This window comes from Mus musculus, chromosome 12 (genome assembly GCF_000001635.26).
Source record: "Mus musculus strain C57BL/6J chromosome 12, GRCm38.p6 C57BL/6J".
NCBI classification, from domain to species: Eukaryota; Metazoa; Chordata; class Mammalia; order Rodentia; family Muridae; genus Mus; species Mus musculus.
This window is the reverse complement of record NC_000078.6, coordinates 92,557,568-92,629,656: the sequence shown is the minus strand read 5'-3', so window position 1 is coordinate 92,629,656 and position 72,089 is coordinate 92,557,568.

Here is a 72,089-nt window from a genome sequence, read left to right as displayed (position 1 = left end):
ATGACTCTAATTCTAGCACAGAGGAGGCATATGCAGGAGGAACCCTGGAGCTGACTGATCAACTAGTAATGCTGAAATGCCAAGATATAGACTTACTGAGAGAAATATCTTATAAAATGAGCTAAAGCCAATGGGAAAAATCAGTTATTCTGAAAGCCAAATGATGAGAGAGAGAGAGAGAGAGAGAGAGAGAGAGAGAGAGAGACAGAGAGAGACAGAGAGAGACAGAGAGAGACAGAGAGAGACAGAGAGAGATTTTATTCCTCCTCACCTAAGATTGATGGAATGTACATCCACACATGTACACAGACTCATTCACATTAAATAAATAAAAAATAGTAACTAAAATATAAAGTAAATAGAAATCACGTAATAATACCCAAGATTAATATTGACCTCTGGTTTGTATATGTACTTCCATGGACACAAATACATACAAATCAATAAAGAATAAGTCGTTCAGTGTCAGGGGACGTGACCCAGTTGGTAGAGAACCTGCCTAGCATTGAAGTTGTTCAATACATTTGTTGGCATATAATGAATAGAATTATAATAGTGTGTCTCAGACTTACATATTCTATGAGTAAAAGTGGCATGTTACTATGAAGGTTCACACATTTCCCCAAATCAAAGCTCTTGTATGGGTGACTCAGAAAGAACTAATCCTACTTAAAAGCTTAAGTGCCTCAATGTCCTCCTGACGAGAACACCAAAATGTGTTAGAATTGGGGGAAACGTCTCTTAGGACCTCAGAATCCAACCTGACATTCTTCTTTCAATCCAATGCCATCTCTTGAAATTGCAAGCTATTGTGTTCACTTCTTGAGCTGTTACTTAGAATGTGGTCCTATAAGGACAGCTATCTTCCAACTTTATGACCCCTCAATAGGCTGACTTCTATCTCATGATATCCCAGAAACAGTTCTTGCTTTGTTGTTTTTGGATAAGTTAGGTTGACTTTAACATCAAAAACAAACAAACAATCAATCAACTGTAATCAAACAAACAAACAAACAAAAAAACCAACTGTATCAGAAGTGTTAGACAGCAAGGAAGACTTTATTTGACCATATCCAGGGAGTATACAGAGAGAAATCAATTTTTTCTGAAAAACAAATTGAGGCACATATTTCAGTGTTGAGGTAAGCTAGTGTAAATTTCCTAAATTTTAGACATCAGAATCTCATCGATGTGATAAGCTAATCTGTGTTATCTGATTAGAATTTATGAATGTTACACTTATATTTTCTGCGAACTTAAGGATAATATCTGGTTTTTGGTGATTATATTTTTAAAATATGCTTCCCATTTTCTTGAGAGGCATATTATAAATCTATAGTGTGCAAGAGTCCAGTGATGATGTAAATATGAAAGGAGTGGAGACGTTTTATGACTACAAGTTCTCCAAGGTTAGTGCTCGAAATACAGGTAGGTCAGGGGCCAAGACTCAGAAAGAAATATGTCCAAAGTTCAGTGGGATAGAAGGAAATTAAAACTATGTTGGTTGCAGTTTAGATTAGAAGAGTCCATACATCTATTACCACTGATAGGTCATGTCCTTAATCAAGGAAAGCTATAAGTGAAAATGATGTAATCATAACACGTAAAAGTTATGGCTCCTATCTTCCCTGCCAGGAGTAAGGGCGGGGGGGGGGGGGGTATAGTTGCTGGTGACCCTGTTCCTATAAGTTAAGATCTTTTCTAATTCAAGATTTTTTTGCACTATGTTTCTGTCCTTTTCAAAGGGAACATTTACACTAATATAATGAAAATTCAACAACTATAACTTTTGTGTTAGTAAGAAACATATGCAAATATGTACACCCAATAAGCCATAAACAATTATCTTCAGAGTTTCATGTTCTACCCAAAAAGGAATGATGAAAGTCCAGACCCAGTCATCTACATATTATATCTCCTGCTAAGTATCAATCCTATTAATATTTTCTACTCAAACATGCTTTCACATCGCATTTTCTATATTCTTTGCGCATACAGAAAAATAACAAGAATTATTTTAAAAGTCCATTAGAAGACACAAAGAAAAGATTCTACACAATATTTGGTACCTAAACAAATATTTGGAGACAGTAGGGGAAATCAGGATCCGTACTCTCTATTCTGTTTGCAGCTCTTGAATACAATACACCTAAAAAGATCAGTTAAGATATGGGAAAGTACAATAGAGCTCTGTGCCTTACTCATAAGTATTTGACTGTTGCTCTTTGAAAATTAAATATAGTTTTGAGAGTGGTGTTTATGCTTGATTCCATAGTATAGATTTTATCTTGTATATGTTTCTCATATTCTTGGTATAAAACTCCAACAATGGAATATAAGTTCCCAAAGAAAGGAGGGAGCACACGAAGGCCAACAAATCATTCAGGTATATTTCTGGCCTCAGATTTGCTCCAATTTGCCAATGACAATGCCAATAAAGCCCTGACTAGAAAAACAAGCCCCATATAGCTTTTAGAAGTTCTTCCAGAGGCATGAATTTAGGGGAAGCCATGGTTCTTGAGTTCACTATAGGAAAAACTTTCAGGATTAGTAAGTATGATATAGGGTTAGAGTTTCATCCTTAACTTAAGCACAGGTATTCATAGAAAAAAGAAACAACCAGTGAAAAGAACAGATACCAGCAAGAATATTTGGTCTTCTTAAGAGAAATCCAAGCTTCAGTATTAAGAATAGCTAGGATATATTATGTATTATGCCATCAAAATTATATATAAAAGTTTTTATATATGTGTGTATGTTATAAATATTATATAATATATAAGTTGTAGGCCTGAGCATATATTATATAATATATAAGTTATAGGCCTGAGCATGTATATATATATATATATATATATATATATATATATATATATTATGTATTTACTATATATACAATGTATATATAGTAAATACATAATATATATATTTAACAAAATCAGATAAAGGGTTGAAGGGGTGAATAGTTTCTATAGTTTCTTAACAATTCTTTAAAATTTAACATATATATTTAAATATATATGTTAAGATTTAACGTGTGTGTGTGTGTGTGTGTGTGTGTGTGTGTGTGTGTGTGTGTGTGTGTGGTGTATTAAAAGGTTTGAGAGGAGAGCAATAAGGTAAAACCATTGCTCATCATGGTTTTGCAATGGAGTTAAAACACACCTTTTACTGTTAATAGGCATTTTGTGATGTTATTTAAAAACTATAAGGTTTATATCTAAGAAAGGATGCAGGCTATATTCAAAGGCCATTGATGCTCAGGCTTTAAATATGTTCATTTTTTAAAAAATCTTACTTGAAACAGTGCTGTAGGAAAAGAATATTGTCTCTATGTAAGTTGTAAAATGTTAAAGTAAATGTTTCAAAGTAAATGTTAGTTGTGCTGGAATATTGACCTTCTGTAGGTATAACCCCAGGGTCCTTTCTACTCCCATGTATTCTTAATTTTTTATGTCTTTCTCTCTTGCTTCATTCACATTCCACTAAAAATCATATGACCCAAGATAACGCAAAATGTACTTTTCTCACAAAGGTCAGTGAAATAGACTGAGTATCTCTGAACAAGGTTTCTATTCTCTAATTATAATTCAATACTTTCTCCACGAAGACAAAGTTCTTTAAATGTTTGCTGAGACACTCACAGATTTTGATACAGAATTCCAAAAATTTGTTAATACATCTCCTATTCCAATAATCCTCCCCCAAACAGAGACTTGACTTTTTAAACCAAATTACATGGCTTTATGAGTAGAGTATGAAATCTCACACCACTAAGCACAGGACATGAGTCATCCTTCTTTCTTAGATATGTACTCTGAATATAGTACCCACCCGTTTATCACTTTATTGCTCTCTTGACTATAATATCAGCTTTCCAGATGTCTATCTCAGAAAGTATCGTCACATTAGGTGTTCAATATGTGCTTGCATTTGGCGCTTACAAAGTGTATATCTCCTACTTCATTTTACCTTAGATATAGGCATTGAATTATTTCATATCATTACAAGAATGTTTACAAGCAGATACTGAGATACCCCTCTCACGTAATTATGCTGTTGTATACTAAACTCATTACTCTTCATCTCTTAATTTACATAATATACACATTATTTTATCATAGGTATATGCCACATTTATCTTGACTATCTTTGACACTGACTTTGACACCTGAAGAAGGGAGCATCAGTTGCAATTGCCCAGATAAGATTGGCCTATGGGCAAGCCTATGGAGGCTGTCACAGGGGCCTAGACCACTACAGGCAGTAAGATTTCCTAGAAAGGCATCACTGGGATGTCTACAACAGCTAGCTAGGCACGAGCCTGTGATGAAGCTAGCAAGTATTTCTATGGTTTCTGCATTCAAAGACCCTGCTTGAGTTTTCTGTACAGCTTCCTTCAGTGGTGAACCATAACCTGGACCCTGACGTCAACCCCTTCCTCTCCCAAGGTGCTTTTGATCATGATATTTAACACAGCAGCAGAAAGAAAAATGGTGTAGTATAAAAGTATATAAAATACATAGTGCATATAAGATTTAATACTATATGTGGCATCAACCATCCTTGCAGGCCAATCAAGCCTGCAATCGAAGGGTCATGTACAGCTGAGAGTAGTTCTATGAGTGTGGCACAACAAAAATTATAGTTACTTAAAGTATTTTGAGATTTTTTTCTATCATGTTTTTAAATTAATGATGCCATTCTCAGAGGTGATCATTATAGAAGACAGCATGGTCCTACAGTGTCAAATGTGGACACACCAGTGAAAGTGTTAGGTCATACCCTGCAGAAACAAGGCAGCACTACAGTGGGTGGAAACACTTTCATGTCATTGAAGTAAATCAGACTCTTGAAGATTTAGAAGTTAATTGATTATGAAAGAAAAAGTTAATCAATTCTTCCTTCTGTCTCATAACCAAAGCAGATAACCAAGGGGCTCAATTCTAGTTGATGTAGGGATGTAAATCTGATGGCAACACTGGAAGAATTAACCACTCATCATCCCTGACCTACAGTGAGGGGGCAGCATCCTAAATTAGACTAACATTCTTTATTGCCAATTCTTCATAGACCTTTGTCACAAACAATAATGAGGAAACTTCAGACAGCAGGAAAACAATTGCTAGCTCAGTGAAGGTAAACTTCCTAGTTCTGATTCAGTAAATACAAACTAGATCTTCAGGTTTATACACTCAGCACTTGAACTGAATGTAAAGTACTCAGCTATTGAATGCCCTTCAACTGTTTTCAGCAAATCTTTCCAATTACTTCATTTCTTTGTGATGGAAATTCCGAAAAATGTCATCTCTCTTCTGCTTCTTTACATATATTCTTCAGGCTTATAGTCCAGCTGTGTTCCTGGGCCTGCTTGTTCCTTTAGCTCAAATCAAATGTTTTATTTGTCAAAAGACATTGGCTTCCATCAAAGGCTAAGCAACCATTTTTGAACAGCCACAGAATGCATGGTTTGTGCTAAAACATTTGTGAATGAGAAGAGGACTGTAACCACCACAGATGCTTTTAAGTTGAAAATGACATACAATAGCCATCCAAGTTAAAAGTAATACACCTCTAGATTTACATGACAATGGGTAGAAACAGCTTACTATTCATTCAAATAACTGCGACTTCATATTTATTTATCATACACATAAAAAGTAATCCTGACTTTACAATTCCATATACTCAAATTTCAGCAAGTGCTAATGGTTCTGACCAGGGTTCATGTTATGTGCCAAGGGATGTTTGAGTACTTGAACAATTTTTTTGGTTAGTTTTATCTGATTAGTAAGGAGTAGAGATAAGACTAGACAAAATAATTATAGGAGGTAGAGAGAGAGGAAGAGACCTGGGAAGGAGAGAGGAGGGGGAGGACAAAAAAGCAGGGTAGGATCAAGTATTGGAAGGAACAGGACCAAAGTATAGGGGGTCAGGAAATCAAATAGAAATACGTAGCAGTGGGGGATAAGGAACTGGGACTCGTTAAAGTCCCAAACTCCCACATGCCAGGAAAGCAAGACACTCCAAGGACCCAAAGGGGATGATTTTAGGCAAAATATGCACCAAAGGGGAGATAGAATCTGTAGAGCCCAATCCACTAGTTAAGCATGGGCCCCAGGTGAGGGATGGGGCCACCCACCCAACTCAAAATGTTATCCCAAAAATGTTCCTGTCCACAGGAAAGACAGGGATAAAAACTGGAGCAGAGACTGTAGGAAAGGCCATACAGAGACTGCCCCACCTAGGGATCCATTCCATCTGCAGTCACCAAAGCCCGACATTTTTGCTAATGCCAAGAAGTGCTTGCTTACAGGAGCCCAGTATGGTTCTGCCAGCACATGACAAATACAGATGAAGATACTCATTCCCAACCATCACACTGAGCCCAGGGCCCCCAGTGGAAGAGCTAGGGTAAGGAATGAAGGATCTGAAGAGGATTGCAACCTCATAGGAAGAACAATATCAACTAACTGAACCACCTGAGCTCCCAGAGACTAAACTACCAACCAAAGAGTATACATGGAGGAATCTATGGCTCCAGATACATATGCAGCAGAGGATGGCCTTATCTGACATCAATGGGAGGGGAAGCCCTGTGGAAGATTCATGCCACAGTGTAGGACACTGGAGTGGTGGGACAGTAATGGGTGAGTGGGTGGAGAAGCACCCAGAGGCAAAGGGAAGGAGGAAGAAAGGGGATGGGATGGGGGTGTGTGTGGAGGGGTAACTGGGAAGGGAAATATCATTTGAAATGTAAACAAATAAAATGATTAATAAAAAAAGAAAAAATAGATTAATGAAGATAAGGATTTCCAAAAAAGAGAAACATAAAACAAACAAATAAAAAAGACCAAACAATCTATACAGTAAAAAATAGACCTTAAGACAAAGATTTTATTTTGTCAAAAATGCCACTAGTGCTGAACTGGAAACCCTTACATTGTCTTTGAGTATTTATGGTTTCATACATATTGACCCATCTCAAGTGGTTCTTGGAATGAACCCCCTTTTTGTGTTCATTGCTTTCGTTTAGCTGTATCAGCTGAATCTCTCTCTTTTTTTCTTCTTTAGTTCAGTAGAGTTATAGGAGCAATATCTACAACATTCCCAGCACTGTCTGAGCATGGAAGGAAGTTACTGACAGAATGTAGGGTAAACAGAATGTAATTTTAAGGCAATGGAAGAAATACCAGCAATGATCCATCTGTATCTACTTAATTGTTTCTGTTTATAGCTAATGATATGTGCCACCTTAGGAGATGATGGAGCATGCATTCAGTTATTCTCTCTGCATTTTGTTAAGACTTCAAGATACACTCCATTCATTTTCTTACTAAAAAATAAAGGATGCTCATTATAAAGTGTTTAAAAATCATTATCATTGGGCAAACAGAAGGAAAATATAATCACCCATAATCCCAACAGACCAAAAAAACCTATTAATTCTGCAATCTATATGCATCCTGATACTTTTTTGTGCATACATATTAGATTAGCATATAATTGATACCATATTCTCCCATTTTATAATCAGAATATTTTTTCTTTATTTAGAGATATTAGACTTTTATATCAACAATTACCCATTTATCTCTCAAAAGCTTAGTCCTCTGCTTTAAAGGGGAAAAATATTTTGTTATATTTCTAAGTGCCAGAGTTATACACAAGTTCAAATGCTGCTTTCAGGGAGGTGAGATTCCATAAAAATGTGTAATTTTTCTTATTAATCACTGTTAGTGTGTTGCTTATAACATCATCTACAATCCTGAAAATTACACAGTCTCTCTCTTATTACTCTTAAACATGTAATGACAACCACAGTGATGCATATTTTGTTACATATTTCATCAATATTATAATTTTGTGAAGAAAGCACAGTAAGTAAGGAGAGTTCGATGTTTGTTGATACGTCCTGAAATTTCACTTGATCATGGCCATCTTCAGTCCCATTAATCCTGTAAGAGGGCAGAAATAGCATAGAAGAAGGCCTGAGAGAGGATATCTGCTCCCCTTGTGACAGCCAGGAAGCAAACGAAAGATAGAATCAGGTCAAAAACAAGGCAGACACTTCATATATAATAGCCCACTTCCTCTAATTGGACCCCAGGATCCTACCACCTCCCAAAGATCTTTTCTCAATATAAAGTCAATTGATATATTAAACTGTTGATTAGTCAGAGCCTTCAGGGCTTATTACCAGCATGCCCAGAGGTGTGCCTTAGTCATCTCCTAGGTATATCTCAGTCCAATTAAATTCACAATCAAGGTTAACCATACATTTAATTTTCAAAATAAATACAATCTGATTTCTATACATATTTGTTTTCCAATGCAGCTTGTAAGAAGACCTGCCTTAACATAATAAGGAAACCCTTTAATGTAGAAAGACTTTCCAGCTCATGACTATCTTGAAGAATAAATTGAAAGAAGTTTTAAAAAGACAACTTTTATTCACCAAATGTAATTGTCATCTTGGAAACTAAGTGCTGAATAAGCTCACACTTTCTAGCTCTTTCTGAATTCTGGCCAGGGGCTTCAACTCAACTATGGTGGTTAACTCTTCTGCAAGCTGACTGATTCAATCTGGCTTCTCTCTGCTTCTCATTGAATTGCTCTGCCTGACTTATATGGGCTTTGGTAATCTGTTCTAATCTTCTGGTTTCTCCTCATTCTCTGGCTCATTCTGTTTTCACCTGTACATAGCTTGTTCTCTCTGCCAGCTCTATTTGTAATTACTCTCCTTATAAAACTGCCACACAAATACACCACTCTTTCCTGCTCTTAAGCAGCTTCTCTTCCCTATGCTCTTCTTGCGTAAGTTGTGTCTACCCTATCTCTGAATCATTCTGTCAAATATTTCTCTAATTCATCGTTTGGTCTGCCTGTCTCTCAATTATGTCAACTGGTATGTCTTTCAAACATGGCTGCTCTCTTCTCCAGACTAAACTTGCTGTCATGTCATTGTTAGGGATTAAAGATGTGTAGTATGTGTGTGCAGTATTCCAGTCAGATCATTCTGTAATCCAGATCATGTCTTCATTCCAGCTAGATAACATAGACCTAGAGTGTCTTTGGATATGATTCCTTGCCTGAGCATCCACATTGGTGGATTGAAATTCTTCTATACCACAGAGTTTCCCAGTCAATGATATATGAATTTAGAGCTATAATTGATCAAAAAGTACTGAAATATGTAATTCTCTGAATTGTAATCAAACTTATACGTATGCATAAACTTACTAGGTAATCAATGTACCTAGGAAATCTTCAGCCGGCCAGCAAGCCCAACAAAGCAGTAGAGGATTTTCTTCTATGACTTGAGTTATAAGCCACGGCTATATATCTGTGTGTTCAGGCAGCAGTAAAACAGATGTCACAATGGTTTACACTTTGAATTTATTTCAATGCACTGCCTTAGTAAAGAAAATTGAGAATCAAGCCTATTGAAGCTTAAGTCTAGCCTACTACTACTCTTCAAGTTATTTTTGCTTTTAGAAAATTTCTATTTCCCAAACTCACTTTAACAAGTCTATATAGAAAAAGTTGGTGATGTTAGTCAATGATATTGAGTAGACAAGCATGACTAATACACCTAGATTGGTCCAAGTAACATTAAAAGGAAGTGTCTAAACAAAACAAGGATCCAGTCAATTTTAGGAAGAGATTTAATATCAATATACAATTATACAAAATCTATATTTCATCTTTTGATATTATCTGCTTCTATCAGGCTTGTGAATTATAGGTAAATGATATGAGAGCAAAATACTCATTAAAATAATTCATTCTGTTTGAAAGGACAGCTTCTCCTTCTTTGTTTTATAGTAAAAGAATTTTATTCTAAGTTAGGAAAAATGATATTTAAGCAGGTTCGAGTTGTTCAAACCCTGAACTCTGCATATTCTGAAGGCTCTATCTCTGGACTGACTCCTGGCCAAATTCAGAGTGAAAATCACTTAGGTCTCAGGATGTTCTATCCAATAAGAATGTTCTACGTGTTCTTTAATACAAAGTTCTCTCTAAACTAGTTTATCAGAAAACATTGACCTGACAATGTAATCCACAGTTAAAACCCTACTTGTATCCTGTATTGGGTTAAGTGACTGAGCTCAGTCATATAAGCATTACAGTTTATGCTAATAACCTCTATAATAATATCTATGGATACCCTCCAATAGATGAACTTCTTTTCAATGCCTGTCTTATATATTTTAATTATGTACACAGGATGGGTGCAGATAAGTACACATGGGTGTAAATGTTCTCAGAGGCTAGAAGAGGGTGTCAGATTTCAGGAAGTATAGTTACAGAAAGCTGTCAAGCCACTTGACTTGGGTTCTGGGAACCAAACTCAGGTTTTAACTGCTGAGTCATCTCTCCAACCCTGAGCTTTCCTTTATTTTTAGGTCACATACAATTGTTTGGAGACTTGCATGCTGTTCAAATCTATAGTGAGTGGATACTTGAGAGTACTCACAGGATTTTGTTTAAGATACTTTTCACTGTCATGAATTTTAATCTACATGATTATACCATAATAATCTATGTCCGGGAGAATACTAATTTTGAATTTAGTGGGTTGTAGAAAACCATTAAATCTAATAACAGCCTTATACATTCTTTCTAATATTTAATATTCACAAGTGTATCCATCATTTGGATGTGTTCTCTTAAAACATCACTTCCCTTATTAGTGACTTTGACAAAATGTTTAACATCTATTCTTTTTAAACTATTTAATCATTATTTTAATACTTAAACCTATCTTTCAACATAACATGGTTTCCTCAGATGGATATTGAGGACCTCTTACATAAATAAGAAGAAATTGCTATCCCTTTTCCTTGCAACTGTGCTACTCATTCATATGCTAAACCAAAATACCAGGAGTACTTATGTAACAAGGAGAGACAAAGGCAAATTGTTCCAAGTGTTCAGTCAGTAGCCAAGCTACAAGCAGACTGCTGAGAGGCTCTCAAGAGGAGAGAGTTCATGAGTGTCTAGTGGCCTACCACTCAGTTTGCAAGACAGCCAAGCTAGAGAACGACCCTCGGTGAAGCAGAAAGTTACAGGACCAAGAAACCTGCACTGATGTTTTTCCACTGTCAAGCTGGCTGAATTTTACAATTTGTTTAAACCCATAGGGGATAGCACACTTTCGAAGTGACGAGCCGTGATTAACACTTTTATTTCTTCAATGGAAAAAACTATTTCTAACACTTTTTCTGCTAATAATAAACAACTTCACTTGTGTAAAATTTCCATTTAAGAGTGCTAAATTACCACCTCTAAAGGTGTTGATTCCTGATGAAGGTGCTTCCTATGATATGCCCCTTGCCCACCCCTGAAGTGTTAGTTCCTGAAAGCAAGTACTGTATATGCAATTCACCCTAAAGTATAAATTAGTTAACTGGCTCAAACAAACATATATCACCCTGTTCACACCCACATAGTCTAAAATAAATTTCCTGCAAACAAAATAGCAATGTTATGGAAAATGCCATGGGACCTCTATACATCTTCATTTGGGAATTATTTGTATTTTTTTCATACGATGATCATTAATCAAAGGTTACAAAGCAGAGACTGAACAAATGGCTGACCAGTGACTGACCTTAATTTGGGATCATCCCATAGTGTGGGGTGGGGGGAGTGGAGAGTGGGAACCAAACTCTTACTGATGCTATATTGTGCTTGCAGACAGGAAGCTAGCATGGTTGTCCTCTTAAGAGACTCTATCAGCAACTGACTGAGACAGATGCAGATACTCACAGCCAGCCATTGGACTGAAGACTGGGACCCCTATGGAAGAATTAGGGAAAGGATTGAAGGAACTGAAGGGGATGGCAAACCAATAGGAAGACCAACAGTGTCAACTAACCTGGACAGCTGGGAGCTCCCAGAGACTGAGCACCAACCAAAGAGCATACAAATGCTGGTCTGGGGCTCGTAGCCACATATGTAGCAGAGAACTGCTTTGCCTGGCCTCAGTGAGAGAAGATGTGCCTAATCTTATAGAGAGTTCATGCCCCAGGGATAGCACCCTCTCAGAGGCAAAGGGAAGGTGGGGGGGGGGGCATGGTGGAGAAAGAACTCTGTAAGGGGGGACCAGAAAGTGGGACAGCATTTGGGATGTAAATAAATAAAATAATCAACTAATAATAAAAAATAAAACTAGGTAAAGATATTTTGAAGAGCATTATTGGGTAGCTGAGTGATCTAAAGATAAATAACGACTGATTGCCCTTTTCAAGACAAGGACTGAAAGAAAAGAAGCCCCTATTGTTGACCTAACAAGTTATAATAACATACTAAACATGATATTTAGCTGGTATAATAATTTTGAAAGATTGGGATTATAATCATTATTTCAAAGAAAAATTTAACAGAAGTTCTCAAAGGTAATACAATTGACCACATAGCACAGCACAATCTAGATTTCAGCCAGAGTAGATGCTTTCACCAACCAGTCTATTGACCCTAAATTATAGTAAATTGTCACTTCTACGTCCAAAATGAAGTTGAATTAATGCAAAACAAAATGGTTAGTAACTAAAGTTTTCTTTCATAGAGTAAGACCTAATAGAACCGGCCTGAACAGGAATTGTCATAAATGTCAAAATACAGCCAACTTTACAGAAAGAGGTCTTACAGAAACTCAAGCACGAGTATAAAAATCAACAGACTTAATTTTCCAGCAGAAAGGGAATGAGTTAGTCTTTATTTTGTTACTAGGAAAACTGAGGTTTCCTTTGGGGGGTTCTTAAGTCTCATTAATAAAAGAGTTGCGGAATGGACTCAGCAGTAAGCTAAAGGACAATGTTATTAAAGTTTAAAAGAAAAACATAGTGTCTGCTAGGTGAAAATCCCTGCAGCTGCCAGGAAGAAATATGGAAGCAACACGGTGGCTTTTAAGGTAAGCATCAAACAGAAACAGAAAGAGCTCATTAAGTTAGGAAAAGCTCTCTTGGTAATGTAAGTGGGCTAGTCAGCTGAGGAAAGAGCTCCCTGTGTTTTTTATAACTTCTTCTCTTACTTGGGTTTCATAGTCTTTTTTTCTTTTTCTTTTTGCAAGCATGTTCTGTTTGTTAGATGACACTAAAGTAAGGACAGGCTTCAAGTTCTCCTCCAAACCAGCTTATTTCATGTTAAACTTCATGTTGTTTTCTCCAGTACCTACTTTTCAGTCATAGTATACCTAATTCTTTATATAGAACAGTTAAATATAGGAAATGGATTGCATATACATATTGGTATTGTAAACATGATATTAATTATGAAAAATTCAAAAAGTTAACTTGATTTCTATAAATGTGTAAATGTATACATGTATATTAAATAAAAACATGTATATTTTTGTTATTCTGTATGTTGATCTTTTAAGCCATAAATAACAACAAAACTACAAGTGAAAAGTGAAAACTTGAGTATATGAATGAATTGAAATTTAGATTTAAAAATTCCAAAGTGATTGCTAAAGTACTTTTCTTAGATTTCTGTAAGCTAACTAATCAGAAATGCAGAGGCAATGGTTAATAGCCATTGCCAATTTAGATTTAGAATGGGTTTAGAATCACCATTGAAACACACCTCTGCGGATATCTATAAAGTATTTCTAAAAGCTGTACAAGAAGCAACAAGGCCATGTTGCGTATGGGCAGCACCATCCCCCAGGCTTGGATCCGGGACTAGATAAGAGGGTGACAGTGAATAGAGAAGCAGCATGCACCCCTGCTTCCCAATGGTGCCCAACTACCTCATCCTTCTGCCCCAGGGACTGTGACCCCTCAAACTGTTAGCTATAACTTAGCCTTCCATCTAAAACTTTCTTGTCAGCTCTTTTGTCAGAGCAATAAAGACACTAACTACCTAATTTCCCAATGTATGTTCTCTTAAAATTCTTTAAGTTTGAACAAAGTGGGGCTGGCACTTGGTTTCACTCACTTCAAGAAGTCCTGTCACTAAGCCCATCACTATTGCTGCATATGACAAAAGAGCAGAAATTCATGGGATGTACTGGATCTGCAACATTTGCATCCTTTAACATTAAATGCAACCATAAAGTAAGGCAACCGGACCACAGTTTTCCTTCCTTATAGACCTGATACCTCAGAAGCAGCAATTTTATTCTTTTATCCCCTTGAAGTCTTTTTCAAAGTGACTCCTCGTGTCAATTGTTTCCATCTTAGAAATTAGTCTTTCCTGACTGCATGAATGATAACCATTTTTTCCCAATTGTTCTCTCTCCGTCCAACTTCTGTTCCATACTGAGAAGACCAGGCAATCTTCTAAAGTGGTCACACTATGCCACTTGTTCCCAGGTCTCCAACAGGTATGCTTTTCTCTTAGAATGAAAGTAAACTGCCTTGAAAATGGGTAACCACAAGAAGTCTCCGAATACACGTGCTGCTGGTCTGCTTCCCCTACATGAGAAACATCCATAGAACCCTTTCAAACCATTCTTACTTTAAAAAAAGCCTTCATCCCTCCCTCTTGTTAACTACTTATTGTAATTTATCCTTTGCTGGCATATCTGTCCTTCAAGGTACAGATGAATAAGGACTCCTTGTTCCTTACTATAGCCTAATGAACATAAAGGGAACTTTATAAAAACTGGTTGAACAAGAACCAATAGAGTGAATGAATAAATAAATACTTGAATTGAGATCACTTAGGGTTATTAAACAGTAAGTCTCTGAATATAGGAAATGAAATCTGATGGTTTATTTGCAAAGGTGCCTAAAGCCAGTTTCAGTCCAGCTAAAAAGAAACAGAAAATGCTGGACCCCTACAAATGCCTGCCAGTCTAGCCAGTTTCCCCACCCATGTCTTGCTTCCCTGACTCAAACTAGAAGTTTATGGAAGAAAATAACTAAGAATGAAGCTTGTTTGAAACTACATGTGACTGATAAGCTTTCAAATAACCAGATTGTAAAAGGTAGATATGTCATCACTCACAGTTTTTTTTTTATTTTTTTCTTCTGTTTTGCTTTTTTAATTAAAAATAAGCAACAAAGGGGAAAATGTGAGCTAGACACATACTATCCTAATTACACAGCGAAAGGAGAAATGGAAGAAAGGATTTGCTTTTATTGGGATTTAAAAAACATTCCCTGCACTAAGTCAACACATCCAAAAATGTAAAAGAAATTGCCTTGGTTTCTTGAGTCTACACTGTGTTTATTATGAAGAGAAGATCTTCATTTTGCACATAAAGAAAGAAAAAGAAAAGCAGGAACTAGAACTGCAGAGTGCCATTTCCCTCTCAGGGAAAGGTGCGACAAACACGTGGTCACTGAACAAAATCAGCAACAAATATTTGGAAGCCAAAACTGAAAGGGAATGGGGGATGGATGCAGCTTAGCGTCTTCAAAAAGTTGTGAAATATATGAGAAACCATATGTACAGTACCTCAAATATCAAAATAAGAACTGTATGTTTATTCAATTGTCAAAAGCTATTATGGAAGGTATTTTCAAAATTCAAATAATCATGCCTCACACAATTTAGTCCTTGTGAGAGATAGATTGGATGGCAAAGCTATTAGAACTAGTTTAAGTACTGACAAACAACCTAGAATCATTCAGTAGCTCTGACTTATCAATAACATTAATACTTCCACCAAGACTCAGCAATGTCCAGTACATACAATGAAACAGAATTATCTCTGCCTGCCATTCAATATTTCCTCAGGAGCTTTGAAACAACCCCAAGCCTGAACAATACCCCAGTTGAATAAGAGATGATAGTTTTAGACATTCACTCATTTATTCTCATGTGAAGATAAAGTTGAGAGCTATGGAATGGAATTGGATTGGTAATTTTTAATGTACTGAGTGAGTACCTTGGGCCTGAATGGAGTATCTGTCACGATTTCAAAACAATTTCTAATTGTTTGAACTGAATGCCACTCAGACATAGTGAAGAAGAAAGTAAGTTCCATATGCCTGTTTCTTAACCATTCTTCCTAATGATTCTGAAGTACTGAAGGTTGGGGTCTGGACTAGCATGGCTGGATTGAGCAAACAAAACTATAATGAGTCAAATGAGGTGCTCTTAATATTAATTATAACTTTCTACCCAACTGAAATTTACTTACTGCTGGGCATCTTGTGTTTGTCAAGTCTGTAGTAAGCAAAATGGACATTTTGTTTAAATACTTAAAATATTGGGGGGAAGGACATCATTAATTAATACAAGGAAGAATGTTTACTGGAAAAAGAATATTTATGGAAGTTTGTGAGTGTTATTGAACAACACTAGTGATTAAGTAGACATGGGAAATCCAGATAAAGATATCATATAGACTACTGAAAAAAGGGAAATATAAATATTTGTGTACATTCAATAGTTAAGAAAGCATGTGTTAAAGGAAAAGTTTCTTAAAGCCTAAATTTTGGGGACATATATATTTTTGTGAGAAGAGACAGACAATCAAGGTAATGCATAAGGAAGGTGTTCTTCTTAGTTAAACATCAGGGTTTTTAAAAAATATCTATATGTGAGGATTGTATTAAAAAATACTAATTGCTATTTGTATGTGTGTTTATACACAACACTGGTAAGCCTTGTAAAAGCAGGGACTGTAGATAGGAGCTCTGTAAAAATGTAATAACCATAATCCTAGCATACTAATATAGACACAGGGGCCACCCAATTAATTTTCAATTAACCCTCCTAAAGAGAATGGCTCACTGCATGCATGGTTTGAAATGAGATGAGGAAGAAAGCTGCCTATACTATAAATATATAGTTTGGAATGAAAATGAACCTAACCCAACAACATAAGTTCGTGTGGCAGAGCTCAAGATACAAACATTGCAGCAAGTTTTATCTGATTAATTAAATATTTTCTACCTAGTATTGCATGAAATATACTCAAATAATTTAACAATCACTGAGTCAGGATATTAGAATAGGCATTAAGCCTTAAAAAAACATGGGAAAATTATAATATAATGTGCTGGGAAAAAATCTGCCACATTAAGTGTATGTAGTATTTTATTCCCTGAGTACCCTCTTGTTTCAACAGGCAATGAAGATGTATCTTCCACCAGCGATCAGTGTTTTTGGTGGGATGCTTTTACACTTGAAAATGCAGATATTGTTCTTCTAGAAACTCATCCTCCATCAGCCTTGTGATTGCTTGTAGTACCATTACAAAAAGAATTGGTTGTAAAAATAAGTCTTCATCTCAATGGAAGGATGTATTGCTCAAATAAAAGGAAGGTCTCCCAAGGTTCACTAATTCCCTTCTGCTGAACACAGGGAAAGGAATGTCTAGGGATGTTCAGTATTATATGACTAGGTCACTTTCACAAAAGCACATAGGGGTGGGGAATAGCTGAGGATATTATAATAAGTTCAGCCTAAGGGGAAACATAGGGGACAGACATTTAGGTTGTTGAAATAAAAATGAACCTCATTTGACAAGGTACAAGTAAGAAGCAATTTCAGCCTACTTCACTCTGTAGAATGTAAGCTGGACACTTCTACTGAACCAGTAAATCACTTATTGAATCTGTCTCTTTGGACAATGTATTAGTTTCCTATTGCTGCTGAGACAAATCACCAAGCATTTTGCCCCTTAAAGAAACATAAGTTTTCTTTAAGATTAGAACAGTGATTGTTAGAATAAATACGGGTTTTTCTGATCTCAAAACAAGGTATCCTCTCTGCTTTCCTTCTGGGAGTTTTATTCAGGACTCCATACCTATGCTTTCTAAAGTGACAGATGAGGTTCTGCTTTATCAATGCTTTGTCATATGATCTCTTGCGTCTCCTCCTCCTCATCCCTCTGAAGACCCGTGACTACACTCGGATAAGCTAAGCAGTGCACATACTCTGCACATCTCAAGATCATGAATTTAGCCACATCTACAAAGCTTTCTTGGCCATGCAAGAGAATGTTTACAGCCTAGTGGATTACGACATGGACATCACCAAAATCATTATCCTGCCCATCACTAATGAGGGACGTGTTCTTTAAATCCTAATTTGAATGTATTTGCTTCACGTAAGCAAGCAGCGTATAAAGAGATAGGCGTTGTAATATCTTGAAGGTATGATGATCATTTTAAAGTGTCCCTGTGCTCTTTCTGGTTTGTGTTGCATCAGCAATAATAAAGGTGACTATCTCCATTTCCAGAGTGATATTTTTACATACTCAAAGGGCAAGAAAGAAGTCATTTCAGTTCTTTTATAGATACCATGTCTAATAAAATGTCGGCAAGATTAAGACCATATCATTTCCATGAATATATTTCATCATAAAGATGTACAAGAAGGTATGTCATACAAAGAGTAACATTTTACCTGCTCTGTAGTTTTTTTTCTTTCTGTCATTTCTCCTTATATAACAAAAAGGGCAAAGCTCATGGACCCAGAAACCCAAGGAAAAGAGAGACAAGGATTTGCATTCCAGAAAGGAAATAGAAATTTGTGAGTTCAACTGACACAACGTCCACATGGAGAGAACATCACAACATAGTAATCAGACTTGGCAGAAGGTATAATAATTCACAGTACACAGAGTGCGTATACTACCAACAGGAAGAAGATGGGTGCATTTGAAATATGAGAAGGGAGTTTATGAGCATACCACTTATAATAGAACCCAAAGTACAGACCCAGACCCCATACCCTTCAGCACTTGCTAAACTGATAGGTGTCATAGGCAAAGGTGACAAGCCTTTGGTCAGTGGAAATATCCAGGCATTCGACTTGCATAGTGTATCTAGCAGACCAGTGCGAAAGCTGAGGTGCTGAGATGTGTTAATAAAAGAAGGATGCATAATGTAAGGAAATTGAGTAGAAGGGGAACAAAAAAAGAAAGCCAGAATAAAAGGCAGCATCCATTTTGCTCATCTGGGACCTCTGAGAACAGAAATATCACAAAAGAGACACAATTACAACATGAAAAGGGTACAGTGGCTGATTATATTCTAAAAGGGATTCAAAGCTGGAAGTTCACTGCTTCAAGTGATCCCCTGATACCAATGGGCACAGATCTAGCATGGGGAGGGGAGGCACTCCGATTTTGAAGCATGCTCAGTTCAAACACTCCTTGTAGATTATTCTGCAGATTTAGCCAGGGTTGGAAAAGGGAGACCAAAGGCAGAATAAAATGTGAGATGATGCAAACCAACAACAACACCAAAATTGGTTTAATTTAAAGGCCCCCCAGAGCAACAGGGAAACGTGAAATAAAAACATAAAGATATGGCTCTGTACTTTACAACCCGGAAAGGCTTTCTACATTGTTTTGTCTGAAAGTACTTGTTAGCATAGTAATAGTGGACTCTCATCTCAACCCCTAAAAGTTTGGTCCAAAGATAGTGCATTTGTTCCTCACTAGAGTCCTTAACTGTGGGACACTGAGAAAGTACTAGAGAATGAAACCAGAGATTTGGGTTGCAAACTTCACTGTGCCCAGCAATCCCCGTGTTTAGAATGTAGTAAACACAGATTCATTGTCCAATTTTCCATTCCTTCACTTCCTTTTTTGCTTTCTTGAATTGCTTAATTTTAAATCACAGAAAATATTTTAATGTATGCTTATTAAAACAAAATAACTGTCATATATATATATGTATATATATGTATGTATTAGTTTAGAACACTTTAAAATAAGCTGTCCATTATGTATATGAATATTGTGTTTGTGTCCATAAAAAAGATCTTCATGGACTTGTGAATGCATATTTTTCTGTTACATAATTTTTAAACTGTGTTAAATGTTGTTCTGCCCTTATCAAATTTTGCCTATTTGTTCCAAATTCTTATGTTAATTTATCAAATCTATACAAACTATTTTTATGCTTAGCAAGCCTAATTCTTAAGCCAATACTATGCATTATTATATTTTATTAAATAATTACTCAGTATCTGCCTAGTTAATCAGATGAGAGTTTATCTTGATTATTACTATTAAATTAACATTATTATTAAGATACAAATCCATTCCATTTGTTGTTAAATATTCTGGGTAGAAATCAGAGTTAACCATTTTTTTCTGAAATCTTTGACAGGCTGAAGACATGGGAAATATTTGGCTAAGTAGCGTCTTTTTTTCTTGTAACAACAACCGGTGTCACTTTTTGAATATCAACTGAAGGTTGTGGGCTCAAATATTCTTCAGAAATTTGGGTTGCATGTTTGCTCTCAGGAGCATCGAAATTTCCATTGAATTGTGATTTGGTCCCAGGCTTTGTCTCTGCATTATAACAGTCTCAAGGTTCTTGTTATTCCTTAATTGATAATTGGCTCCAAGTAGATCAAATATCCAAAGAATCTGCTTGGCGTTTTATGACTTAATTCTGCAGGCAAAACATTGTCCCATTCTTATACTCTACTGATCACAGCAGCCAAAGCCTCTTCTATCTTTATGTGCTTTGATGCACGGAGGAAAACTTAAAGCTCAGATTATGGGTAGAAAAAAAATGCTCAAAAGTACACATAATTAAAAATATACCATAATAATACATTGTAATTTTACTTAGCTATTAGATTCATATTCCTTGTATTTGTACAATTTTCATACAGTTTATATTTTTCCCCTAAGAAAATCTCAGCTTGAAAACTGTTTAGAAGGCTTTAGAGGAAGGCCTTAAGAATCAAGTAACTCCTCAAGATAATGGAAATTCATAAATCCAGCCCTATTTGCTAGTTACCTCATTCCCTAAAAATATCAGTTGTTTCTGTTTTTCTATAAATAAGGACTGTGTGTGAACAAGGCCTTCATTTCTTCATCTTGGGAAGGCACTGCAGCCCCATAACCAGGTCTATTCTCGCTAGGCTCACAAACACACTGAGAACCACAGAAGCTGTTTAGAAAGGGCACCTGGAGCCCTCCAGGGGGGTGTGGAACTAATGAAAATAGAACAACATTTATACTGCCCTTCTTTCCCATGAGGGACTATGGTTGGACACATTAGTATGGGGACCATTCATATCCCCCAAAACAACAATATTGTAATATGCTGCCTTCTGTTTGTTTGTCTGTCTGTCTGTCTGGTTGGTAAGTTGGCTGGTTGGCTGGCTAGTTGGTTGGTTGATTTTGCATGACAAAACTTTTTCTGGGAGACAGTAGTCACATGTCTATTGCTTCAGATAGGGAACCCACAACATACAAATGTACAATTAACACCAAAGTCCAACTTAGTGAACCAGTGAGTTGTAATATGGAACTTACAGATATATGGGTGAAGGATTATTTACAGAAAAAGAAATGACTCCAAGAAAGCTACACCACGGAGTCTGCCCCAGCACACATGACTACACACAAAAGCTAGAATAGACATACCAGTTGGCCAGCAGCTCAACAGGTGGGAGGGTGTCCTTTCCATGTGATGCAATTGCTCTAAACCTCTTCTAGGAAGCTAGTCCAGGCTTACAGTATTCTTTTGGGGTTGGCTTGTCTGAGAGTTTTCTTTGCAACCTGGCTCTTTGAAGAATAACTTTCAGCAGACTTTATTACTTTACTTTGGGAGGGAGCATCCTAAGAGACTCTGCTCAGTTTCAGCAAATTCCTGAAGCTATTTCAAGTTAGGGTGTCTCTCTAGTACATGGAATGTTTCAATCTCAGAGGAAACTGTTAAACAACAGTTAGATTTGTCTTGCTTTTTAAATGAATAGCAAAATTAAGTAACAAACCACTTAAAAATTTCTCTCTTGCCTTTCCACTTGTTGTTATGTTATCTTAACCTTTAATCCCTTGTATATACTTCTATAAGGATATATGTTTCTGGAAAACTTTAGAATGACTATGATGACTTTGTAAGAACTGAAGCTGATGGTGGTTTACTCAAAGGACCCCAGGTCAACAGATCCCAGGAATACTGGCACAGCAACACTTTTACACAATTCACAAGAGTCAAAGTAGAGAGTCAAAGTAGGTATTCAACAACAGGGGGATGAACAGAGAAAATGTAATGATCACCCTGGAATTTTTACAAATATAAAGAACAAAGTCATGGCATTTTATGGAAAAATAAAAGAAGAATCTGACTGAAGATAAACATATTATGTGAATTAATCTAGTCACAGAAAAGCAATTATTTCATGAAACACACACACACTGTATAATTATCTATATTTATATATGTTGAAACTTTAATGAAAATTGCAATGATAATGACTGATATAACTTCAAAACAACTTCACCAAACTGGTGAAAACAAAGAGAAAATGGAAAGCAAAAGAAACCAAAATGTAACATTGTGTACAAGAAATACTGGTAAATTACTGCAGAGTTCCATCAGAAGCAAGAGGATAGACAATGGAGCAGAATGTTGAAATGTTAAAAAAAATCAGTCAAATGTGAGCAATCAAATATAATAACTACAAAACCCCATCAGTACAAAGTGCAGTCAGAAAAAATAACCTTCAAATACAAAGGTCAAATAAGTGATGTAAAAAGCAGAAGGAATTTGTCAGCAGTAGATATGCAGTACCCAAAAGGCTAAAGATGTTTCTCTATTTACAAATATAAAATTCCCATTGGAAACCCAGATGTCTACAAGAAAGGAAAATGAGTTTTAGAAGTTGTAAACAAACAAAAAAGAACATAAGTTTTGTGAAAGTCACAATAATGCCAACTAACTAAAAGATAATAGGGAATTTAACTTAACTGAAAACCAAACTATAATAGCCACAAATATGATAGAATCTAGCGAATTAAATTCCATGTTTTTAATGTTACTTCACTTCCTTTCCATTGGTTATTTCTGCAATTACTATTTAAGAACATTTATTCCTTTCTTTTCCTGCCTCCCAACCATTCTATTTACTATTTACTCCTCTCTGATCTCCTTCAAATTTCATGGCCTCATTTTTTGTTAGTTGTGATGATATAGACATAGATCTTGTGTGTGTGTGTGTGTGTGTGTGTATAGAATATATATATTCTAGTATTACCAGGAGATTATATATATATATATATATATATATATATATACATACATATATATGTATATATATATATTCTAGTATTACCAGGAGATTTTATATATATATATATATATATATATATATATATAATCTCATATATATATGAGAGACAGACAGACAGACATGTCAGTGCATATAATGTTACCTGTATATATGTTTTCAGGGATAACCATTTGGCATGGAACAAGCAATTGGTGTGGTCTTCTTTTGGGAAGACCGGCTCTCTTGTTCCCAGCTTTCCTCTGCTGCTTATAGTTTTCTGTATAGGGGTGATGCCATCCAGTTTGACATGTTCATTAGTACCATTCTCGCTCAGCTCACATTTGAGCAGTTATGTTTATATAGATTCTACTATTACTAGGAGACATAGACTTGAAGCAAGCTCCCTGTTCCTCTGGCTTTTACAATTGTTCCATTATTGCCACTATCTCTTCCCAGTTTTATTTGACCTTTAGAAACAGCAATGTTTTGTAGATGTGTTTATTTGGACTGGCATCAGTTATTCTGTGTTTTATGTGTTCTGTAATTATTGAATTATTGAATCCTGACCAGAATTTCTGCAACTTTGAACACTTAGTTCTCAGATAAAAGGCACACACATCCTTTATATTTAAAATAAGTTTTAAACCACACAATACCTGGGCAAATGCTTAACCTCTATACTATTAGAATCTACTTTCCTGTTTTTAACTCTGAGTTATTATGTACTGTTTCATGTGGGCTGCTCTTAACCCCAATTGGCCAGCCCTCAGGGCCACATTTTTATGACTCACCTAACCCATGGCAGCTTCTCTTTCCTCCCCCACCTTCATCTCTCCCCTACTCCCCATGGTTCTTCTACAACCTCCAAACCCAAGAATCCTAAACCCCAGCTATGTCTCTTCTGCCCAACTATTGGCTGTTGGCATTTTTATTTATAAAACAGAAATAACGTGGGGACAAGTTCACATTGTGTCACTTGGTTCTATGTGAAGATTCTCTCATCTCTGGGACAACCAGGACTTGGGGCCCAATATTAGCATTAGACAATAAGCAGCATCAGCCCAACCCACTACAGTTATTGTTAGGTGTTCTTTGTTTCTTAGTGTGAACACCATAAGCCTAAATGAGAAATTTTTATTAAAAAATATTATATATAATATACAATATTATATATAATATACATATATATTATACAATATACAATATACATATATACTTGTATTTGGAATGAGAGGTGTTATAGGTTTTTGCAGGTAAGTAGTTAATTCAAGGATAATCATAACCTATTTAGACTTCCTTATTTTTATTTTATGTACCTCCTTTCCCTTCCATTAAAGTGTCACCCCTTACTTCTTTTCATTCCCTCTATCATATCATTTATATCCTGTTATGTTACTTTCCTTTCAAAATTAGAAATACTAAGTGGAAACTTACATTAAAACAGCTATGATGCTGAATCTAAGTAGATGTTTATGGCTTTATCATGCACTGTTGGCACAACTTTCATTTTGAGCAAGTATATTATGTGTTGCAAGAAGGAGCTCTCCAATTCATTGTAAGATTCTTAGCATCTTTCTAGTACTCTACACAACTGATATCAGCAACTGCCTCCCTCTGTCTATTTGAAATTTTCAAAATATTTCCTCCCACACATAGCTAATTATCATTGGGAAAAGAGAAGGCAAAGTCAATTGTGATAGAGGAGAATTGATACACTTTTTGATACTCATTGTTAATAAGGCCCTGATTAATAATCATTGATAAAATTAGAAGTGTAGTTAAAAATTTCGTAGGCAAATCTCACATGGACTCTTAAAAACATTCATCAAATATACAGGCAAAAAAAAAAAAAGAAAAAGAAGAAAAAGAAAGAGAAGGGAATTTAAACATAGAAAGATGGTAGATTTACATGAGAATATATTTTGTTACGTTAAATCTACGTGATGTGATGCTCTAAATGAAAGTCATAAAGGGTCATAATTGTACTGAGAAAACCCAACTACATGTCTCCCACATGAGCCATATATTTAATCAATAAATACTCAAAATAATATAAACAAAAATGATAGGAATGGCATTTCATGCAAACCAGAAAGAGAGAAGTGAAAATAATATAACTATGCACAATTGTTATTTTTCTAATAAAATAGAAGAGTTAAATGAAATTCAAAGTAGATGTCAAGATAGATTGATAAAATAAAAAGTAATTAGTAATGAGTAAAAGGAATCCAAATTATAATAACTTTTTTTTTTTTTTGAGACAGGGTTTCTCTGTATAGCTCTGGCTATCCTGGAACTCACTTTGTAGACCAGGCTGGCCTCGAACTCAGAAATCCACCTGCCTCTGCCTCCCGAGTGCTGGGATTAAAGACGTGCACCACCATGCCCGACCTATAATAACTGTTTATATGCATCAAGTAACATAATTTTCATCAACGTCAGTCAAGCGCTTTGACATTTGTCTTAATTAGGATTACTATTGCTGCAATGAAACACCATAAGCAAAAGAAAAATAAGAAGGCTCATGCTTCCACATCACTGTTCATTATTAAAGGAAGGCAGGGTGGGAGTTCAAACAGGGCAGGGAGCCTATGCAGAGGCTATAAAGGAGTGTTGCATATTGCATTCTTTCCCATGGCTTACTCAGCCTGCTTCCTTGTAGAACCCTGTCTGGGGTGGCACTACCCACAGTCAAACCATAAATAAGGAAATGACCTAGAGGCTTGCCTAAAGCTCCACCCATCTTGTGAAGACATTCTCTTGATTGACTTCAGTTAGTGTCAAGTTGACACAACACTCTAACACAATAGCCATTTCTACTCTTATCAAACCTGAAATTCCAAGTAAATAGAATGAATATCCATATTATGTGCACTCATTAGTTTATATTTTTAAACTTATTTTACACACTGATAATACAATGGGTTTTTATTATTCAATTCACACATACTTAATGTTATGATTTATTTCCCTTCAGTAATTTTATTTGTTCATCTTTACTTTGCTATTTATATTTTTAGCCTAAAGCAATGGGCTAGATCATATAACCTAGGTGTTCAATAGACTAAGCAACAAAGATTTATACAAGGATAGCCCTTGATGTTCACACAATGATGAAATTGTCTGATAATGCATTTGTCAGAACATATAATAATTGATTCATGACCCTATAGAGTGTATTATTGTTCACAAATGTACAACATACATGCATGAATGAAGAATAAATTTAATATGTTTAATTCAATGTGCTGAAGTAAAATTTATTCAACTCGAAGTAGTCAAATAATTATGGGCTGATTTTTATCTCTCAAATAACCAAAACAAACAAACAAGCAAACTACTCCTCTCAAAAATTACAGAAAAACACAAAGGGAACATCTTAGAAAGTAAAGTCTTAAATATACAACAATTTAGAAAATTCAGCACACTAAATCAACTAAGCAGGGCACACATTGGCTCATGGAGACTAAAGTGGCAATCATGGGGCCTGTATAGGTCTGCACCAGGTCCTCTTACTATAAATTATATCTGTTAGCTTGGTGTTTTTGTGGGACTCCTGAGAGTATGAGTATGTCTGTCTTTGACTTTTTTGCCTGGTCCTGAGACTCTTTTCCTCATATTGGGCAGCCTTGATCAGCCTCGATAAAAGATCTTGTACCTTGTCTACTTGTTCTCGTTTTGTTTTGTCTTGCTTGGCTGTTGTCTCCTTGAGGCATGTTCTTTGTTGAAGAGGAAACAGAGGGGTAGTTCATTTGGAGTATAAGAGAGGTAGAGGAGGACTGGGAGAATTGGAAGAAGGGGAAAATGTGGTTGGATATACTGTATGAGAGAAGAATATATTTTCAATAAAAGTAAAACAACAAAATAAAGAAAATTAGGTTAACTGTAGAGTAATTTTAGTAAGAAAAGCTTAAAGACCCAAGAATTCCTAGCCATGTGCTCCTGAATAGCAACATGATTTTTCTACTATTTATCACCAGAAGGATATGATGAGCAGAAGAGAGGTCCAGGTTATTTCTCTAATGTCATTGCTCTAATTTACTTTCTCTTATGGTGATGAACACTGTCCAACAGTAACACGAGGAAGAAAGACTTTACTTGGTTTTCACATCTCAAGCATGTTCCATCTTTGATGGTTGTCATGGCAGACATTGAAGTAAGAGCAGTAGACCCATAGAGGAAGCTCGTTATTGGCTTTCTTTCCATGAGATTCTCAGCTTTGCTTTCCTATACAACCCAGGAAGACAACACCAGAGTCCATTCTTTTCACACTGGACTGGGTCCTCCCAGATTCATCATTAATTCATAAAAGGCCCCAGAGACAATTTTTCAGCTGAGGATCCCTCCTGCTAGGTAAAATTATTTCAGTTCAAGTTGACAAAAACTATCACAGTTGATCCTTTCTCAACTTGATACACAAACACCACCAAATCATAACCTTTCTTTTCTTGTTTGCCCTTAAGATTTCTTTTGATTATCACAATATAAAGCACAGAACTTGAAAAGTCTCTAAGTCTTTTCAAAATTCAAACACTAAAAATCCAAGCCTCTTTACAATATCCAATCTCATAATTGTGGATACCTGTAATATCTTTAACAAAGATACAAAGAAAATAACCATAGCATTAAAAATAACCACATTTGAGCAAAACTAATAGCTAGCAATGCAGAAACCAATTTTTAGCACAGTGTCTCACATCTGGTCTCATGATCCTCTGGCTTCCAAACAGGTTTTGTAACTCTGCTTTTCTGAACCTGCCAGTCTTAGCATACATAGCCTGTCTCAGGCTCAGCCCTGCTCTGTCCCTCACCTGTCACTGTGATTAGTGGTTGTCTCACAGTCCTGACATCGCCAACATGCTGTGGTCTTCACTGTAAATTAGACTACACCATCATCCATGGTATCCTGGCCTCTTTGCAGGGACACTACCTTTGCACATGGTGCTAAGCCTCAGGTTCTCTCCATGACCCTATCAGTCTTGGAGTTTCTACCAAAACTTTAAACAATCTTCTATACAGAAAAAAAAAATCATTTTACCTAATGCTAATAGCACAGTGAAAATGAGGAAAATTAGATGGTAATATATTAAGTATTGCACCAATTAGGATGATATTAACATAAATTAATGTCTCTGAATTTTGTATCACACAGACTGAGGGTAATAAAGCTTATGAGAATATTTGATATTGCTATTTATGTCACTTTAAAGAGGGTTCCCAAGCCTCAGCAGCCCTGCTGATGTTGTGAGAACCGTGTATTATGAGTTAAGGTGAGTATTTCATCCAACAAATGTAGTGAATAGCCAGATTTCTAAAAGCCAGCATGAAATTCCGAAGATTGATGACCTCCAAAACAGCTACAACTTCATTTTGGAAACGCTTCTTGCTCATAGTCTCAAAACAGGTGAACAATAACAATCCATCTTCAAATATGACAGGTTCAATAAAATCCTTTTTTTTTAAAGGAAGAATAAGTAACTCATTTTGCACAATATTCCAAGGCAACTTGTAAACAATAAAATCGCTTGTTAGATGCAAAAGTACGATACAAAGTGCAGAGCCAACAACTTGCATCAGACTGCTGCATTCAGTGGCCTTGACCTTGCTGCATCTTACAGTGGCCTGTGTAGAACGTTGCAATCCTCTCACCCCTTTTGAGTTCACTCCACTCTCTGGTGGGACAGATGCAAATGTGTAGTTCAGAACAGAGTGGCTGGCATGCCTCCATGAGACATTTATATGCTGAGGGACACTCTGAAGTGGAAGACTGTAGTGCAAAAACACAACCTGGAGGTGGAAGCAATTAAAAAATCATGCAGGGGTGCACTGAAAACCTCAGAGAGAAGCAGAACTCTCCAAGAACCTACACTTCTCAACTAAGGTGATGTTTTGCAAACTGGAGAAGCGTTAAAATATTTACATCTTTAAGTGCATGTGGAGGAATCTCCCCTTTGGCCACTGTCCCTGGAGAAGAAAATATGCTGTAAGAATGCTATTACAGCTAATTTGATTTCCAAAAGCTCCCTCTGAATTCACCTTTGGAGAAATAGCAAAGTGAATTGAGGCAGTCAAGACTCTTTGAAATACATTTTAAAACAGAACTTTCTGGGGCCTCGAAGACAGAATGATCCCTTCGTTGTTGATAATCCTGTCGGTGTCGTTACTGCTTGCTGGCTCACAAATCAAGTCCACTAGCTATGCTCCAATAATAAAAAGGGACTTGATTCAGCCAGGCTCGAAACACATAGCAACACACATAATGAAGATGATGATGGACTGCCAATCTATCCATGTACCTAATGTGTTTATTAGCAGCTGTGAGAGGTGGATTTGCTAAGAGACATTTTAGGACAATGAAGCATGTGTGTGAATTGAAATATTATCAACAGCAGGGAATCATTCTTTTTTGTACTTACTCTGCCTGTGTTGTACGCAATAGCAGGTTGGTATCTATAAATGTCACGTTTCCTAGTCATCCCCAAAGCCAGGCACACATTCTGCCTTACGAATTTCCCCCCAGAACCCTACTGTTCACTAGGTAGTCTCTGGTGACCTTTTACTTACCAGCTGGATAATCCTGTGTTTTGAATTCCTTTCTATTGCTATAACAAAACCCCCTGTGAAAAGCAATTGAAGGGAGAAAGGGTTTATTTTGCTTCCCAGTTCAAGATACAGACCACCCATCATAGCTGTGAAGTCAGCAGCATTCTCCTGTGAGAAGCAGAGAAAGATGTATAAAGTCTAGTGTCAGTTCACTCTTGTCCATTTTATATGGTCCAGAATACAGGGCCTAGGGATTAGTCCAGCACACAATTGAGACAGAATTCCCCACACAAACCAACACAATCATGCTCATCTCCCACAGGGATGCTCACAGTTGTGACTGTTCGTAACCTGTGGATCACAACCCATTTGGGGAGTCAAACAACCCTTTCTCAGTGGTCAACTAAGACCATTGGAAAGCACAGATATCCACATTTATGATTCATAACAGTATCAAAATTACAGTTAGGAAGTAGCAACGAAAATAATTTTTGGTAGGGGTCACCACAGCAAAAGGAAGTGTAATACAGGGTTACAGCTTTAGGACAACTGAGAGCCATTTGCTCATAAGATGTCTCTCAGGTGATTCTAGATTCTGTAAAGTTAGAAATCAACCAAAAAAAAAAAAAGTACACCAAGAAACATGAGTTGCACTTTGTAGTTACAGCCAAGTTCTTTTGATCTTGGCTGTTCAGGGAAAAAAGGTCCCTTACAAACATCTAAATATTAACATTTCCATCATTTCTTTAGATTTTATTTATGAATTTCCAAGTGTGCACATGAATGCATGTGTACTATATGTGTATTTGGATATGTGCAAATGATTAGGGTCTGATGCATCTGGAGGGCAGAGTAGGCTGCTAAGTCTTACTCTGAAACTTTCCACTGTACTCTCTTGAGATAGGATCAGTCAGCTCACTGAAACTAGAGCCAAGCCATATCCAGATTTCATTGTAGACATGGAAATAAATTTTATCTGCTAAAATCTCTACTTACTTCCCCTTACTCAGCACATTATGGAAAACACAGCTTTGTTCTGCCTATAAATTAATGTTAACTTTTCTTCACTTTATACAGCTGTGCATTTCTTTTATTTCTCAAACTAGTTGTATAGTCCTGGTTTCCTGTTTGACTAGTATCTTTTATATCTGTGCATTTCATAAATAGATGAGTTGAAGCCTTGGACCCTTATGCTATTTTTAACTACCCTGTGATACTAGGCATCATATACGTACAACTCTATAACTTAGAGCCACTCATTATGAAGCAAGAGGTACGCTTGCTGGAAAATGCACAAAATAAACTGGTTGTTAATTTTATTTTAAACATTATATGCAACAGACAAAATTCACAAAGTGAAAGATGTTGTAAACTAATGTGGAAAAGTTAGAAACATCAAGACAATAAATATGAACTATGTAATCCTGTCTCCATTTTTATTTCTTCTTTCCATAGTCCTCAACATGAAGGAATCAATAAAGAAGAAAAATAATCTCTGCTGCCTGTACCTAGGCACAACTCAGAGTTGGCAGGGATTTCATGGCATCGGGATGATCACAAACTCAGGAGAAATGGCAGGGATTTTACTCCATCATCAGTTTCGCAAAGAGTTCATTGTGTTTGGTTGTTAAGTCCTTTCAAGAACCTTGGAAAACAGTTTTGACCAAGGTACTGAGCATCATGGCATGTGGCAGAAAGGCCATTAATAAATGAAGGAGTTCAGCCTTATATAGTATGAGTTCATGTAAATCCAGGTCTTGTCTCTACAATTAACTAAGTGTGTGAGGCTTATCAAATTGTATATCTCCTTGAGTTTCAGAAATTTCATTGTAAATCTCTGAGAGAAATAATAATATTATATGGTATTTCTTTGAGGCCTTAATGGGAATATGCCAAGAACCCATGTCATGGAATAGATACCTGATAGTCAATATTACTACTTTTTCTTATTTAATGAACTGACATTGCTAGTTTCAATGCAGAACTGAAGCTAACATTGTCTTCAGTATTCAAGATTATTTAAATTTTATAAATTTTATTATAATAAAACCTTGTCAATAAATAAAAACATCATTCATCAAAAAGTAGCAGACATAAATTCTATACAACTAAATTAACTACTATAAAGTTATAGAAGGCAATTGGAATGTAAACTGTGAAACTTCATGTTAAATATTATGCTTTCAGTATGAAACAAATATGTATTTATATATCACCCAAATCAAAAAAGTGAAAATTCATGACAAAATTAGATTTAGAAACTAATTACATCCTATTGCATAACTTGTGGTCATTTCCTGCCATTAGAGTGCTCTTTCTTGTCCTCTCATTTTTACGTTTTCTTGTTCCTTTTCTTCCCTTGTTCCCAAAACATTAATTGGATGTACATTTCTTCATATACATGTATATTTACATACTTACATTACTGACTAAATTCCAAATATAAGAGAAAACATGCTTTCTTTTCATTCTTTCTGAGAATATATATATGTGTATATATATATGTATATATATATATATATATATATATATATATATATATACATATGTATACATATATATATATATCAATAGATGAGCGGATAATGAAGTGGATATGTATATATCAAAGCTTCATTATCCACTCATCTATTGATAGGCAACTAGGTTGACTACCATTTTTTTTTTTTTACAGCTCATACCTCTTTTTTTTTCCATTTTTTATTAGGTATTTAGCTCATTTACATTTCCAATGCTATACCAAAAGTCCCCCATATCCACCCACCCCCACTCCCCTGCCCACCCACTCCCCCTTTTTGGCCCTGGTGTTCCCCTGTACTGGGGCATATAAAGTTTGCAAGTCCAATGGGCCTCTCTTTCGAGTGATGGCCGACTAGGCCATCTTTTGATATATATGCAGCTAGAGTCAAGAGCTCCGGGGTACTGGTTAGTTCATAATGTTGTTCCACCTATAGGATTGCAGATCCCTTTAGCTCTTTGGCTACTTTCTCTAGCTCCTCCATTGGGAGCCCTATGATCCATCCATTAGCTGACTGTGAGCATCCACTTCTGTGTTTGCTAGGCCCCGGCATAGTCTCACAAGGGACAGCTACATCTGGGTCCTTTCAATAAAATCTTGCTAGTGTATGCAATGGTGTCAGCATTTGGAGGCTGATTATCGGGTGGATCCCTGGATATGGCAGTCTCTACATGGTCCATCCTTTCATCTCAGCTCCAAACTTTGTCTCTGTAACTCCTTCCATGGGTGTTTTGTCCCCAAATCTAAGGAGGGGCATAGTGTCCACACTTCAGTCTTCATTCTTCTTGAGTTTCATGTGTTTAGCAAATTATATCTTATATCTTGGGTATCCTAGGTTTGGGGCTAATATCCACTTATCAGTGAGTACATATTGTGTGAGTTTCTTTGTGTGAATGTGTTACCTCACTCAGGATGATGCCCTCCAGGTCCATCCATTTGGCTAGGAATTTCATAAATTCATTCTTTTTAATAGCTGAGTAGTACTCCATTGTGTAGATGTACCACATTTTCTGTATCCATTCCTCTGTTGAGGGGCATCTAGGTTCTTTCCAGCTTCTGGCTATTATAAATAAGGCTGCTATGAACATAGTGGAGCATGTGTCCTTCTTACCAGTTGGGGCATCTTCTGGATATATGCCCAGGAGAGGTATTGCTGAATCCTCCAGTAGTACTATGTCCAATTTTCTGAGGAACCGCCAGACTGATTTCCAGAGTGGTTGTACAAGCCTGCACTCCCACCAACAATGGAGGAGTGTTCCTCTTTCTCCACATCCACGCCAGCATCTGCTGTCACCTGAATTTTTGATCTTAGCCATTCTGACTGGTGTGAGGTGGAATCTCAGGGTTGTTTTGATTTGCATTTCCCTGATGATTAAGGATGTTGAACATTTTTTCAGGTGTTTCTCTGCCATTCGGTATTCCTCAGGTGAGAATTCTTTGTTCAGTTCTGAGCCCCATTTTTTAATGGGGTTATTTGATTTTCTGAAGTCCACCTTCTTGAGTTCTTTATATATGTTGGATATTAGTCCCCTATCTGATTTAGGATAGGTAAAGATCCTTTCCCAATTTGTTGGTGGTCTTTTTGTCTTATTGACGGTGTCTTTTGCCTTGCAAAAACTTTGGAGTTTCATTAGGTCCCATTTGTCAATTCTCGATCTTACAGCACAAGCCATTGCTGTTCTGTTCAGGAATTTTTCCCCTGTGCCCATATCTTCAAGGCTTTTCCCCACTTTCTCCTCTATAAGTTTCAGTGTCTCTGGTTTTATGTGAAGTTCCTTGATCCACTTAGATTTGACCTTAGTACAAGGAGATAAGTATGGATCGATTCGCATTCTTCTACACGGTAACAACCAGTTGTGCCAGCACCAATTGTTGAAAATGCTGTCTTTCTTCCACTGGATGGTTTTAGCTCCCTTGTCGAAGATCAAGTGACCATAGGTGTGTGGGTTCATTTCTGGGTCTTCAATTCTATTCCATTGGTCTACTTGTCTGTCTCTATACCAGTACCATGCAGTTTTTATCACAATTGCTCTGTAGTAAAGCTTTAGGTCTGGCATGGTGATTCTGCCAGAAGTTCTTTTATCGTTGAGAAGACTTTTTGCTATCCTAGGTTTTTTGTTATTCCAGACAAATTTCCAAATTGCTCCTTCCAATTCGTTGAAGAATTGAGTTGGAATTTTGATGGGGATTGCATTGAATCTGTAGATTGCTTTTGGCAAGATAGCCATTTTTACAATGTTGATCCTGCCAAACCACGAGCATGGGAGATCTTTCCATCTTCTGAGATATTCCTTAATTTCTTTCTTCAGAGATTTGAAGTTTTTATCATACAGATCTTTCACTTCCTTAGTTAGAGTCATGCCAAGATATTTTATATTATTTGTGACTATTGAGAAGGGTGTTGTTTCCCTAATTTCTTTCTCAGCCTGTTTATTCTTTGTATAGAGAAAGGCCATTGACTTGTTTGAGTTTATTTTATATCCAGCTACTTCACCGAAGCTGTTTATCAGGTTTAGGAGTTCTCTGGTAGAATTTTTGGGGTCACTTATATATACTATCATATCATCTGCAAAAAGTGATATTTTGACTTCCTCTTTTCCAATTTGTATCCCCTTGATCTCCTTTTGTTGTCGAATTGCTCTGGCTAATACTTCAAGTACTATGTTGAAAAGGAAGGGAGAAAGTGGACAGCCTTGTCTAGTCCCTGATTTTAGTGGGATTGCTTCCAGCTTCTCTCCATTTACTTTGATGTTGGCTACTGGTTTGCTGTAGATTGCTTTTATCATGTTTAGGTATGGGCCTTGAATTCCTGATCTTTCTAAAACTTTTATCATGAATGGGTGTTGGATCTTGTCAAATGCTTTTTCTGCATCTAACGAGATGATCATGTGGTTTTTTCTCTTTGAGTTTGTTTATATAATGGATTACATTGATGGATTTTCGTATATTAAACCATCCCTGCATCCCTGGAATAAAACCTACTTTGTCAGGATGGATGATTGCTTTAATGTGTTCTTGGATTCGGTTAGCGAGAATTTTATTGAGGATTTTTGCATTGATATTCATAAGAGAAATTGGTCTGAAGTTCTCTATCTTTGTTGGGTCTTTCTGTGGTTTAGGTATCAGAGTAATAGTGGCTTCATAAAATTAGTTGGGTAGAGTACCTTCTACTTCTATTTTGTGAAATAGTTTGTGCAGAACTGGAATTAGATCTTCTTTGAAGGTCTGATAGAACTTGGCACTAAACCCATCTGGTCCTGGGCTTTTTTTGTTGGGAGACTATTAATAACTGCTTCTATTTCTTTAGGTGATATGGGACTGTTTAGATGGTCAACTTGATCCTGATTCAACTTTGGTACCTGGTATCTGTCCAGAAATTTGTCCATTTCGTCCAGGTTTTCCAGTTTTGTTGAGTATAGCCTTTTGTAGAAGGATCTGATGGTGTTTTGGATTTCTTCAGGATCTGTTGTTATGTCTCCCTTTTCATTTCTGATTTTGTTAATTAGGATTTTGTCCCTGTGCCCTTTAGTGAGTCTAGCTAAGGTTTTATCTATCTTGTTGATTTTCTCAAAGAACCAACTCCTCGTTTGGTTAATTCTTTGAATAGTTCTTCTTGTTTCCACTTGGTTGATTTCACCCCTGAGTTTGATTATTTCCTGCCGTCTACTCCTCTTGGGTGAATTTGCTTCCTTTTTTTCTAGGGCTTTTAGATGTGTTGTCAAGCTGCTAGTATGTGCTGTCTCCCGTTTCTTCTTGGAGGCACTCAGAGCTATGAGTTTCCCTCTTAGAAATGCTTTCATTGTGTCCCATAGGTTTGGGTACGTTGTGGCTTCATTTTCATTAAACTCTAAAAAGTCTTTAATTTCTTTCTTTATTCCTTCCTTGACCAAGGTATCATTGAGAAGAGTGTTATTCAGTTTCCACGTGAATGTTGGCTTTCCATTATTTATGTTGTTATTGAAGATCAGTCTTAGGCCATGGTGGTCTGATAGGATACATGGGACAATTTCAATATTTTTGTATCTATTGAGGCCTGTTTTGTGACCAATTATATGGTCAATTTTGGAGAAGGTCCCGTGAGGTGATGAGAAGAAGGTATATCCTTTTGTTTTAGGATACAATGTTCTGTAGATATCTGTCAGGTCCATTTGTTTCATAACTTCTGTTAGTTTCACTGTGTCCCTGTTTAGTTTCTGTTTCCACGATCTGTCCTTTGAAGAAAGTGCTGTGTTGAAGTCTCCCACTATTATTGTGTGAGGTGCAATGTATGCTTTGAGCTTTACTAAAGTGTTTCTAATGAATGTGGCTGCCCTTGCATTTGGTGCATAGATATTCAGAATTGAGAGTTCCTCTTGGAGGATTTTACCTTTGATGAGTATGAAGTGTCCCTCCTTGTCTTTTTTGATAACTTTGGGTTGGAAGTCGATTTTATCCGATATTAAAATGGCTACTCCAGCTTGTTTCTTCAGTCCATTTGCTTGGAAAATTGTTTTCCAGCCTTTCACTCTGAGGTAGTGTCTGTCTTTTTCCCTGAGATGGGTTTCCTGTAAGCAGCAGAATGTTGGGTCCTGTTTGTGTAGCCAGTCTGTTAGTCTATGTCTTTTTATTGTGGAATTGAGTCCATTGATATTAAGAGATATTAAGGAAAAGTAATTGTTGCTTCCTTTTATTTTTGTTGTTAGAGTTGGCATTCTGTTCTTGTGGCTGTCTTCTTTTTGGTTTGTTGAATGATTACTTTCTTGGTTGTTCTAGGGCGTGATTTCCGTCCTTGTATTGCTTCTTTTCTGTTATTATCCTTTGAACGGCTGGATTCGTGGAAAGATATTGTGTGAATTTGTTTTTGTCGTGGAATACTTTGGTTTCTCCATCTATGGTAATTGAGAGTTTCGCCGGGTATAGTAGCCTGGGCTGGCATTTGTGTTCTCTTAGTGTCTGTATAACATCTGTCCAGGCTCTTCTGGCTTTCATAGTCTCTGGTGAAAAGTCTGGTGTAATTCTGATAGGCCTTCCTTTATATGTTACTTGACCTTTCTCCCTTACTGCTTTTAATATTCTATCTTTATTTAGTGCATTTGTTGTTCTGATTATTATGTGTCGGGAGGAATTTCTTTTCTGGTCCAGTCTATTTGGAGTTCTTTAGGCTTCTTGTATGATCATGGGCATCTCTTTTTTTATGTTTGGGAAGTTTTCTTCTATTATTTTGTTGAAGATATTAGCTGGCCCTTTAAGTTGAAAATCTTCATTCTCATCAATTCCTATTATCCGTAGGTTTGGTCTTCTCATTGTGTCCTGGATTACCTGGATGTTTTGAGTTAGGATCCTTTTGCATTTTGTATTTTCTTTGACTGTTGTGTCGATGTTCTCTATAGAATCTTCTGCACCTGAGATTCTCTCTTCCATTTCTTGTATTCTGTTGCTGATGCTCGCATCTATGGTTCCAGATCTCTTTCCTAGGGTTTCTATCTCCAGCGTTGCCTCGCTTTGGGTTTTCTTTATTGTGTCTACTTCCCCTTTTAGTTCTAGTATGGTTTTGTTCATTTCCATCACCTGTTTGGATGTGTTTTCCTGTTTTTCTTTAATGATTTCTACCTGTTTGGCTGTGTTTTCCTGCTTTTCTTTAAGGGCCTGTAACTCTTTAGCAGTGCTCTCCTGTAATTCTTTAAGTGACTTATGAAAGTCCTTATTGATGTCCTCTATCATCATCATGAGAAATGTTTTTAAATCTGGGTCTAGATTTTCGGTTGTGTTGGGGTGCCCAGGACTAGGTGGGGTGGGAGTGCTGCGTTCTGATGATGGTGAGTGGTCTTGATTTCTGTTAGTAGGATTCTTACGTTTGCCTTTCGCCATCTGGTAATCTCTGAAGCTAGCTGTTTTAGTTGTCACTGTTAAGAGCTTGTTCTTCAGGTGACTCTGTTAGCCTCTATAAGCAGACCTGGAGGGTAGCACTCTCCTTAGTTTCAGTGGGTAGAGTATTCTCTGCAGGCAAGCTCTCTTCTTGCAGGGCAGGTACCCAGATATCTGGTGTTCAAACCAGACTCCTGGCAGAAGTTGTGTTCCACTCACTAGAGGTCTTAGGATCTCGTGTGGAATCCTGTGTGGGCCCTTGCGGCAAGGTAGCCCGGGGCTCGAGTGGAGCGGAAGGGACTTGTGCCCCAGATCAGGCCCTGGTAGCCTGCTTCCCTATGTACCGCAGTCTCAGGTTCTGCGCGATTGGATTGGGGCAGGCGCTGTGTTCCACTCACCAGAGGTCTTAGGATCACGTGGGGAGTCCCTTGTGGGCCCTTGCGGGTGTTGGGCAAGACTCTGCTGGCAAGGTAGCCCGGGGCTCGAGTGGAGCGGAAGGGACTTGTGCCCCAGATCAGGCCCGGGACTCCCATTTTTGTATAGCTAATAAAGCACCAATAAATTGTAGAGCTCAATTATCCATATGGTATGGTATCGAGTTCTCTTGGTATAAGCTCAATATTAAAATAGATGGACCACATGATACTTCAATTTTTTAACTTCTGAAGAAATCTCCAAACTGATTTCTACCGTGGCTGTATTAATGTGCACCTCCACTATCACTAAACAAGACTTCCTTTCTGTCCATGTCCTTTCTAACATTTGATCTCAAATTTGTTAACTGACACTATTTTGACTGGGGTGAGGTAGTATCTTGGAGAAGTTTTAATTTATATTTCTTTGATGATGAGAGGGATTAAATGGCTTTTAAAATAATCATTGGCCATTTACATATCTTTTGGTAAACTCTCTATTTAGTTCAGTTTCCCATATGTTGATTGGTGCTTTTGTTTCCTTGGTAATTTATGTCTACAATTTTTGTAAACTCAGGATATGTGTGTGGTAACCATTTTCTCCCATTCTGTGGGCTGTCAGTTAACTCTGATGATTTTTTTCTCCTTTTCAGTACAGAAACCTTTTATTTTTATGTAGCCTCATCTAGCAATATTTGGGATTATTTCCTGACTCTTGGTCCTATGTTGAGAAAGTTGTTTCCCACCCCAATATCTTGAAAGCTATGCCCTGTGTCTTATTCTAAAAGATTTAACATAGTGAAGATTCTTTGATATGCACACAAGAGCAGAAGGAAGACTTATTTTGAAAATGTATAATTCAAGAAATGATAAATGTAAGGCAAACACATTCATATAGTTAAAATACTGTTTCACAAATGGAATGTATTATAACAATGCAATTGATCATTTTGATGAACTTCTATATTAACTATATTAACTATTACTATATTAAAGATGCCACCTGAACAATAACATTCCTTGAATTGATTTTGGAAACCAGTTTAAATGTAATTTTTCTTTTTAAAAACCTTAAGTTGGAATGGAATATCTGTGTGTGTGTGTGTGTGTGTGTGTGCATGTGTATATTTGTGTCCAGCATCATATATTTTCTATGATTACAGAAAAGTACAAATAATAAATAGGTTAGTGCCTAACCTGACTTATTTGGGTTCATGATGTTGGCACTTTACTTCAGTTTCCTATTGGTAATAAGAACTCTGGTTTCTTATTTATTTAACACAATCAGGTAATAAAGATAAAGGAGAAGAGGTATATAATTTCTGAAATCAGCTTGTAAGACAGCATTTTAATAGATCCAAGCTGGAGTCATTTAGAAGGACACAAGTTTAAGCACTTCATATACGGTAACTAGATTGTTGACACAAAGATGACTGTGCTTTCTCCCACCTGCTCTGGCTTCCTCTATATTTCCCAGGTGCTGCTGTATAATCTTTCTCAGAACCAGGCAATTACACCCTGTAAATTGCGTGGTTATTCAGCTAACCATCTGTTTTCCAGGAGCAATCATGTTGACAATTTTCTCAATTCAAACTATGAAGAGGATGCAGAAACCTCAGGTGCAATATTTGAGATAGTCTTTATTTTTAAAAAATGCACCATAAGGTTGAAGAAGATAGGACATGTGTTTCTAGACCTGTTTGTAATTCTTGAGGCTAAGGGAAGAAACATTTTCAAAGGAGAGAAAAATGGAGATAATGGTCATTTAACATGTAAACGTAAGTGAATGCATATGCTTCCTTCTCATTCTTTGCTGCGTGTGTTCCCTCCTACCCCGCTCACTATGAAAAGGCTATAAATAGATATCTCCAGACAACCAGACAAAAGCAGCAATCTTAATTAGTCAAATTAAAACAGTAAGACACATCCGATTATGCCTTTTTAGTCTAAACCGGCTCATAAAATGACAACTGATGTGAAAATAATTAAACTAAGACAGACTGGAAAAAGAGGAGAAATAATGTATTTAGAATTTGAAGAGAAGTAATTAGTTTTGGCAGGTTATTTATTTATGTAAATTGAAAAATTAGCTCAACGAGGCAGAGGCAATATATTCAACTGTCTATATTTCTGGCACAACACAGAAGAAGAAAAAAGTTATAATGAAAAGAAAGTAATGAGATGAGTTTCAGGCAAGGAAAGACTCCCTCAATAACTACTTTTTAAAAGGAAGACAAATTTGCAGAGAAGATAGGATTCATAAAATCCATCTCAATAGTTCAGGGCTGCTGTTGGTGAAAAACACAATCTTACTAATGTAGGTAGACTGCTATTCCTCAACACGGATCCTCTTGATTTAAACAGCTGCCTTGAATTTTCATCTGCTGTATAACATTCATAACTTATTCTTCCTTTAATTTGTCATTTTTGTGCAGTTCTATGACTTAATTTCCATGGCCTCATTTCTAGTATAGATGTAGACCAGGCATCCTAACTTTACCCTGAGTTGTAAATCATCTGTTCTATCAGTTGGCTAGTTTCATTCACACAATGACGTCATCTCAGTTTAGTGACTTTTAAACATCTGAATCTAGGAATCTCTACTTTACTGAACCAGGTACTCACCAACACTGCACTTGCAAGAATAGTTCTTCCTATTTCCTTCAAAGTATACACAAGTCCTGCAGAAAGAATTTGCTCTTTTAATGGCAAGATTAAGTATAGACACTTAAATAGTATTTATAACTTTATATATATATAATAGTTTACTTTTGTATAATAGTATACTTTGTTATCTATAACTTTGTATCTAAAGTAGTATCTATAATAGGGAAGCTTAAATAATAATTTGTAATTAAAACCAAGTTCATTTTTTTCTAACAAAGTCTTTAGTTAATAAGATAGTTTTCCATCATTTTATATATATACTCATGTGTGATATCAGTTAGAATCCTTGACATTGAAGTGTTATTCCCATTTAAGCTCTTAGCAAGATAGAAATGAAAACCTTACTATTTTCAAAATTTCAAAAACCATCATCTCATCAATGTCATATTTTTTCTGATTTTTCCAGTGTGTATTGGTTTCTTTTGCTTTTGCTGTAAATTCATAAATCATACAAAAACAATTTAAGGAGTACAAAAATAAACTATGTAATTACAGAACAACTTAAAGAAAAAAATGTTTAATCTGCCTCTCAGTTCAGGGGTACAGTCCAGGATGACAAGGAAATGGAGGTGGCTAGAACTTAAAGCAAATGCTCAGATCATATCCATAAACTGAAAACACAGTATTTTGAGTGCATGCCTACAGCTACTCAGCTTGCTTGCTCCACTTCTGTCACCTAGAGTCATAGCCAGGCAATGATGCTACCAACTATAGGTGAGTCTTCCCACCTAAAACAATACAGTCAAGATAATAAATATACAAGTCATGGCCAGTTATTCATCTCACAGGTGATTCAAGAATCTATCTGCAGAAAAAGCATTTGACAAGATCCAACACCCATTCATGATAAAAGTTCTGGAAAGATCGGGAATTCAAGGCCCATACCTAAACATGATAAAAGCAATCTACAGCAAACCAGTAGCCAACATCAAAGTAAATGGAGAGAAGCTGGAAGCAATCCCACTAAAATCAGGGACTAGACAAGGCTGCCCACTTCCTCCCTACCTTTTCAACATAGCACTTGAAGTATTAGCCAGAGCAATTCGACAACAAAAGGAGACCAAGGGGATACAAATTGGAAAAGAGGAAGTCAAAATATCACTTTTGCAGATGATATGATAGTATATATAAGTGACCCCAAAAATTCCACCAGAGAACTCCTAAACCTGATAAAAAGCTTCGGTGAAGTAGCTGGATATAAAATAAACTCAAACAAGTCAATGGCCTTTCTCTATACAAAGAATAAACAGGCTGAGAGAAATTAGGGAAACAAATCCCTTCTCAATAGTCACAAATAATATAAAATATCTCGGCGTGACTCTAACTAAGGAAGTGAAAGATCTGTATGATAAAAACTTCAAATCTCTGAAGAAAGAAATTAAAGAAGATCTCAGAAGATGGAAGGATCTCCCATGCTCATGGATTGGCAGGATCAACATTGTAAAAATGGCTATCTTGCCAAAAGCAATCTACAGATTCAATGCAATCCCCATCAAAATTCCAACTCAATTCTTCAACGAATTAGAAGGAGCAATTTGCAAATTCATCTGGAATAACAAAAAACCGAGGATAGCAAAAACTCTTCTCAAGGATAAAAGAACCTCTGGTGGAATCACCATGTCTGACCTAAAGCTTTACTACAGAGCAATTGTGATAAAAACTGCATGGTACTGGTATAGAGACAGACAAGTAGACCAATGGAATAGAATTGAAGACCCAGAAATGAACCCACACACCTATGGTCACTTGATCTTCGACAAGGGAGCTAAAACCATCCAGTGGAAGAAAGACAGCATTTTCAACAATTGGTGCTGGCACAACTGGTTGTTATCGTGTAGAAGAATGCGAATTGATCCATACTTATCTCCTTGTACTAAGGTCAAATCTAAGTGGATCAAGGAACTTCACTTAAAACCAGAGACACTGAAACTTATAGAGGAGAAAGTGGGGAAAAGCCTTGAAGATATGGGCACAGGGGAAAAATTCCTGAACAGAACAGCAATGGCTTGTGCTGTAAGATCGAGAATTGACAAATGGGACCTAATGAAACTCCAAAGTTTCTGCAAGGCAAAAGACACCGTCAATAAGACAAAAAGACCACCAACAGATTGAGAAAGGATCTTTACCTCTCCTAAATCAGATAGGGGACTAATATCCAACATATATAAAGAACTCAAGAAGGTGGACTTCAGAAAATCAAATAACCCCATTAAAAAATGGGGCTCAGAACTGAACAAAGAATTCTCACCTGAGGAATACCGAATGGCAGAGAAGCACCTGAAAAAATGTTCAACATCCTTAATCATCAGGGAAATGCAAATCAAAACAACCCTGAGATTCCACCTCACACCAGTCAGAATGGCTAAGATCAAAAATTCAAGTGACAGCAGATGTTGGCGTGGATGTGGAGAAAGAGGAACACTCCTCCATTGTTGGTGGGAGTGCAGGCTTGTACAACCACTCTGGAAATCAGTCTGGCGGTTCCTCAGAAAACTGGACATACTACTACCGGAGGATCCAGCAATACCTCTCCTGGGCATATATCCAGAAGATGTCCCAACCAGTAAGAAGGACACATGCTCCACTATGTTCATAGCAGTCTTATTTATAATAGCCAGAAGCTGGAAAGAACCCAGATGCCCCTCAACAGAGGAATGGATACAGAAAATGTGGTACATCTACACAATGGAGTACTACTCAGCTATTAAAAAGAATGAATTTATGAAATTCCTAGCCAAATGGATGGACCTGGAGGGCATCATCCTGAGTGAGGTAACACATTCACAAAGGAACTCACACAATATGTACTCACTGATAAGTGGATATTAGCCCAAAACCTAGGATACCCAAGATATAAGATACAATTTCCTAAACACATGAAACTCAAGAAAAATGAAGACTGAAGTGTGGACACTATGCACCTCCTTAGAAGTGGGAACAAAACACCCTTGGAAGGAGTTACAGAGACAAAGTTTGGAGCTGAGATGAAAGGATGGACCATGTAGAGACTGCCATATCCAGGGATCCACCCCATAATCAGCATCCAAACGCTGACACCATTGCATACACTAGCAAGATTTTATTGAAAGGACCCAGATGTAGCTGTCCCTTGTGAGACTATGCCGGGGCCTAGTAAACACAGAAGTGGATGCTCACAGTCAGCTAATGGATGGATCACAGGGCTCCCAATGGAGGAGCTAGAGAAAGTACCCAAGGAGCTAAAGGGATCTGCAACCCTATAGGTGGAACAACATTATGAACTAACCAGTACCCCTGAGCTCTTGACTCTAGCTGCATATGTATCAAAAGATGGCCTAGTCGGCCATCACTGGAAATAGAGGCCCATTGGACACGCAAAATGTATATGCCCCAGTACAGGGGAACGCCAGGGCCAAAAAGGGGGAGTGGGTGGGTAGGGGAGTGGGTGTGGGTGGGTATGGGGGACTTTTGGTATAGCATTGGAAATGTAAATGAGCTAAATACCTAATAAAAATTAAAAAAAAAGAATCTATCAAGTTGATAATGGATATAACCATGCTTAATGAGAGGGAATTTTGAAGAGAGGAGTAAGGAGTTTGCAGCCCCATAGGAGGAACAACAATATGAACCTACCAGTACCCCCAGAGCTCCTAGGGACTAAACCACCAACCAAGGAGTACACTTGGAGGGACCCATGGTTCCAGTTGCATATGTACCAGAGGATGGCCTTGTCAGACATCAATGGGAGGAGAGGCCCTTGGTCTTGTGGAGGCTCTATGCCCCAGTGTAGGGGAATGCCAGAACAGGAAAGCGGGAGTTGGGTGGGTTGGTGAGTGGGGGCTGGGGGGGGTAATGGGTTTTCAGAGGGGAAACAAAGAAAGGGTATAACATTTGAAATGTAAATAAAGAAAATATCTAATAAAAAAATTTTAAAAAAAGTAAAAAGAATAAAAAACGCTGTAAGATCTGACATCTGGTGCTTCAAAAAATACACACATAGTGTTCACTGATATGCTTCCTGCACATATGGGAAAGCTGCTATATTGGTCATGTGTTTTTAAAAGAAAAGAACTGATAAAATGAATAAGTGAATGAATACATAACATATATCTAATATGTATACAGATATTCTGTGGTGTGTGTGTGTGTGTGTATGTGTGTGTATAACACAGATAGAACTACTTTTATAAAGGAAGTGTACTAACACACACAGGGACCTATTAGATTTAGTTGGCTTATCCAATATGCTTTGGGTAGTCCAAAAATGAATTTCTAGAACTAGAGAGGCTCACAGTCTGGTAGATGTTCAGTGTGTAAGGTAAGATGTCTTAGGATTTTCAAGCCCAACACAGTCCTGATTTGACACGGAAGGCCTGAAGGATTGCTCAAGAGCTGTTGGTCTTAAGTTCAAAACTTAAAGAAGCTTGGTCTAATCTCAGTCAGCGAATGCTCCAGAAATGGGATGGATGAAGTTATCAACAAATGTGAATTTCAGCAGACCAAAAGCAGTTTCTTTCTTGTCTATGCTTTAATCTAGGTTGCCACCATTAGATCCCACTCACATTTACTATAAATTTTCCCACTTCAAATAATCTGATTAAAAAAAATATGTCTCAGCACTGTCCAGGACTTGTATTTCAGTTGACTCCAGTCCCAGTCAAGCTGACAAGCAAGATTAGCCATCAAATCTACATTTCCCTTGTGAACACCAATTACTTTGATAGCACATGACCGAATTGTCATCATTATAATATGCATAAGGAAGGGATTCAGGAGCTTCTATATGTTCTTCTAGCATTTCTTACATAAATATGCATGATAGCAATTCAAAATAGATAACCCAGAGACCCTAGGGAATAATTTGAAGCCTTAAATTAATAATGAAGACTATTTGACCTACAGATGAGAAATAAAAAAACACAATGGTTTTAATCATTAAGCATTGGAAATATGTCATTGTAGCTGGGTATGGGGACATGCACTTGTAATCCCCGTGCTGGGGAGATGGACACGTGAATTAATGTTTCCAATTCAGTGATAGACACTTTGTCTATATGTGTATATCATTGATCTGTCTATCTATCCTCTATCTATCTATCTATCTATCTATCTATCTATCTATCTATCTATCTATCTATCTATCTATCATCTACTATTAATGGTGGAGAGCAACAGATGAAGACATCAGTAATGACTCCTGGACTCCATATGCATATGCACACACTAATAAGTACATACAGATACACACACATATTTTTTAAAAGTTACATTTGAACACAGTCACATTTACTTTAGTTGTGTTATAAACAGAAATGCTACACCTCAAGGTCCAACCAACAAAGTCCTTATGAATACAACACTTCCTTCAATTCTATACCATTCAGCTGGCAATTGAAATCATATGAAAAAGAGATATATTCTCATTTCCAATTCAAAGACACTCAGAATCTGGATGCACAAATGATCATAATTGTGTTTATTTAACAATGAAAATATTGGATTACATGGATTTATGAACTTATCTTAGGACAAGACAGTCAAATATAAGTAAGAATCCTCTGATGTATTTTAACAGTGGCAATTAAATAGTATGAGATAACTTGAACTTGTTCCTATGTTCTTTTCCTATGTAAATGAATATAACTTCTTTTCATGATCTTGAAATTATTTCTAACTTCCAGTGAGAGACTCCACTCTTATTTACCCAGCAGCTTCCCACACTGACATTAAGATTAGTAAATTTTTGTCTGATAATTTATTATAATTATTCTTATGTCAATGATGGTGATAAAGATACAATTAACAGTAAGTGAACATTATTGACTTTATTATATGCCAGGTGAGCTACAGGACTTTTATACTTAATCTTTGTATTACCCTGATGACAGTTCCAAAGGAAAATATTATCATCCTCATTTTAATCATAGGAAGAAATTGATAACAAGAGCATCATTTTAAGAAACATGCTGAAGTCGTGTAGCTCAGAAGCCACCTGTAGTTTGGAGTTATGTGTCTGTCACCAGCCTCCACATGTTTAACCAGTATAGTTTTCTCCTTCTTATAGCCTAATTTTTCTATTTATTTCCTGACATATTATTCTTAATGTACAATAATTGTGATATCGAAATTATACACAGTACAAGTAAATATGTGTGTATGTTGATGGTCATTATTTCTTTTTAATTCAGTTTACTTCTTGATAGATGCCCCACTGTTCCAATCCCCTGAATACAATTCCCTTCTTCCATTCCTCTCCTCCTCTCTTCTAAGTGGGTGGAGGCCCCCCATGTGTGTCCCCCGACCCTAGGATATCAAGTCTCTGCAGAGCTAGACACATCCTTTCCCAATGAAGCCTGATAAGGCAGACCATTGAGGGGAATGCATTCCATAGACAGGCATCAGCTTTAGGAATAACTGCCACTCCAGTTGTTGGCGTAACCACATAAAGCCTGAGCTGCACGTCTGTTACATATGTGCTGGGGGCCTAGGTCCAGCCCTATTAGGAACCATCTAGGAAAGGCTAATCATGCAAGTGAATTTTCTAGAGAGGGCATACCATTTTCTATGGCCTGCAATGGGTAAAAGAATTCATAGGATTCCATAAGAGTCCCTGACCTCCATCGATATTTTGACTGTGGGTCTTTGTATCTGTTTCAGTCAACTACTGGGTTGAGCCTCTCAGAGGACAGCCAGGCTAGGTTTCTGTCTGCAGGCATAATAAAATACCATTAATAGTGTCAGGGATTGGTGGTTGCCCATGAGACAGGTCTCAAGTTGGGCCTGTTATTGGTTGGCCATTCCCTTAGTCTCTGCTCTCCATACCCCATGCCTACATTACTTGTAGACATGATAAGTTTTTAGATGAAAGTTTTGTGGGTGGGTTGGTGTCTCTATCACTCCACTGAGGTTCATGCCTGGGTTCAGGAGGTGGCCTCTCAGGTTCCATATCCCCAGTGCTGTGAATCACAGCTAAGGACTCCTCCACTGATTCTTGGGCGCCTCCCTTATCCTACGTCTCTGTCTCTTCTTGCAGATGCCCGCTACCTCCCTACTCAAATCTGTTGCAGATTTCCATTATTTCTCAAGGTCATCTGGCCAACCCTCCTGTCCCTCCCAAAACCAGATCCTTCATCCTTCCATGTTTCACTCCCCATCCCCTCTCTCACCCAGTTCCCTCACTCCATCTGCCTCTTATGACTATTTTATTACCCTATCTAATTGAGATTCAAGCATCCTCACTTTGTATCTGCAGATCTGATGAAGGTGGACTGAGTGGTAGCAGGAGAATGCAGCTTCATCAGGGTTAGCAGGCTTCTCAGAGCAGCTGGGCATGTACCAGAGGACTCAACACATAAAGGAAATGGGTTCAGGAATGGAATCTAACATGTATGTTTCAGAGCAGCAGGTCTGATAAAGGTGGGCTGAGAGATGGCCGGACAACAGAGATCCTGTGGGGATAGCAGGCTGCTCACACCAGGTGCGTGTGCCCCAGAGGACTGACAGTCTTTCTTAAATCAAGTAATGATATCTTCACCATATTCTGAGATGTAAATACAATTCATTCACCTCTCTCTGTTCAGCTTTCTTGTCTGTCAAATAGGTAAATAACCCCTCTTCACTTAATGGTTTTCATCTTTTTAAATAAATATTAATCACCAGGAAAGCTTAGATTGGTAGTGAAGGGAATGGCCGCTAGTCTATGTCATTGATTCTGAGCCACCTCACCTCCAACCCCAAAGGACAGGTAGGGTCTGGCAGAGAGCAGTCCAGAGCACAGTCAGAACTTCTTGAGCAATGCTTTTCTTCACCTATACAATTGTTAGTACTCATGTGCATGTAACCTATTGTATCTAAGGAAAACAGTCATATCCTCAATGTCCACCAATTCTTATAATCTCTAATGGATTTCAACAGGAAATGTGCTAACACAGGAAATTCAGTGCACTGCAGGATTCTTTGGGGCCCTTACAACACAAGCACTTTACCCATTTGATTCATGATGAATTATTCATAATTGCAAAACCTGGTAGTTCAGAGTTCATATGTGAAATCTCTCCATCCTGTAAAATTTCTTTTTTTTCTGCAGAAAGAGCTTTAGTTGTTTCTACTAGGTTATCTCTTACTTCTTAGAGCTTATCGTTTCTAAGCTTATTATTTCAAGTGTGTATTCACTCCCACAGTCCATTACCCTACAATTTCAATATGCTGATGAAAGAACATCCAATATCCTAATATGTGGGAAGGTATAGTACTTGCTTTACAAAAGTCTGGTAAAGAAGGACTAGCATACTTACATACTCACACAAAACTCTTACAACTTCCATCATCTAATGCATGTTTGTTGTAGTAGCTATAGATATTCCCCTTCTTATTGATTTGGTCCATTGTTAAGACCAACTAATTTAACCTAAATCATATTGACCTTACATGTTTTCAAGTACATTAATATATAAACATTATTGTGTAAATTGAAAAGCATCACGTGGCTTGCATTATGATTATCATTAATTAATATTCTTATCTTCTGCAAAAGTTTACAGTTGTAAAGCCTAGAGTTTTAATGAAAAATTATGAAAACTCTCCTATAGCTAGTGGTAATTACTTTGAGGATTGTTTTGTGGTAATGGGACATGAACACAACAACAGCATCTTCTGGAATAGACAACAAATTTACTGAGGATAATATGAATAATGACTCCATCCAGAGAAAAGTCTAGGAAGATCTGCCAACATTACCTGTAGCATTCAGGCTTCACTAAACTCTGGGTACTTTAGTGAAGATATGAAGCCTCCATGTCTGCAATAATAACTAGGGTCTAAATCCACACTGCCTATATAAAACTAGGAGAGAGCAGAAACCAAAGCTAAAATACATGTGAAGTTTTCATTGTCTCATGTTCTAAGTGATCAGGCCCTCTGTCTACTGAAACTCTCATGTCTTCTATCATTTAAGACATTTTGACAAACTAAATTGCTAACTTGTAATTGTGCATACAGCTCAGATTCTTCCCAGATCTTGACACAGTGTAGATGCAAAAGGAAGATATATGCCCCAAATTGTTAAAACAACAAAAAGTGTCAAATACTTGACTACTAAAGCTAGTTTTAAAGTAAAATGATAATAATCACATTCAGGTATGTAGCTCACAAGTGAAGTGTTTATATGCAAGGCTCTGTGTTCAATCCCAACACCACAAAAATGAAATGAAATAAAAATTAATGTGGAAACAATATCTCCTCTTTCTCTGTCTCTCTATCTGTATCCCTATTTCTAGCTATTGCCCTATCTCTCTCTATCTCCTTACCTATCCATCTACCTATGTATCTTTATAGCATCTATCTATCCATCTATAACTGTTTTATTCTCTTTCTAGTCTTCCTTCTCTCTTCCATTTCTTCCTTACTGCTGTTTTCTACTCTGGCTGAATTTTGTTGTACAGTTCTAATATTTGTCTCTATTAGCAAGCTCACTGTTCCAAGAACAGTATGTCCCTGAAAATCTCTGCTGGATATAAAACTTTCAAGCATAACTAATATGACAGTAAAATGAATTTCATTTAATGAAAAGTACATTCCGCAGCCTTCGTGGGTCAAGGTTACAATGGGAGAAACTGCCCTTGTTTAGAGCCATTTGTCATCCATCTACAGAACCCCGAGTGAGCCTAGAAAGCCTGGATGTACATAGCAATGCTTTTGTTTTTTGGTTTTTTTCGTAGTGTTGTTTGTTGTTGTTGTTGTTGTTGTTTGGAAAACAAACTAGAAGATAAAGAAGAGATGACAATTTGTAGTTCACTTCAACTGGCTTAGTTTGTTATATAGATGACTCTGAAGGGGTTGAATAAATTAATATTTTTGAAAAATCATATAAAGGAGTGGGATTCCTCCCATCAAAAGGAACTGGGCATCAAGGGCAGAGCTGACCCTCAGTTCTGATATGAGCAACTAAGCCATCATTGGCTGCCTGCCTGCGCATACTACCCCTGTCATGTGAATTTACTACATCACTCTGACTCACTGATAAATTCTTTACCTATCTCTATCCCTTGACACAGCAAACAAGAGTTGTGTTTCATTATAAATCTTCATTCCCAGCATTTTCTACCAGGGGACCTGAAGCTATATATATTTCATACCAAGCTGATTACTCCATAAAATCAGCAGAGGGACAACAAACTATTAACATTGCATTTTCACTCTTTCATTCACTCAACCCACTCCTTATTGAACTGCACTTAAAGCCCCATTAAAGATGCAGACACAGCACAAGGCTCGAAAATAAAAGGGCTAACGCAAATAAACAAAGATTCAACGAATTTGTTTTGGTTTGTTTTTCGAGACAGGGTTTCTCTGTGTAGCCCTGGCTGTCCTGGAACTCACTTTGTAGACCAGGCTGGTCTCGAACTCAGAAATCTGCCTGCCTCTGCCTCCTGAGTGCTGGGATTAAAGACATGCTCCACCACGCCTGGCAGAATGAATTTTTAAAGTAATGTTTTTAATAGAAATATGTGAGAGTGGGAAAAGAGAAAAATATTAATTCCCAGGATACTTGATAGAGTTCTCAAGAAAGTTCAACTTGCCAATTGTTATATCTATTGAAAATGAGCATGGTATTTGATATAAAAAATTATAAGGATGCAATATCTTAGGAAAAATGCCACAGAATCCCAAATATTCTATGAGGGAGAGGGTTTTCTCTTTTATTGAAAATATATTATTTTCTCACTTTATATACACATTATATAGTATATACACATATATATTAGAGTGTTCCATTCCTCTACTCTTCCCAGTTTCTCCCCATGACCTCTCCCTGCCAGACCCACTCTAGTTTGTGGGCTGTCCTGGTGCTATTTGTATTTTGATGTTAATTCTGGTTTCTCAAGAGAGGCTGTGCCTGATGAGGAATAGATCACCTACTCAGGTAATCTCATTGAATCTTCTCCCCATTTTAACTGATCAGATAAAGGTGAGAGCTTATGATTGGGCAATGAAAGGTAAAAGTGGAACGTTAGGTCTTGGGGAGTGGGGGTAGGAAGGAGAATGGAAAGGAAAGAGAGAAAATAATTGAAGGAGGAAACGGTGGAAGCCAATATGGAAGAGAACCACATCGTCAGGAAAAAAATGCAAGTAGCAAAGGGACTCATAGCTGGATAGTAAGAAAATAAGTGAGGATAGTAATAGATCTGCCCAATCTAGGCATATTGCTTGTAAATATAATAACTGAGTTGTGTCTTTTTTATATGGGCTTATTGGTGTTGAAAATTACTGCAACAACTCCCTTTCAGTCTTTCATTAGCAAAGAACAGGCTTCTGAATGTGAGAACCAAACATGAAACAAAGTATATTAAGATAAAGTAAAAACTATCATTTAGAAGTTGGACAGAGTAACCCAAGAGGAAGAAAGAGTCTAAAGAGCACTCACAAGAGTAAGAGACCCACATGTTCTCACAGTAAGAAGTCCCATAAAAACACTAAGCTGAAAGTTACAAAATACAGAGAGAGGACCTGGTACAGTCCCATGCAGGCACTGTGCTTGCTGACTGAGTTTCTGTGAGCTCATATGAGCCTTGCTTAGTTGCTTCAAAGCACCATGTTATCCTGGTATCCTCTATCCCCCACCTGACTCCTTACAGCCTTTCTGCTTTCTCTTCAGTGGAAGTCTCTGCACTCTGAGGGAAAGGATTTGAAGGAGGCCTCCCATTTAGATCCTCTTTCCATGTAATGCCCTGTTGTGAGTCTCTGGATATTTTCCCATATGCTGCTAGGGATAGCCTCTCTGATGATGACTATGTAAGGCACTGATCTAGAAATATATCATATCTTTAGAAGTAATTGTATTGGTCCATTTATTTATTTATTTATTTATTTATTTATTTATTTATTTATTTATTGAGACCAGTAGTATTTGGTAATGCCTTAGGACTCTGGACTATCTAGTCCCTGGTTCTTTGTTACCCAAGCAATACTCAGTATGGGTTCCTACTCCAGGAATGGGTCTTAAGTCAGATCAGATAATAGTTACTCCCATAAATTCACTGTCACCACTGCCCTAGGCAAGTGCAGGCAAAGCAGCTTATAGGTCAATGTTCTTGTGGCTGAGTTGGTGTACATGTTTCTCTTCTGGTAGCTTGCAGAATACCTAATCACCCCAAAGAAACTAGAACATAGTTGGTGAAGACTCCACGTAGTCACCATCTCCACATTCAATGAGTTGTATGGGTGTTGTCCTTGGCAAGAGAATTCTGGTTTCATTTTGAAGAGACCAATCAATGTTTTAGCAACAGACTGGGAAGTTTGGAAGTTTCCACTGGACCTCCTCAGCCAATAAATCAAATTAATGCAGCCTAGTCCTGCCATTGGAGCCTTGCCTGGTGACAAGAGATAGCAAGTTGCAACTCACTATCCCCATTGTAAATGTTACATTTTTAATTAATTTTTTCTTAGGTATTTTCATCATTTACATTTCAAATGCTAGCCCAAAAGACCCCCAACCCCCCCACTGCCCTACCCATCCACTCCCATTTCTTGTCCCTGGTGTTCCCCTATACTGAGGCATATAAAGTTTGGAAGATCAAGGGGCCTCTCTTCCCAATGATGGCCCACTAGGCCATCTTCTGCTACATATGCAGCTAGAGACACGAACTCCGGAGGGTACTGGTTAGTTCATATTGTTGTTCCACCAATAGGGTTGCAGACCCCTTTAGCTCCTTGGGTACTTTCTCTAGCTCCTCCATTGGGGGCCCTGTGTTCCATCCAATAGCTGACTGTGAGCATCCACTTCTGTGTTTGCCACGCACTGGCATAGCCTCACAAGCGACAGCTATATCAGGGTCCTTTCAGCAAAATCTTGCAGGCATATGCAATGGTGTCAGCGTTTGGAGGCTGATTATGGGATGGATCCCTAGGTATGGCAGTCTCTAGACGGTCCATCCTTTTGTCTCAGTTCCAAACTTTGTCTCTGTAACTCCTTCCATGGGTGTTTTGTTCCCAATTCTAAGAAGGAGCAAAGTGTCCACACTTTGGTTTTTGTTTTTCTTGAGTTTCATGTGTTTTGCAAATTGTATATTGTATCTTGGGTATTCTAGTTATAAGATGATAGCCATACCCAAGCTATTAGAACACATGGCTTGGGCTGAATTCTCTGGTATAACTATCCCTAGTACTAGGCTTGAAAATTTCTCTACTTTGTATAATCTAATCTTCCCAGCTAACCTGGCTTATCTTGTCTTCTGACTAAATTTCTCTGCATAACATCATACTAACTTTGACAATATATTCTAATCTTCTGGCTTTCCATTATCTAGCTATTTTGTCTTCATTTGTGTTTAACATGTTCTGTCTCTAATCTGTCTCCATAAGAGTAGTCTAGTAAAACTGTCTCTATCAATCAATCTATCTATCTATCTATCTATCTATCCATCCATCTATCATCTATCATCTTTCTATCTATCTCTTTCTTTGCTCTCCTCCTGTAGGTTGGGCATCTCTGACTCATTTTGTCAAATCTATCTCTTATTTATCACTTCATCTACCCCTCAATTAAACATCATTTTCATCATTTTCAAACATGGCTGCTTTCTTCTACAAAACGACCTACTTTCATTAATCAGGATTAAAGGCATGTACCAAGGATGTGATGTATTCCAGCCAGATAATACTGCAATCCAGGGTGTTCCTGCATTCTAGCCATATCATGTAGACCTAGAGTATCTTTGAATGTGATTCCTTCCCAGAGCAGGCATGTGCTAGATTAAAATTTCTCTTCATCTCCTTACTATGAGTCCTCATGCATTCCGGGAAGTTTATACTGTAGTAGGTTTCCACACCACCCTCTAAGACATCCCTTACTTCATCCATATCTCCCATCTCTCTTCTTCCCCTAAATCTCCCCCCTCATCCTTGATCTCCTCCTCCAATTCCCACCTGCCCCTAGTCTGCCTGTAATATCTATTCTATTTCACTCTTCCAGGGAGATCAATTCATTCCCCCAGATCCCTTCTATTTACCTAACCTCTCTGAGTTTATGGACTGCAGTAGCTCACTGCAAAAACTAATATTGACTTATAAGTGAATACATAGCAAATTTCATTTCTGGGTCCAGATTACTTAACTCAGGATGGTTTTTTGTTTGTTTTTGTTTGTTTGTTTTTGATTTTTGTGTTTTTATTAGATCCATTTGTCTACAAGTTTTATGATGTCATTGTTTCCTTTCCTTTTTTATTGGATATTTTCTTTATTTACATTTCAAATGTTTTCCCCTTTCCAGGTCTCTCCTTCAGAAACCCCCAATCCCATCCTCTATGCACTGCCTCTATGAGGGTGCTCCTTGACCTACCCATCCACTCCTATCTTCCTGCTCTGGCATTCCCCTACACTGGGGTATCGAAGACCCTCAAGTCCAAGGGCCACTCCTCCCACTGATTCCAGCAAGTCCATCCTCTGCTACATATGCGGCTGGAGCTATGGATTCCCTCCATGTGTACTCTTTGGTTGGTGATCCAGTCCCCGGGAGCTCATGGCATCTGGCAGGTTGATACTTTTGCTTCCTCCCTAGGGCTGCAAAGCTCCTCAGCTCCTTCAGTCCCTTCTCCAACTCCTCCATGAGGAACCCTTTTCTCCTCCATTGCATAAATGCACCACATCTTCTTTTTCCATTCTTCTGTTGAAGAACATGCAGATTCCTTTTAGTTTCTGACACTTATGGATAAAAGCACAATGCTCATATTTAAGCATGTATCCTTGTGATAGGATGAGGCATCCTTTGAGTATATCCCCAAGAGTGGTACAGCTGAATCCTGATGGATTTTCATTGTGCTTTACAAGTTTGGACTCCAACCAGTAATGGTAGAGTGTTCCCCTTGCTCAACATCCTTACAAACATGAGCTGTCAACTGGATTATTGAGTTTAGCCAATCTGACAGCTGTAAAGTAGACATGTAATCTTCTATTTGCATATCTCTGATGACTAAGGATATTGAACATCTCTTTAAGTGTTTCTGGGCATCTGAGTTTCCTCTGTTGAAAATTCTGTTTAGACCTGTTCCATATTTTAGTTAGATTATTGTTTTCTGGAATCTAGTTTATTTAGTTCTTTATATATATATTTTTGATATTTGTCCTCTCTCAGTTACAGAATTAGAAAAAAATCATTTCCCATTCAGTTGACTGCTGTTTTGTCAGATCAATGGTGTCCTTTGCCTAATAGGAACTACTCTGTTTCAAGAGGTTCCTTTTATTAATTGTGAATCTTAGTGTCTGAGCCGTCAGTGTTCTGGTCAGCTGGTCATTTCCTCTGTTAATGCATTTAAAGCTATCCCCAATTTATCTTCTACCATGTTCAGTGTGTCTATTTTGATTTTGAGACCTACTTGGACATGAGTTTTATGCAAGGTAATAATATGAATTCATTTGCCTTCTTCTACATACAGCTATCAAATTTTACCAGCACCACTTGTTGAGGATGCTGTGCATTTCCAGTGTGCATTTTTGGCTTCTTTATAAAAAAAAATCAGGTGAACATATGTGTGTAGATTTATGACTAGTTTTTCAATTCAATTCCCTTTATAAACATGTCATTTTATGCCAATACCATGTGATTTCTATTACTATACATCTATAGTACAACTTGAAATCAAGAATCATGAAACCCCCAGCAGAGTTCTTTTATTATTCTGGATTGTTTTAGCTACCCTGGGATTATTTGGTTTTCCATATGAAGTTGTGAAAAATTATATTGGCATTTTGTTGGAGAAGCTTAAATATTCTTACATGAAGAGTCAAATAATTAATTTGAAATTGATGAGGAGTTCATAATGTTTTCTGAAAGAAGACAGTATGTATGTTTTAAAAGACAATTACTATAGCAGCAACTAAGTGTTGGGAAGAGCCAAATATAAATATGAAAATTTCTAAAGTGTAGACAGTAGCAAACAAGAAGTCATACTTGAAATGCATTGTATAATAGTTACTATTGAATCTTCTTTGGAATATAAAAACAAAGAATCAAAGGTATGCTCTAGAATATAGGATGTTCTGAACTAAGTATGAATCAAAAATCAGATTATGTTGGAAAAATAGAGAAAACAAAAATCTTTCTATTTTTATTTTATGACAAGTACTTGTTGAATATCTAATACAAAAAAATATGACAGGCATCGATAGCTATATGAATACAGGGTTGAGGAAAAATGATGCAACATTGAACTGTCAGTCATAAAGGAATTAGACATGCTGGTTTGGGGAACATCAGCTATTCACAACAATACCTGACTATAGGGGTACATTCCTATAAAATGAATACTATAATGAATGCAAGGGAAATGAAAATAGTAGAATAAATTAAATGTAAATATGAGGAGTTGTGAATTAAAAAATATCACATCGTATCCTAAAGGGGAAAAAAATAGGCTCTTAGAAAAGACTGTGTCAATGTAGTATATGTCAGTGTTCTTGTCAATTAACAGGATAACTATACCATAAATGAAGTACGTTTCAGTACAGTGATAGGGAAAGAAGCTTTTATAGAATACCCACTGATAAAGTGTCCATCAAGCATTACTTCATTAATCACATAAATTAATTGGTTCTGTCATGAGAGGGGTCCCCTAATTATAACTTGTAAAGTCCCCATATGGGGTGGAGTAATGGCTCAACAGCTAAGTACACTGGTTGCTCTTCTGGAGGACACAGATTCAATTTCCAGCACCAATGGCAGCTTACAACTGTCTGTATCTCCTGTTCCAGGGCATCTGACACCTTCATTCAGGCAAGATACCAATGTACATAAAATAAAAATAAATAATGGTTTTAAAAAGTCACTACCTGGTTTAATCTCTTAATATTTCATAAATGCTTATATTTCAACATGAGTTTCAAAAGTGATGAAACAAATTAAAATCATAAGAGATGCAAACTCCAAGTTAACCTAGAGTAAGAAAAATATGCTAATAGAATAGAAAGGAATGGATACTTCATAATGGTATCCCAAAGCCAGAATCCCTTATCACTATACACTATGAATTACTGCCTTTTATAAACATTATAAAACTTATTTGTATAAGCTTTATTCCAAATGTGTCAGAAGCCATCTAGGGAAGGCTGAGGCAAGCAAATGAGTTTTTTGGAGATGGCCCAACCTTTTTCCATGGTTGTGATGGATGAATTCTCTGAGAATGCAGGGTCCTTAAAGAGACTTAATCTCAAGACTGCTTCTTGTGTATGATATGTCTTTCCTGTCACTATTGCATAGCCTAATAATTCCTGGACATTAGTCCATCCTGTTTAGCAGATTTCTTGCAGAATCAAATATGAATATATACTTTCATAGAGTAATGCTATGTAGACAAATTGATGATTTCATAATTCTAGATAATGATTTTATAAAATTCCTAACTTGATTCAAGTCATTTTAAGTCCTCTATGGAATAAAAATTACAAATAGTCCTCTGTAAACCTTCATGTGCCATGGGCCAATTGCACCAGGAGAAGAAAGCAGTCTTGGAACAAATTTACAGTCAAAGAAAACAATGAGACCACTATCTTGATCTTGTTTATGAAGGTCATAAACTGGGAATGGACAATTTATTATAGATACAACGAGAGAAAATAAAGTATTGACTAGTTTATCTCCACAAAACTTCTAAATAATAAGACACAAGGTTTTTTCTCTTGACAAAACCCTGCTAGCTTGTGACATAAAAATTATTGCTTTTAACTTATTATGAACTTACGGGTCTACTAAAAGGTAATGAATGTTTAGTGAAATACGGGTCTTTCGTTGTTGTTGTTGTTTTGAGACAGGGCTTCTCTGTATAGCCGTGGCTGTCCTGGAACTCACTTTGTAGACCAGGCTGGCCTTGAACTCAGAAATCTGCCTGCCTCTGCCTTCCAAGTGCTGGGATTAAAGGGGTGCGCCACCATGCCCAGCGAAATATTAGTCTTAAAGGAAAGAAATGTAAACAATTCTGCTGTAATTCCTTAACTATTATCAATCTATGGCACAAATTATTACCTTAAACTTACTACGGATTTATTGGAATATAAAAGTATTCCCATTGATGCCCTACAAGGCCATCCTCTGCTACATATGCAGTTGGAGCCATGGGTCCCTCCATGTGTACTCTTTGGTTGGTGAGTTAGTCCTTGGGAGCTCTGTGGGGTCTGGTTGTTGATATTATTGTTCTTCCTATGGGGTTGCAAAGCTCTTCAGCTCCTTCAGTCCTTTCTTTATCTCTTCCACTGGGGACCCCATTGGGGAACCCCAGGCTCAGTCCAATAGTTGGCTGCAAGCATTCACCTCTGTATTTGTCAGGCACTGGCAGATCTTCTCAGGAGACAGCTATATCAGGTTCCTGTCAGCATGCACTTCTTGGCATCCACAAGAGTGTCTGTGTTTGGTGACTGTAAATGGGATGGATCCCCAGGTGGGGCAGTCTTTGGATGGACTTTCCTTCAATCTCTGCTCCACACTTTGTCTCTGTATTTGATCTCATGAGTATTTTGTTACCCATTCTAAGAAGCACCAAGGCACCCACTCTTTGGTCTTCCTTCTTCTTGAGCTTCATGTAGTCTGTGAATTGTATCTTGGGTTTTCGTAATCTACCGCATAAACAAACTGAAAGGAAAAAAAAAACCACATGATCATTTCATTGGATGCTGAAAAAGTATTTGACAAAATTCAACATCCCCTCATGTTAAAAGTCTTGGAAAGATCAGGAATTCAAGGCCCATACCAATAAACAGCAAACCAGTAGCTAACATCAAACTAAATGGAGAGAAAATTGAAGCAATGCTATTAAAATGAGGGACTAGAAAACGCTGCTCACCCTCTCCCTATCTATTTAATATAGTACTTCAAGTTCTAGCCAGAGCAATTATACAACAAAAGGAGATCAAAGGGATACAAATTGGAAATGGGAAAGTCAAAATATTACTATTTGCAGATGATATGATAGTATACTTAAGTGACCCCAAAAATTCCAACAGAAAACTCCTAAACCTGAAAAACAACTTCAGCAAGTTGGCTGGATATAAAATTAACCCAAACAAATCAGTAGCCTTCCTCTACTCAAAGAATAAATAGGCTGTGAAAGAAATTAGGGAAATAACACCCATCACAATAGTCACAAATGATATAAAGTACCTTGGCATGACTCTAACCAAAAAAATGAAAGATCTGTATGACAAGAACTTCAAGTCTCTGAAGAAAGAAATCAAAGATTATCTCAGAAGATGGAAAGATCTCCCATGCTCATGGAGTGACAAGATTAATACAGTAAAAATGGCCATCTCACTGAAAGCAATCTAAAGACTCAATGCAGTCCCCATCAAAATTTCAAATGCTTGAAACTTAATTTCTTATCACATTTCATTCCTAAAGTAGCATCAAGGCAAATGCTTGCCTGCATTTCTCCACTATACCTGGGATTGACAGTATAAGGAAAGGCATAGAGTGAGCAGGAATGCCACTTATTTGTTCTTGGATAAGTGAATAACGTTAAAAAATTATTTTCCTGAGTGGCCATTCAAGATTGACTTTGGAATTTGCTTTTGCATGAAGAAATAGACATATTTATGAAACTCTAGCTAATCAGTATCTTGAGTACATATACTAATATATTTCTTTCTGCTTCTTGACTGAAGATACAATGTGACCAGCTGCCTCATCTTCAAATTTTGGACAAAATAACTCCTCCCTTCCTTAGGTTGCTTAGTTCAAGTGCTTTGTCACAAAAGCAGAATAAAAAGTAGTATAATAGCATTGGTCCATGAGAAAATATACTATCCTTAAGGGTAAATAAAATTCAATTTATTCCCTTAGCGCTACTGTCAAAAATGTCCAGTTAAATAAATGATAGAGAATGGTCTCTCTTCCCACTAGGAGGTACTTGTGCTTTTTTATAAGTATCACCTCTGTCCTAAGTTGCTTTCCTATATTCCGTCTACACCTTTATAAATGGTCCCTTCAGTAAATTTTGCTCTAAGACTGAATTTGAATTATATGCATCTATTTTCAACCTAGACCTTGACTGCCTGATAGAACAATACTCCAGAGGTATGTTTCACTGAAAAAAAGAAACAAAGTAAAAGAAGTAACTGTCCACAGGGAATAAAAAAAAGGACTTGTAGAGGATTGACTGATCACTCTTTATGAAGCTTTAAATTAAGGACTAAAGTGATAATAGCTGTTAAATCCTCAATAAGGCTTGATGAGTAGTTGTACTATGTGTAAATCGGAAACAATATCATGAATCATTTTTATCCTGGCCCTGGAATGTTGTCTATACCTTGTCTTGCTTTTGAAATGGGAGGCAAGTAGGAGGGGGTGCTATCACCATAGTGCAGTGAATGGTTTAATGTAGGATTATGTACATACAGATCCATAATCTCCTAAGAATACTTAATAGAAATCACATGTCACTTGCTACACCACAAGAGTTCCTTAAGAATCCACACAGGAGTTATCTCTAGAAAGGCTCTGACCAGAAGGTGAAGGCTTACCGTGCATAGTCTAAAGAGAAACAAGTTGGAATGTGTGAGATATGCAGTTTAGTAGAGCAAAATATATGGGAACAAGGGGACCAATCCAGTAAATCACCAAGAAGCAGCGGAAATGCAGGAACAATGATGATCAAGTCCAAGGATATTCACTGTCCTCCAGAGTGCCAGTTTTATGTTTTGCTCTGCAAACTCAGCAGTTCATTCTTTGACATGTTTGTAATTATATCTTTATTGCACCATCTCTGTGTTTTCCATTGAGCCAGATGTTTTCTCTATTCAAAGATGCAGCGATCTTTTACCTCTCTCCTCCCATGACTCAGTGCAATGCAGAAGGTTAGCAAGGAAATATTTATTCTCTCCCCTCTGCACACCATGCTCAAGATGAGAGCTGAGCACTCATTAATTTGCTGTTCTCACCTTAATTAAGATGAATTCTGTCTAGAGAAATTTTAAGGAATATTCATTTATATAATACATGTGTAATCTTTTAACATTCCTTGAATGGGTTATGAATTTATCATGAGGGTGGGGGAAACTCATTTTGTTCTAGATAAATACAACTAGAAGATCACAAATTGTACTGACAACCAATCAGGGACTAAACCTCTCCAAAAATACTATAAAGCATTTTTAATGGCTCATGCCTTTTTTAAAATATTAAAACAAAACCTCATGAAGGAAAATAAAAACAGCTTCAGATTGGTTGATCTTAGAAAGCTAGAGTGTACTCTCTTAGGTTGCTTAGAGAATCACTATATTTTTTAATGTCATTTTAATTACAGTCATGTTGGAAAATATGCTAATTCTATTTATCTACACCATACCTTAATTTTCAATTAAGATGATTCCAGTAATAGCACATCTCTAAAAATATTTTATTGATATTCTTGCATATGTATCAAAAAATGGCCTAGTCGGCCATCACTGGAAAGAGAGGCCCATTGGACACGCAAACTTTATATGCCCCAGTACAGGGGAACGCCAGGGCCAAAAAGGGGAAGTGGGTGGGTAGGGAAGTGGGGGTGGGTGGGTATGGGCAACTTTTGGTATAGTATTGGAAATGTAAATGAGCTAAATACCTAATAAAAATGAAAAAAAAAAGCTCCTAACTTTATTGTATCTGTAATATGTAAGGTCTCTTCAGCTTAGTTAGTTGGCTAGGGACATTAAGACAAAAAATAAAAATAAAAAAAAGCAGAAAAACAAATGCTCTCAAAGCCCATATTTAGCCCTCTGATTTTCATCATCGTCTTCTCCCTTATTTAGAAATTACTATCTTCCTGATCTACATTTCTGAATAGTAATCCATTCAGACACAAGTTCAGCCCAGTTAAAGAAAAGGAAGAACATCCTGAGTTTTCAGAAGGCTAAAGGAAAGAATGATTTAACAGTGGAATATAAAACATAAAATGCTATAATTTCATCTTTTCCCTACACTCCAAAATTTAAAAGAAATTATTTTCACCTAAGCTGCAATCTGTTCTTAGAAATAAAATACTAGCACTGCACTTTCAACATATAAGGAGATAACAAAATAAGAACTTGGAATATGAGGCCCAAATGAACACTGTCCACTGCTTTAAAAGTTCAATTGGTCTCGTAGCTACTGATTTCACCAACTTTAAACACTTTCTACGGAGATAGATGCCCATCCATTAGTCATCTACTACTAGCTATACTTGTAATTATGACTCCTCTGTGTAAAATTAATTCTTAAACTGCATCTTCCCTTCTAATTCTTTCTATCAAATGTGTGAGTAGGTAGTTTTATCTGTCCATTGACCACTAGAGTATGACTGTATACTGTGATCTCTGAGTCTCAGGGGAACCCAGGAATATCAACAGTATAAGAAACTTTGTTCAAGATGACACAGAAAAGTTGCTGAATTACTATAAGAAGACAGATAAGAAGAGCTACTTTTAGTATATAAAGAACATGATTATTTTATTTATATTGGATATTTATTATAAATGTAATTAAATCTGTTCTTGGAAATTTCACACATGTATACAATCCATTTTGTTTACCCTCACTCCCCAGTCCCCCAACCCTTTTCTATCTCTCTTCCACCCTTGTCAACAGACCTCTATTCCATACAAGTACCCTTTTCATATTCATGTCCTTTTGTTTCATTTTCTGCAATGATGAATTTAACTAGGATCTGTGTGACCACGGTTTTTGAACTATCCACTGGAGCCTAATTGGGTTAGCCATACATATTCAACTGAACACCGATGCAGCTTATCTGGGGATCAAAAACTGCTCACCCTGAGATATAATAGAAGTCAGTTCTTCAGGAAGAGTTGGCTTACTCCAACCTATGATTGATTAATGACAGCGGAGGCATCTGTAGCTTTTAGGAAATCATGATTGCAATGGTTGTGACATACTCAAAATACTTTAAGCAATCCCATTAAAGTCACTACTATTCAAGGCTGTGTCCTCTTCCCATTCTTATTCAATATGGTGCTCCACATTTTAGAACAATACCACAAGATAAGAAAACAAAGGAGATTTAAACAGAAAAAGAAGCTAAAGAATTCCTATTCACAAATGAATAATGTCATATATAAAACAACTTTTAAAGTACACTAGAAAAACCCTCAAACTTCTTAATACTTTCAACAAAGTAGAATACAAAATTAACACAAAATATGTTGCTCAAGGAAGTGGACAAACACAAGAATAAGAAAAGAATCTTAAAATTCATCTGGATATACAAGACTCCAACTAGAAAATGACATTTTTAATTGGTTATTTTATGTTTTTTACATTTCAAATATTGTTATCCCACTTCCATGTTTCCTTTCTGCAAACCTCCCATCCTGTCCTCCTCTGCTTTGCCTCTCTGAGGGTTCTACCCCAACCCCCATTTCTGCCTCACCGTTATAGCATCCCCTTATGCTGAGGTATCAAGCCTCCACAGGACCAAGGGCCTCCCCTCCCATTGATGCCAGATATCCTCTGCTACATATGTAGCTGGAGACATGGGTCCCTCAATTTGTACTCTATGGTTGCTGGTTTAGTCCCTGGGAGTTCTGGGTAATCAGGTTAGTTGATACTGTTGCTCTTCCTATGGAGTTGCAATCCCCTTTATCTCCTTCAGTCCTTTCCTTAACTATTCCATTAGCATCCCAGGGCTCAGGCTGATGGTTGGCTGTGAGTATCTGCATCTATATTGGTCAGGTACTAGCAGAGCCTCTCAGGGGAAAGCCATACCAGGCTCCTGTCAGCAAGCACTTCCTGGCATCAGCAAGTGTCTGGATTTGGTGTCTGCAGATGGAATGGATTCCAAGTTGGGACAGTCTCTGGATGGCCTTTCCTACAGTCTCTACTCCATTTTTTTTCTCTGCATTTCCTTTAGAAAGGAACAATTCTGGGTTAAAATTTTTGAGATGGGTGGATGGCCCCATTACAAAGAACAATACTGGTGGCATTGCCATACAGGATCTCAAGTTATACTTTAGAGCGGTGGTTCTCAACCTGTGGGTTGTAAATTTTTTGGAAAAATATCCCCCAAAATATTTATGGTACTATCAATAACAATAGCAAAATTACAATTATGAAGTAGCAATGAAAAGAATTTAATGGCTGGAGGTTACAGTATGAGGAAGTTCATTAAAATGTTTCAGTATAAGGAAAAGTAATAACCACTGCTTTAGATTAACAATAATTAATAATAATAATAATAATAATGGCATGGTACTAGCACAAAAAAAAGGCAAATTATGGACAAGAATAAAATCAGACTTAAATACATATAACAACCTGAATTTTACAAACACGCCCAAAATGTACATTGGATAAAAGTCAGCATGTGCAAAACATGGTGTTAGGAAAACTAGATGTCTACATAGAGAAGAAAGAAATTAAACTTTGACCTCTTACCTCGAGCAAAAGTCAGCTGCAAATGGATCAAAGACATCAAGTAAAAACACACACTCTAACTGGGATAGAAAGGGGAGTGTACACTGCAAAACACATACACACAACCACACATATATGTATGGGTGTGTGGGTGTGAGGGTGTGTGTGGGTGTTCATATAGCGAAGGACTTTCTAAATAGGACTGTGATTGCTCAGGAAATTAGAGCATCATTTGACAAATGGGACCTCTTTTAACTACTCGTGAAACTAGAATGTGTCTATATTGGATAGGAAATAGTCAAGTATAGAGGCAGCCTACAGACTTGCAGAAAATGTTTGCCAACTCTACCTCCAATACAGAATGAATATCTAGATAAAAATTTTTAAAGGGATTTAAAAAACCCTATAGAACATCAAGAAAAAAAATCAGACTATGAGGTACAACTGTGAACTGAGAGTTCTTTAAAGAAATACAAAGGGCTTAATGAACATGTTAAGAAGTACTCGACTTCTTTGGCTATTAGGAAAATGAAAAATGAAACCACTTTAAGATGTTTTCTCATCCCAGTCAGATGTTTATTATGATAAAATAAAAATAGCAGGGCTACACAGATGTTAGAGCAATTAAGAGAGCTTGCTCTTCTTTTGTTGGATTTTACTTCCAGTCTTTGCTCCCATGACATTTTGTCTCCTGGTTACCTTCAGCTGTCACCCGGATAAAGCCCAGAGTTTTATAGGTGACTCTCAACCCAGACATTACTCTAAACAGATTGGCCTATTAGCATATCTTTTAGGAATTTACTTCATTGCTAGTTGAGGGAGGAGTTCCCAGTCCATTATGAGTGCTATGATCCCTATACAGGAGTTCATTAACTCTATTAGAAATTTAGCTAATCACAAGCCAGTGAGCAACCAGTGTTCCTCCATGATTTCTGCTTCACATTCCTTACTGTAAATTCCTGCCTTGAATTCCTACCCTGACAACCCTCAAAGCTAAACTGTGACCTGGAAGTCTAAGAGGAAATAGACCCTGCCTTCCCCAAATTACCTTTTTGTCATTGTATGTGTTCCCAGCAACAGAAAAGTAATTATAATATACAGATCACAAACAATTATAACTAGATCTCCAGGTAGCCTACTCCTTCTGGCTTCTACTGACACCCACAAGTATGTGTGCATGCCTATACACACACACACACACACACACACACACACACACACAGAGAGAGAGAGAGAGAGAGAGAGAGAGAGAGAGAGGGGGGGGAGGGGGAGAGAGAGAGGGAGAGAGAGAGAGAGAGAGAGAGAGACAGATGAGGGAGGGGGAGGGAGGGAGGAAGAGAGAGAGTTCTAAAAAGAAACTAAATCAAAATGACAAAAAGGCTGATGAGGGTGGGAAGGAAGTGTACACCTTGTTCATTGTTGACAGTAATAACAAGTAGTGCAGGGATGTGGACATCAGTGTAACTTTCCTTGGTTTTAGTTTTTGAAGACTCTTGCTAAGTAGCCATTGCCTAACCTGGAACTCACTATGTAGATGAAGCTAGGCCTGAGCTTGAAACAATCTTTTTTTTTTAATTAGGTATTTTCCTCGTTTACATTTTCAATGCTATTCCAAAGGTCCCCCATACCCACCCCCCAACCCCCCAATCCCCTGTTTTTGCTTCTAGATACAGAGATTGTGAGTATATAGATCTAACCCTAGAATATACATAAACGTCCTCCCTCCAGTTGGAGCTTATGTACACAGTCTTCTTTCCACTCACTTCTAGAAATAGGGAAAAACCAAGTATAATTTATCCTTCCATCAATGAAGGAAATTTATCAAAATTAAATTTAAAAAAACATGAATAAGGAGCATGGTAGATTCTTCCAGGTAGAGTCCAAGTTGAAATTTTTAGTAAGTTGAATTTGCAATAGTTTTCATAGAATGAAATATTTTATTTATGGATAAAAGCAATCACCATGCCTGACCTAAAGCTGTACTACAGAGCAATTGTGATAAAAACACCAGTCAGAATGGCTAAGATCAAAAATTCAGGTGACAGCAGATGCTGGTGAGGATTTGGAGACAGAGGAACACTCCTCCATTGCTGGTGGGATTGCAAGCTTGTACAACCACTCTGGAAATAAGTCTGGCAGTTACTCAGAAAATTAGACATAGTACTACAGGAGGATCCCGCAATACCTCTCCTGGGCATATATCCAGAAGATGTTCCAACTGGTAAGAAGGACGCATGCTCCACTATGTTCCTAGCAGCCTTATTTATAATAGCCAGAAGCTTGAAAGAACCCAGATGCCCCTCAACAGAGGATACAGAAAATTTGGTCCATTTACACAATGGAGTACTACTCAGCTATTAAAAAAAAATGAGTTTATGAAATTCCTAGCCAAATGGATGGACCTGGAGGGCATCATCCTGAGTGAGGTAACCCAATCACAAAAGAACTCACACAATATGTACTCACTGATAAGTAGATATTAGCCCAAAACTTAGGATACCCAAGATATAAGATACAATTTACAAAACACAGGAAACTCAAGAAGAACAAAGACCAAATTATGGACACTTTGCCCCTTCTTAGAATTTGGAACAAAACACCCATGGAAGGAGTTACAGAGACACAGTTTGGAGCTGAGATGAAAGGATGGACCATCTAGAGACTGCCATATCCGGGGATCCATCCCATAATCAGCCTCCAAATGCTGACACCATTGCATACACTAGCAAGATTTTGCTGAAAGGACCCTGATATAGCTGTCTCTTGTGAGACTATGCTGGGGCCTAGCAAACACAGAAGTGGATGCCCACAGTCAGCTATTGGATGGATCACAGGGCCCCCAATGGAGGAGCTAGAGAAAGTAACCAAGGAGCTAAAGGGATCTGCAACCCTATAGGTGGAACAACAATATGAACTACCAGGTACCCCCCCAGAGCTCGTGTCTCTAGTTGCATATGAATCAGAAGATGGCCTAGTCGGCCATCAGTGGAAAGAGAGGCCCATTGGTCTTGCAAACTTTATCTGCCTCAGTACAGGGGAACGCCAGGGCCAAGAAGTAGGAGTAGGTGGGTGGGGAAGTAGGTGGGGGAGCAGGTGGGGTACTTTTGGGATAGCATTGGAAATGTAAATGAAATAAATACCTAATTAAAAAAAAGAAAAGTCTTAGCATTTCTTTTTTTTCAGCATTTATAGTCATTTTATTTCTTGATTATATTTTGATTAAAGTGAAATTTAATAATATTTTGCCTCAAATCTATAAAGATGAATTATGCTTAGCATTTATACATGTTTATTAGTCTTTATGTATTTCTTGTTTGAAAAATTCTCTGTTGAAGTACTTTACTTTTAAATGAAATGGGCTGTTTGTTCATTTTTGTTATTTTGTTTTTTTAAATTATTTGTCTGTTCTACCATGTTGATCCTTCAATGACAGTATAGCTAGAAAAGTGTTTATCCTGTCCTTCAGATTGTCTCTTTACTCAATTTAGTATTTCCTTTGGTTTGCACATGCTTTTTAGTGTAAGTCTTAGCATTTCTTTAAGCAACAGGATTAAAAACAAAATCATAAGAATAATTTCTAACCAAAAGTCCATGCTAAATGCTGAGAATACAGCCTCACATATAAACAGCTATACAGAATATTTAGTAGGCTCTTTGAAATAGAGCATATTAAGGTCATACATTTTTTTATTATTATTGCCTAAAGAAATTGTCATAGGATCTAAAGTGCTCTTTAGCACCCATCCTAACAGTTTTCGTAAGTTCTCATGATTTGAGAAAATAGAAATTCAACTGAAATCCAGAGTACATTTAAAGAGTTGAGAGACACCTGAGAGACAAATAGTGACTGTGATTAAAGAAATGACTGTCAGACTAAAGAATATTAAATATTCTTTAATTAAATATTAAATTTAATTAAATATTACCACAGTTGGCAAAGACTAAAGCTTCCTTCTGTGTGTCCTATGTGATAGATATATAAAATAGAATGCTGGATTGAAGCCATGCATCTGAAAGTTACCCACAACATGAAACCTGGAAAAATCTTTCACTACTCCAGAGTCCCAATTTTTAGACTTTAAAATGTGGTACATTCAAGTGCTTTTTCCTATCATGATATTTTCTTCCTTGCTAAATGTGGTTTACTAGAAATACATATATAGACACTAGAATTATAGAACTGTCATTATACACAATGGAACCCCATGAAGCTAGTCTTTATTCTGCAGTCTTCACAGTTGGTGTTTCAGCTAATCCTAGGTCAACACATGTTTGAAAATAGTCCAGAACTTTCTTCAAGTCAAAATTTGAATTTCCATGTTGTGACTCCACATGACTGAAAGGCTACCAGTAGACTCCACTGAATGAATGTAGTGAATAAAAATTTAACAAATAGGAAACCATCTTATGCAAATAAGTTAAAATATATTCACTATATGATGGCATTTCAGCCAATTGAGTCTTCAGATTTAATACACTCTACATGACTCTCAAGCTAAGTTTCACTTCTCACCATTTCTCAGTTCCCCATTGTCTGTTAAACCCTGGTTCTTGAGCATTGCCTACTTGTGACAGGTCTATGTTTTGTTTATTTAGGCTTATACAATGGTTTTGATAAGGTTTGATTATGACCCTTTGACGGTTCATGGTGTGTAATTTTTTTCCCTATGACAATGGTATACATGAGAGGACATTTAAGAAAGGATAGGTGATGTGCTGGCTACTTTTATGTCAATCAGACACAAGCTAGAGGTATCAGAGAGGAGAGAAATCTCAATTGTGAAAATGTCTCCACAAGATCCAGTGACAGGCCACTTTATTAATTAATGATACATGGAAGAGGACCTGTCCAATTATGGGTGGAACTATCCCAGGACTGGTGGTTCTAGGTTATATTACAAAGCCAGCATGAGCAACCGAGTTAGCAGCAACCCTCCATAGACTCTGAATCATCTTCTGACTCCAGGTTTCAGCCCTGCTTGATTTCCTGTTCTAACTTTCTTCAATGATGAATGATGATAAAGAAATCTAAGCCAAACAAACCTTTCCTTTTGTCTTTGCTATGGTTTCCATTGCTGTACAGTGACATCATGACCAAGGCAACTTGGTCCTTTTATAAAGGACCACATTTAACTGGGGCTGGCTTACAGTTTCAGATATTTAATCCATTATTATCATGGCAGGAAGCATGGCAGTGTCTAAGCAGGCATGGTATTGGAGGAACTGAGAGTTCTACATCTTGATCTGAAGGCAGCAAGGAGAGGAGCATCCTTAAGCAACTAGGAGGATGCTCTTTTCCACAAGGAGTAGAGCCTGAGCATAGAAGGAGACCTCCAAAGCCCACCCACACAGTGATGCACTTCCTCCAACAAGGCCACAGATCCAAACAGTACTAGCCCTTGTGTGCCAAGCATATTCAAAACACCATACCTTCCCAACTTCCTTTTGGTCATGGTGTTTCACCAAAGCAGTAGTAACCCTTCCTAAGACATGTTTCATGTACTGTAGCCCAGAAGTTAAGGATGACAACTGCAGAATGCACCCAGGCAGTTCTCTCAAGACCCTTATAAGCTCCCACAAGAAAAACTTGTTTCCAAAACCGTAATCTTGGCCCCTGAAGTTCTGTGCCTTTGTAAGTTAACATAATGTGATCATTCCATCCTCACCCAGAATTCATTGCCATGAGACTCTTACCCGAAGCTTGACACAAGGATGATTTTTTCTCTTTTTAACACTTTATGCTTCAAAAATAGTGAGCTATAAAGCCTTCGCTTTATAACTTATACACAGTCAGGCTAATTTAGAGTCCAGATCACTCCATCCTTCTATCAATGATGCATCATCATTTCTTCCTTGATAACTTACTTTTTGCTATTCCCTTCTATTTACAGGTAGAATAAAAGTAGTCATGTGTCTGCCTCCTCACATTATTTGAACGTGTGTGTGTGTGTGTGTGTGTGTGTGTGTGTGTGTGTGTGTGTGTGTGTGTGTGTAGGTCAGCTTTTGTCTTGGACAAGCTATTAATCACTTTCAAATACTAAACTTACTGATGTCAGGAATATCTTCCTTTTCCTTTTTAATGTACCTTTGTTTTTTTTCTTTTTCTTTTTTCTTTTTAAATAAAGTTCAAGCTACAGTATAAAAGAGTTACTCAACTTAAATCTTAAAATAAATTAGTGAACAATAGAGAATATCCAGGATTTGATAGCTTGATAAATGCCAATGAGAAAAAAGAAGAATGCCATTTGAACAAGCATGTTCTTTTCCTTGCCTGCGCTGCTTTACAGTAACCCACCAATGACTTTGCTGAGCAGCCACGATGAAGGACAAATTCCTCCTATTTAAAAATCTCCTGGAACGACAATTCATAAAGGGCTGTAAACTCAGCAAACACCAAGAAAACCCATTATGAGAAAATTGTGATGCTCTAAATCTGCTCAGAACAGTGGGGGTGCTTAACTGATAGTGGCATTTGTATTGGGATGTTTGCCTAGAAATGTTCTTTTAATAAATGCACTAAATAAAATGCATAATTTAGCTCCTTCTCCACTGTCTACTGGCCTGCTGCCAGATACAAACTTCTCATTGTCTTCTCATTTTCCCTCCTCCAGCTGCTCATTTCTCAGGTTTGATTCTGCACCCGAGTCATCTCCTGGCCTAGTGTGGACAATTGCATAGCTTCATTTGTCTACCAAGGTATCAGTGTATGATCTTCATTGGAATGAGTCAAGAGAATAGTTTTCTCCAGGATGGCTTTGTCCAGCTGTGTGAATTGAGCACTGACTGACAAATTAAGATCAAAGAAAGAAAATTCTTGCCTGTG